Source organism: Oncorhynchus nerka, linkage group LG10, assembly GCF_034236695.1.
Source record: "Oncorhynchus nerka isolate Pitt River linkage group LG10, Oner_Uvic_2.0, whole genome shotgun sequence".
NCBI classification, from domain to species: Eukaryota; Metazoa; Chordata; class Actinopteri; order Salmoniformes; family Salmonidae; genus Oncorhynchus; species Oncorhynchus nerka.
The window spans coordinates 26,425,302-26,497,390 of NC_088405.1; the positions used below are offsets into that span (position 1 = coordinate 26,425,302).

The 72,089-nt window shown below is 45.1% G+C and overlaps 2 protein-coding genes across 5 annotated transcripts in view; one reads left to right on the plus strand and one right to left on the minus strand.

Annotated features, from left to right (window-relative positions):
* Positions 1-26,237: 26,237 nt before the first annotated feature.
* Positions 26,238-54,072, minus strand: LOC115135068 (protein FAM53B-like). 3 transcript variants are annotated; one of them, XM_029669318.2, is made up of 5 exons: positions 53,934-54,072; positions 40,105-40,366; positions 39,465-39,519; positions 36,502-37,358; positions 26,238-27,809 (listed from the first exon to the last, which is right to left on the minus strand). In XM_029669318.2, the coding sequence occupies exons 2-5, from the start codon at positions 40,186-40,188 to the stop codon at positions 27,450-27,452; spliced, it is 1,356 nt and encodes a 451-aa protein (XP_029525178.1). In that variant the 5' UTR covers positions 40,189-40,366; positions 53,934-54,072; the 3' UTR covers positions 26,238-27,449. The 3 variants fall into 3 exon arrangements, with proteins under 3 accessions (XP_029525178.1, XP_029525179.1, XP_029525180.1); XM_029669319.2 differs by having other exon boundaries at positions 53,892-54,072; XM_029669320.2 differs by lacking the exon at positions 53,934-54,072 and adding an exon at positions 40,541-41,892.
* Positions 54,073-69,584: 15,512 nt separating this feature from the next.
* LOC115135070 (BRISC complex subunit abraxas 2-like) overlaps positions 69,585-72,089 on the plus strand; it is a 10,879-nt gene continuing 8,374 nt past the window's right edge. For both annotated transcript variants that reach the window (XM_029669321.2, XM_029669322.2), the window contains exons 1-2: positions 69,585-69,702; positions 70,566-70,656. In XM_029669321.2, coding sequence (XP_029525181.1) covers positions 69,631-69,702; positions 70,566-70,656 — 163 coding nt within the window. In that variant the 5' untranslated portion in view covers positions 69,585-69,630. The remainder of the gene's footprint in view (positions 69,703-70,565; positions 70,657-72,089) is intronic.

The window sequence follows — 72,089 nt, forward strand, 5'->3', positions numbered from 1 at the left end:
GGCAATTCCTCTTAGCAGCACCATGTACTTGACTATTTGTACAGTAAATGTTTTGTTCATGCTGTCAGGGATACTGGGGTTTTCCATTGGAATTGACTGTTTTGATGCATCTCTGTTCTTTGGTTATATGTAGGGCCCTGATAAACTCTGGTCAGGTCACACCATCAGGAAAGATGCAGGCCTCTAGTTGAACAATATTGCTGACCTGCATGCTGTCCTTTCAGAGACCTCCCTGTGCACATGTTACACTCTTAGAAAAATAGGTGCTATCTAAAATTCAAAAGGGTTCATTGACTCTTATTCCCCATAGGAGAACCCTTTGAAGAACCCTTTTGAGTTACAGGTAGAACCCTTTCCACAGAGGGTGCTACATGGAAGACAGAAGGGTTCTCCTATGGGGACAGCCACAGAACCCTTTTGGACCCATTTTTTCTAATGTATAACTCATCTTAACTCACCCTCTGACCTCTGACCCTGTGTAGCCCTGCTCTTTATTTGCATGTATTATGGATACCCATTAGCTGTTGCCTAGCTACTCTTCCTGGGGTCCAGCAAAATGAAGGCAGTTATACCATTTTTAAAACATTACAATACACTCACAACAGAGTTCATATAATAATTGTGTGCCCTCAGGGGAACCCCTGAGAAGACCTTGGCTGAGTGGTCCTGGGGAAACACAGACCCCCCACCCCCCAAGACCACAACAGGATCCACATTCTTTCCTTTGTTGCCAATCCCTCATAAGTGCCCGGGTACGAGAAAATAACCTAAGGGGAGTATTGTGTGGCAAAATAGACCTTTGTTCAGGCCACAACACAATGTGCAGATAAAATGAACAACCCGTTGTGTGTGGTGATGGGATGCAGGGGAGACTGGGGAGTACCCTCAAGGGTGCGTGTGGGTCTGTCTGTGTTGTCGTCAAGTGTGAAGGAGGGAGTAAATTACATTGTGGCATATGTAGTTTATAACACAGTTTAAGGAAGGAGAGTTTTAAGCTTCACTGCTAATCCACAGCAGGAACTTCCGTATATGGACATAGAACCGTGACCCCACCAATCTGCTAACATGCATACAATCTTCATTAGCCAAAAGCCCGCCTCACTCACCTGAATACCCTTGCATAATCAACCACCCTCTTAAATGGCATCCATCTTCACTCCTTTGTACATCTGCTTAACAAACAGTCTATAATGCAAGTTTGGGCTGAGCCATAGACCAGCTCGGCCCACCATTCGTTGCAACTGCCCATGCTGTGACCACCACCTGTTGGCTACTTTGCTCTGTGGCCTGTTTTCCTATTCTCTGCTCCACTCTTTGTGCCCAGTTTTTGTAACCATGCAAACCTCTTTGACACTGAAGTTCAGGATGTAGTTTGCGTAGCTAACTCACCCAGTAGCAGCATCGTAAAAGGGGGGACAATGCAAATAGTCCGGGTAGCCATTTGATTAGCTGTTTAGGAGTCTTATGCCTCTACTCCAAAAGGGAGTAGAAGCCTTTTGGACCTAGACTTGGCGCTCCGGTACCGCTTGCCGTGCGGTAGCAGAGAGAACAGTCAATGACTGGGGTGGCTGGAGTCTTTGACCATTTTTAGAGCCTTCCTCTGACACCGCTTGGTATAGAGGTCCTGGATGGCAGGAGGCTTGGCCCCAGCAATGTACTGGGCCATACGCACTACCCTCTGTTGTGCCTTGCGGTCGGAGGCTGAGCAGTTGTCATGCCAAGCAGTGATGCAACCACAACTGTCTTGGTGTGTTTGAACCATGATAGTTAGTTGGTGATGTGGACACCAAGGAACTTGAAGCTCTCAACCTGCTCCACTATAGCCCCGTCGATGAGAATGGTCCTCCTTTTCTTGTAGTCCACAATCATCTCCTTTGTCTTGATCACGTTGAGTGAGAGGTTGTTGTCCTGGCACCACACAGCCAGGTCTCTGACCTCCTCCCTATAGGCTGTCTCATCGTTGTCAGTGATCAGGCCTACCACTGTTGTGTCGTCGGCAAACTTAATGATGGTGTTGGAGTCGTTAGGCCTTGCAGCCCCTAGCTTGTGTTGTCATGTGCCTTCATGTCGTAATACAGTGACTTGTGCTTCAGTTTTTCTCTCTGCCTATGATGACCTTGTGGAATATTCTGCCGACCACGGTCGATGGCTCCTACTGTGACTGGCACAGCATGCTGCCTCACTGCCGGGGTCCATTACCATGGTTCCACCCTCGGCTTACCCAGAGTTGGGGCTCCTGGGCTTCGCAGCCTCTTCTTCTCTCGCTTTCCTCTAGGAGACATGGAAGACAAACACCGCTACCGGTGGGCCCTCTCACCTTCTTTGATGGCTCCTCTCGCCTTCTCGGCCTCTATCATCCCTCCCTGCTCCCACACCGCTCCCGCAGTTTCTCCCGGGTTGAGAGTAAGAATAGGAGAATACATCAGGTACAAGAAATTTGTTTCGGGAACAGCAGTTTTCCTCTTATGTCAGTCACTGACCGTTACTTAATTAGCCATGTCAGCTAACAATCTTTTGTAAGTCTAGCCAGCTATCTACACATATAGTAATCATGGCCAAATACTGACCGGGCATGTGTAGCACATGGGGATGTGTGAAACTTACTCCTCAGCCTGTAGTGTCCACACTCGCACCTGTGAATAGCGTGGCGCTGACTGGAAAGGTGCTTCAGGAGGGCGGTCACATGTGCTATCAAGGCAGAGGTCCTGAGTTTGTACCAGGTATGGGCCAAATCGGGAGGAAGTGGTACTCACTAAGCAAGCATCATGATGTCCTTTACCTCCAGACATTCTCTCTCAGATATAATTTTATGGCATAAGTCATTACAAATTGTGTAGAATTGCAGGCATGTTGCTGTAAAACTGCAAAAACAAATATATCTCCGCCCCATGTTAAAACATGTAGAATTGCAGGAAATGAACTTGTTTTTAAAATTTTAAATTTTAAAATTCACTCCACTGTCAAGAGGGGGGGCACTAAAATGTTTTGCTGCGTGATTTTGCCCCCCAGGAAATGTTTTTAAAGTTAAAGCTTGTTTACTTAATTTCTATACAATATATATTTTTCCAAATGTTCAAATGCCGGACCTCACTAAAACTCTAACCCTGCACATAGTACCTGCAGGCAGTTTATCCACGCAGTGACCATCTGACCAGAGTTAACTCGGACTTGGACCAGTGACAACTTGTCAGAAAGAATCTCTTTCCTTGCATAATTCAACATGCTAGCTACAACAGCAGATGTTAGATAGCTATGACCTAGGTAGGTTTCTTATTGTACAACACATGATGTAGCTGTAAATCAGAGATGGGAAACGTTGATGGGGTGGGGGCCACAAAAAAACAGAACTCATCATTAGGGTCCGCAGTGGCTCTGCGTACCCACATCCATAACCCTGCGTACCCACATCCATGTCCCTAACTTCGACCTTCCCACCAGCACCTCTGCTCATACTACACCACCATCAGGATATACCTCAGCAGCCTCCAATTCATGCAGAACACGCTACTACCAAGGGGCATCCGCAAGAGTCAACAACCTTCCAGTGCACTCATCCAGCTCTCCATCACCTTCAATATCATCTCCATCAGTATCACTGGTCTCAGGACCGGCATCTTCTCTTCCCACACCAACTGAACCCTGGTAACCATCCTCACATTCACCTTCTTCAGGTTTCTTCGCTGGACCACTTCAGACATGGTTTCCAATCACATCTGAAGGCCTCTCCGTCTGGGTAGGAGCAGCCACGGCAACATACAAGGGCCTTCCCAAGGCGTATTCAACATCCCTCGTCTCCTCAACCACCATGGCTCCCTGTCCTCCTACATTCAATATAGCGCCCTTTTACTCCTCCTCTCAAACTTTATCCATAACAGACAGATGCCACCCGGTCACCAGACACTGGTTCCAGTCACAGCTGAAGACCCTTGTCTCCCACGCCTGTTTCCCTGCACACCTCTAGTCCCACTCCTTCCAGATCAGAGCTGCCACCTCGGCAGCACATAACAGCCTCCCCGCCATCTCAAGCAGCACCTGATCTGTAGACTGTCTAAACCCCAACACGTCTCTGTATGCTGTAGCCCAACCCAGTATCCCAGTAGCAGAGAACCTGACAGGATTCAACAATGTAAGGTGTGGTATATTTACTTTATAACGATGTGTTGGGATCACAGAGACGTTTACCCCAGAGCCATGATGTTCACGTGAAACAACGCTGTACAAACAATATGTCTGTCACCAAGATGTATGTGTGGTGGTGGGTCATGTATAATGTACAGTGCTTTCAGAATGTATTCACACCCCTTGACTTTTTCCACATTTTGTTAGAAATTGGGATTAAAATGGATTTAATTGTCCTTTTTTTCTCCAATGATCTACACAAAATGCTCTAATGTCAAAGTGGAAGATTTTTTTGTATTTTTTAAAAGATTCATGAAAGATAAAACACTAATATACACTACATGACGAAAAGTATGTTGACACCTGCTTGTCGAACATCTCATTCTAAAATCATGGGCATTAATATAGAGTTGGTCCCCCTTTTGCTGCTATAACAGCCTCCACTCTTCTGGGAAGGCCTTCCACTAGATGTTGGAACATTGCAGAGGGGACTTTCTTCCATTCAGCCACAAGAGCATTAGTGAGGTAAGGCACTGATGTTGGGCGATTAGGCCTGGCTCACAGTCAGCGTTCCAATTCATCCCAAATGTGTTCGATGGGGTTGAGGTCAGGGCTCCATGCATGCCAGTAAATGTTCTTCCACACCGATCTCGACAAACCATTTCTGTATGGACCTCGCTTTGAGCAAGGGGGCATTGTCATGCTGAAACAGGAAAGGGCCTTCCCCAAGCTGTTACCACAAAGTTGGAAGAAAAGTATCGTGTAGAACGTCATTGTATGATATAGTGTTAAGATTTCCCTTTCCTGGAACTTTTTGCAGCAATTACTGTTGTGAACCTTTTGGGGTAAGTCTCTAAGAGCTTTGCACACCTGGATTGTGCAATATTTAACCTTATTTTTTTAACTCTTCAATCTCTGTCAAGTTAGTTGTTGATCATTGCTAGATTTTGAAGTCATAAGGTGAATGCACCAATTTGTAAGTCGCTCTGGATAAGAGCGTCTGCTAAATGACTTAAATGTAAATGTATAATGCCAATTTAAGTCAAACTAGGCACTAGGCAACTCGGGAACATTTAATGTCATACACAGGCACAGACTTGACACAGGCACAGACACATGCATACAAACACACACATGACAACATATGCACTATACACACACATTTTGTGTTGTAGAGTAGTGGCCTGAGGGCACACACTTAATATGTTGTGAATCTGTTGTGTAATATTTTTTTGATATTGTATATAACTACCTTAAATTTTGGCAGCAACTAATGGGAATCCATAATAAATACATACACAAATGTCGTCTTGGTAAGCAACTCCAGTGTAGATTTGACCTTGTGTTTTAGGTTCTTGTCCTGCTGAAAGGTGAATTTGTCTCCCAGTGTCTGTTGCAAAGCAGACTGAACCAGGTGTTCTGATAGGATTTGCCTGTGATTTGCCTGTGCTTTGTTCTGCTTAGTTCTGTTCCATTTATTTGTATCACCCAAAAAACCATAGTCCTTGCCGATGACGAGCATATCTATAACATGATGCATCCACCACCATGCAGTAATGTGTTGTGTTGGATTTGCCCCAAAAATAATTATTTGTATTCAGGACAAAAAGTATTACTTTTGCAGTATTACTTTATTGCCGTGTTGCTAACAGGAATGTTTTGGAATATTTTATTCTGTACAGACTGCCTTCTTTTCACTTGGTCATTTAGGTTAGTATTGTGGAGTAAACTCAGCTTTCTCCTAAAACAGCCATCAAACTCTGTTTTAAAGTCAGGCAACTGAGTTAGGAAGGACGCATGTATCTTTGCAGTGAATGGGTGTATTGATACATCATCCAAAGCATAATTAATAAGTTCACCATGCTCAAAGGCATATTCAGTGTCTACTTTTTAAAATGTTTACCCATCTACCAATAGGTGCCCTTCTTTGCAAGGCATTTTGAAACTTCACTGGTCTGTGTGGTGGAATCTGTGCTTGAAATTCATTACGTGACTGAGAGACCTTACATATAATTGTATGTGGGGTACAGAGATTGGGTAATCATAAAAAAATCATGTTAACCAGAGTATGTCCATGCAACTTAGTATTTGACTTAAGCACATGTGTACTACTGGATGTATTTAGGCTTGCCATAACAAAGGGGTTGAATGCTTATTGACTGAAAACATTTCAGCTTAAAAAAAAAAGTCAACAAAACAAAAAAATCCACTTTGTCATTTTGGGGTAGAGTGTGTATTGTAGATCAGTGGCACACAATCTTAATTTAATCCATTTCAAATTCAGGCTGTAACACAACAAAATGTGGAAAAAGTCAAGGGGTGTGAGTATTTTCAAAAGTTCTGTATGTCTAAAGGTTATTGTTTCTGTGTTCCTCTTTTTCTTGTGTGTTGTGTGTTCTTTTGTGTTTATGCGAAAGCTTTTGGTTAGCGACAGCAGCCGTGGTTGGGTGAAGAAAAAAGCGGAATTACTATCTTATAGAAAGTTTTATTTTTGTCCAAAAAAGTGTTTTAAAAAATGACACAGCCTGTCTTCTCTTGAGAGCTAGGTCTGCCTACGACGGCCTCTCAATAGCAAGGCTATGCTCACAGAGTCTGTACTTAGTCAAAGATTTCCTTAAGTTTGGGTCAGTCACAGTGGTCATGTATTCTGCCACTGTGTACTCTCTCTACTCTTAGGGACAAATAGCATTCTAGTTTGCTCAGTTTTTTTGTTAATTCTTTCCAATTTGTCAAAACATTTTCTTTTTGTTTTATCATGATTTAGTTGGGTCTAATTGTGTTGCTGTCCTGGGGCTATGTGGGGTGTGTTGGTGAACAGAGCCCCAGGACCAGCTTGCTTAGGGGCCTCTTCTCCAGGTTCATCTCTCTGTAGGTGATGGCTTTGTTATGGAAGGTTTGGGAATCGCTTCCTTTCAGGTGGTTGTAGAATTTTGCTGCTTTTCTAGATTTGGATAATTTGTGGGTATCGGCCTAATTCTGCTCTGCATCCATTATTTGGTGTTTTACGTTGTACACGGAGGATATTTTAGCAGAAGTCTCAATTTGGTGTTTGTCCCATTTTGTGAATTCTTGGTTGGTGAGCGGACCCCAGACCTCACAACCATAAAGGGCAATGGGTTCTATAACTGATTCAAGTATTTTTAGCCAAATCCTAATTGGTATGTCTAATTTTTGATGGCATAGAAGGCCCTTCTTGCCTTGTCTCTCAGTTCTTGCACAGCTAATGGTGCTGATGTTTTAGTTTTTTGTGTGCTCTAGGGCAGTAGTTCCCAAACTTTTTATAGTCCCGTATCCCTTCAAACATTCAACCTCCAGCTGCGCACACCCTCAAGCACCAGGGTCAGCGTACTCTCAAATGTTGTTTTTGGCATCACTGTAAGCCTGCCACACACACACTATATGATACATTTATTAAACATAAGAATTAGTGTGTTTTTGTCACAACCCGGCTCGTGGGAAGTGACAAAGAGCTCTTATAGGACCAGGGCACAAATAATAATAATCAATAATTTTGCTCTTTATTTCGCCATCTTACATATAAAACCTTATTTGTTCATCGAAAATTGTGAATAACTCACCACAGGTTAATGAGAAGGGTGTGCTTGAAAGGATGCACATAACTCTGAAATGTTGGGTTGTATTGGAGAGAGTCTCAGTCTTAAATCATTTTCCACACACAGTCTGTGCCTGTATTTAGTTTTCATGCTAGTGGGGCTGAGAATCCACTCTCACATAGGTACGTGGTTGCAAAGGGCATCAGTGTCTTAACAGCGAGATTTTCCAAGGCAGGATACTCTGAGCACAGCCCAATCCAGAAATCTGGCAGTGGCTTCTGATTAAATTCAATTTCACAGAACCGCTTGTTGCAATTTCGATGTGGCTCTCTTGTTCAGATATCGGTAAGTGGCCTGGAGGCAGGGCATGAAAGGGATAACGAATCCAGTTGGTTGTGTCATCCGTTTCGGGAAAGTACCTGCGTAATTGTGCACCCAACTCACTCAGGTGCTTTGCTATATCGCATTTGACATTATCCGTAAGCTTGAGTTCATTTGCACATAATGATGGAAAGACCTGTGTGTTGTCCTTGTTAATGTAGACAGAGAAGAGCTCCAACTTCTTAACCATGGCCTCAATTTTGACCCACACATTGAATATAGTTGTGGAGAGTCCCTGTAATCCTAGATTCAGATCATGCAGACAAGAAAAAACATCACCCAGGCAGGCCAGTCGTGTGAGAAACTCATCGTCATGCAAACTGTCAGTCAAGTTAAAATTATGGTCAGTGAAGAAAACTTTAAGCTCGTCTCTCAATTAAAAAACGTGTCAATACTTTGCCCCTTGATAACCAGCACACTTCTAAGTATGTAATACTTTGCTTTGGATTGCAAACAGAGGAAGATCTTCAAAGGTAAGGTATTTATTTTATCGCTATTTCTGACTTTCGTGATGCCTCTGCTTGGTTGGAAAATGTTTTTAATGCTTTTGTACGTGGGGCGCTGTCTCAGATAATCACATGGTATGCGTCTGGATTAACAAGAAGATGTAACCAATGTATAACACTTGTATTTTCATGAAATTGCCGAGCAATTTCACCGGATGTTGTTGAGGCCGGGCGCTAGCGGTATGCCTTTCTCAAGGAGGCTAGCATTGGATGTGCTCGTGGAAGCAGAACAACTTGTGTGAATTTACAGGTGAAGTGTAGTACTGCTGGTAGTAGTAGTACCACCAGTAGAGCTGGTATGTGTCTCTGGACGCGGGCCTTACTTTTTTAACCATTTATCCATTTTCAAGCAAACGGAATGAGCACTACATATGGACTGTTAGTGGAATTCCTGCGAGAGCGTAATGTGATTGGATGTTCATTTTTTGACTAGGCTACCTGGATTATTTGCTCGTACCCCAGTTTGGTGAATACCTGCTCTAGGGCAACGGTGTCTAGATGGAATTTGTTTTTGTGGTCCTGGCAACTGGACCTTTTTTGAAACAACATTATTTTTGTCTAAATGAGATGTACCTTTCCCTATCTGCCAGTCACACGTTCTACATTACAGGCCAGTAGCGCAGACGGCGTTCAGGTAATTCCAAACAAAATACACAGCGGGCACTGCAGCCGCCAAGGAAATATAATGGCCCACTGCTGACAGATGAAACAAATAACCCATGTCGCAAGCATAGAGATCCCTCAGTCACGGACAGAGAGAGAGAGAGCAATTAGAGCAAGTTCCCTTGAAAATATGATTATTTATCAAAGCATAGCACGTACTGTACATCGACACCATAATGCATGAAATAGTGAATGCTTTCTGAACGAGACCATATGTCAAATGTCATATGTCAAATCTCAAGTACGTGAGCTGTACTGGATTTAGTGTACAATTGAACCAACTCCAAGCTACAGTACATCAGGGGCATTGGACATATTTTACCCAGGTTTATTCTGAACATAACTTTCTCCACAGAGTTTCTAAAGCCAGAGGCGTAACATCGCAAGACTTCCCGGAAAGTTTTTTTCTTCTTCCCTCAGTCGTTCATTTTCTCGAAATCTAAAGGCACAACCTAGATTCAATACAATGTCTTCGTGAAAGTGAAAAATGGACACATTTTCAGTTTTGTCAAAAACAACTTCATATCGAAAGAGTGCCTTTTATTTGATGGCGTGCACATGCGCAGTTCGGCGCGAGACAACCGGTAGACCCGATAACGCGTTTCTGTGCATGAGCTTAGCAAGCCAACATCGCCATTACATCACCGATCATTGCAATCAGGGATTTCTATTGGAGAAGCAGTTTTAGCCCGTCTTCATGCTGAACTGCCTTTTGCTTTTTCCGCCTCCAGAACAATCTCAGTGATTGGCTACACTCCAGTATGAGAGATTTCCGCCTCCAGAACGAGCTCAGTGATTGGCTACACTCCAGTACATATGAGAGATTTCCGCCTCCGGAACGAGCTCAGTGATTGGCTACACTCCAGTACGTATGAGAGATTTCTGCCTCCTGAACGAGCTCAGTGATTGGCTACACTCCAGTACGTATGAGAGATTTCTGCCTCCAGAACGAGCTCAGTGATTGGCTACACTCCAGTACGTATGAGAGATTTCTGCCTCCAGAACGAGCTCAGTGATTGGCTACACTCCAGTACGTATGAGAGATTTCCGCCTTCAGAACGAGCTCAGTGATTGGCTACACTCCAGTACGTATGAGAGATTTCCGCCTCCGGAACGAGCTCAGTGATTGGCTACACTCCAGTACGTATGAGAGATTTCCGCCTCCGGAACGAGCTCAGTGATTGGCTACACTCCAGTACGTATGAGAGATTTCTGCCTCCAGAACGAGCTCAGTGATTGGCTACACTCCAGTACGTATGAGAGATTTCTGCCTCACTTCTTGAACATGACATCCTTTGTTGTCTGATTAGAAAGAAGCTGGGGAAAATATTTAACAATACCTTGTGAATTAAAGAATGTAGATCAGACGTTTAGCCATGGTTACCTCCAAACTAAGGAATGTTGCAGTAGTACATGTGTTCTGCCTTTTATTGGTGTCTGGGAGCAGTTTTAAGTGGCTTCGGGTGACAGGAGCGAAGACAAGCCCATATGACATGCATTTGAAAGTGTTTTGTGGCCGGTATTTGCAGCTGGATATACCACTATAGGTCCCATGGTATGCACAGAAGAAGAACAAAAATTGCTTCAAGGGAAGCGCCCCCTTTGAGGGAGACTGGCCCCACCATGTGTCTTCTACCCAAGAGCCTCTGCCTGTTCTATAGACTTTTGCTACCACAAAAGTGTATGGCGGAACCGTATCTTTGCCATAGCACAGCAGCACAGGATATTGCAGAACAAGGGAGATACAGCTAAGATCTCATGAAAATCGGAAGTCCTCATGCATGCGGAAAACCCCGATTGCGCCACTCTTAACTTGGGAAGTTATTTCCGAAGTAAACAGAGGTGTCTTTGAGATGAAAGATATTTTGTTCATCGGGGCAGGGCTGCTGTATGAGCACGTAGTTTTACACATCAGGTTTTACTCAAACTTCTCAAAATAATGAGAAATTCCTTGTTTTTATTAACAGTTAGCGAGAGAGAGAAAGAGAGAGAGACCATCCCGTAGAGCACTAGAAAGATGCAGAGAGAGAGGGGGGTTGTGTGAGTGCGTAATGTTGAAAACAGAAACCACAGCTTTAACTCATAGAGCTCTGTCCCCCTCATTTCCTGACACCAAATCAATCCCCTCAGAGGTCTCATTCGTACATAGGTCTGTTTGAGGCACGACCCTGTTCAGATGTTACTGCTCTGTGGCATGTGTTATGTAAGTTGTCATAAGTGTCAGATTGGATGTCATAAAGACTCACAAGCGGTCATACTCATTTGTTTACTGTGCAATTTCTGTATGTCAGTTCCAATGAATGTCCATTAAATGTCAAAACCCTCATAAACCCTCAAACTGACATGAACTGGCATTTCCCTGTGTACTGTAACATTGCAGTTTGTTTTTGTCTTTGTGTTTGGCAGTGTTACCCATAACAGAGTGGGTAACTTCTGTCTCACACCTCGTGCCAAGATATGCTGCTGACCGATCTTTGCCTCTTTTTTAATCTTCTGTTTTGCCTTCTGAAGACTATTTGTTTCCATTCACACTGGAAAATACATAGGGAGATGCAGCCAGCCACTGACCCTGTACTCTCTCCACTGACCCTGTACTCTCTCCTCTGACCCTGTACTCTCTCCACTGACCCTGTACTCTCTCCACTGACCCTGTACTCTCTCCTCTGACCCTGTACTCTCTCCTCTGACCCTGCACTCTCTCCTCTGACCCTGCACTCTCTCCTCTGACCCTGCACTCTCTCCACTGACCCTGCACTCTCTCCTCTGACCCTGCACTCTCTCCTCTGACCTTGCACTCTCTCCTCTGACCCTGCACTCTCTCCTCTGACCCTGCACTCTCTCCACTGACCCTGCACTCTCTCCACTGACCCTGCACTCTCTCCACTGACCCTGCACTCTCTCCACTGACCCTGCACTCTCTCCTCTGACCCTGCACTCTCTCCACTGACCCTGTACTCTCTCCACTGACCCTGTACTCTCTTCTCTGACCCTGTACTCTCTCCACTGACCCTGTACTCTCTCCTCTGACCCTGTAATCTCTCCTCTGACCCTGTACTCTCTCCTCTGACCCTGTACTCTCTCCTCTGACCCTGTAATCTCTCCTCTGACCCTGTACTCTCTCCTCTGACCCTGCACTCTCTCCACTGACCCTGCACTCTCTCCACTGACCCTGCACTCTCTCCACTGACCCTGCACTCTCTCCTCTGACCCTGCACTCTCTCCACTGACCCTGCACTCTCTCCACTGACCCTGTACTCTCTCCACTGACCCTGCACTCTCTCCTCTGACCCTGCACTCTCTCCACTGACCCTGTACTCTCTCCACTGACCCTGTACTCTCTCCTCTGACCCTGTACTCTCTCCTCTGACCCTGTACTCTCTCCTCTGACCCTGCACTCTCTCCTCTGACCCTGCACTCTCTCCACTGACCCTGCACTCTCTCCACTGACCCTGCACTCTCTCCACTGACCCTGCACTCTCTCCACTGACCCTGCACTCTCTCCACTGACCCTGCAATCTCTCCACTGACCCTGCACTCTCTCCACTGACCCTGTACTCTCTCCACTGACCCTGTACTCTCTCCTCTGATCCTGTACTCTCTCCACTGACCCTGTACTCTCTCCTCTGACCCTGTACTCTCTCCTCTGACCCTGTACTCTCTCCTCTGACCCTGTACTCTCTCCACTGACCCTGTACTCTCTCCACTGACCCTGCACTCTCTCCACTGACCCTGTACTCTCTCCTCTGACCCTGTACTCTCTCCTCTGACCCTGTACTCTCTCCACTGACCCTGTACTCTCTCCACTGACCCTGTAATCTCTCCACTGACCCTGTACTCTCTCCTCTGACCCTGCACTCTCTCCACTGACCCTGCACTCTCTCCACTGACCCTGTACTCTCTCTCCACTGACCCTGTACTCTCTCCACTGACCCTGTACTCTCTCCTCTGACCCTGTACTCTCTCCACTGACCCTGTACTCTCTCCTCTGACCCTGTACTCTCTCCTCTGACCCTGTACTCTCTCCTCTGACCCTGCACTCTCTCCACTGACCCTGCACTCTCTCCACTGACCCTGCACTCTCTCCACTGACCCTGCACTCTCTCCACTGACCCTGCACTCTCTCCACTGACCCTGCACTCTCTCCACTGACCCTGCACTCTCTCCACTGACCCTGCACTCTCTCCACTGACCCTGCAATCTCTCCACTGACCCTGTACTCTCTCCACTGACCCTGTACTCTCTCCACTGACCCTGTACTCTCTCCTCTGACCCTGTACTCTCTCCACTGACCCTGTACTCTCTCCTCTGACCCTGTACTCTCTCCTCTGACCCTGTACTCTCTCCTCTGACCCTGTACTCTCTCCTCTGACCCTGCACTCTCTCCACTGACCCTGCACTCTCTCCACTGACCCTGCACTCTCTCCACTGACCCTGCACTCTCTCCACTGACCCTGCACTCTCTTCACTGACCCTGCACTCTCTCCACTGACCCTGTAATCTCTCCAATGACCCTGTACTCTATCCACTGACCCTGTACTCTATCCACTGACCCTGTACTCTATCCACTGACCCTGTACTCTCCACTGACCCTGTACTCTCTCCTCTAACCCTGTACTCTCTCCACTGACCCTGTACTCTCCACTGACCCTGTACTCTCTCCACTGACCCTGTACTCTCTCCACTAACCCTGTAATCTATCCTCTAACCCTGTACTCTCTCCACTGACCCTGTAATCTATCCTCTGACCCTGTAATCTATCCTCTGACCCTGTACTCTCTCCACTGACCCTGTACTCTCTCCACTGACCCTGTACTCTCTCCACTGACCCTGTACTCTCTCCTCTGACCCTGTACTCTCTCCTCTGACCCTGTACTCTCTCCACTGACCCTGTACTCTCTCCACTGACCCTGTAATCTCTCCACTGACCCTGTACTCTCTCCACTGACCCTGTACTCTCTCCACTGACCCTGTACTCTCTCCACTGACCCTGTACTCTCTCCTCTAACCCTGTACTCTCTCCCCTAACCCTGTAATCTCTCCACTAACCCTGTAATCTCTCCTCTAACCCTGTACTCTCTCCACTGACCCTGTAATCTCTCCACTGACCCTGTACTCTCTCCACTGACCCTGTACTCTCTCCACTGACCCTGTCATCTCTCCACTGACCCTGTACTCTCTCCACTGACCCTGTAATCTCTCCACTGACCCTGTACTCTCTCCACTAACCCTGTACTCTCTCATCTAACCCTGTACTCTCTCCTCTAACCCTGTACTCTCTCCTCTAGCCCTGTACTCTCTCCTCTAACCCTGTACTCTCTCCACCAACCCTGTACTCTCTCCACCAACCCTGTACTCTCTCCACTAACCCTGTACTCTCTCCTCTAACCCTGTACTCTCTCCTCTAGCCCTGTACTCTCTCCTCTAACCCTGTACTCTCTCCACTAACCCTGTACTCTCTTTCCTTGTCTTTCTTTTATGAAAGCCAGGCAGGCTGGTCCAAAGCAGCGCCTGGATCTGTAGGTCCCGGGGGGAGTGGTGAACAGAGACAGGGGAATGGGTAGCATGGGACGGGGGCTTTCCAAACTTCCACACAGGGAGGGCCTTTAACTGAGCTCTATTGTGCTTTGATAACCCATATTCCCTAGCTGAAAAACCACAAGCCCCTCAGCATGAGGAAATATATCTACTTTAAAGTGGCCTTTTTCACTTCAATGGCATCTTTTGATTGGCGTAATTAGAATCCCAACACTGTTGTTATGGTAGGATAAGAGCCATCTGTGTCTTTGATGTTTTTCTTGTTGCCATGCTGTGTTATTTAGCTTTACTAGTCTCATTCAACCAGTTTCTACATTCCTTTTACAGTTTTCCTATTTTCCAAGAAACAAATGAGTGTGTCTTCGTATTACCCTGTGGATTCCAGGAAGGAGATACAGACAAGGCAGTACATCTGAAAAGGAAGCTGATAAATCGGAGCAGGGTGACGGTTGGACTTCCTCCCCTCAGAGTGGATTCCCCTCCCTAACCTTGGGAAAGAGATGCCACGTGCTCCACAGTTAGAGGTTCCACATCTCTCTGACGAAGACCCTCTGCCATGTTACACCCCCCCAACCTCCCACTGTGCCAGACTGCTGACTAGGTGAGTATATCAAACGGAGGGTGGAGGGGTAAAGAGACAGCGAGGAGGGAATGTTCAAATCTCAGGCAAGTGTGAAGTTTGTTCGCTTGCTCAGTCGCCCATGTGTAGCGAGCATAAACAAACATTGACTCTCATGCACAGGCCAGACTGTTTCATCAAAGAAATATACAGTCATCTACGTACTATACAAGAAGTGTTCAGTACTGTAAGCTACACAATTGGAATGCAGTTAACATTGGCATGTACAGACTCTCTCTCTCGCTCTCTCTCTCTGCCACTGACACATAAAGCACACCGACATTAGCACTGTCCCGGTTTGTCCTGGTTTGACCGGTTATCGATCCATCATCCTTCACGTCATGTGCAGGAATGAAGATATTTCACACACTTGCATATCTCTGTGATGCCATAGGACCATGTCAGACATTCCCAAACACATTACAAGGCCGACACACACACTATTTATACCAAAGTATGTGGACACCCCTTGAAAATTAGTGGATTCGGCTATTTCAGCCACACCCGTTGCTGACAGGTGTATGCAATCGAGCACACCGCCATGCAATCTCCATAGACAAACATTGGCAGTAGAATGGCCTTTCTGAAGAGCTCATCGACTTTAATGTGGCATCGTCATAGGATGCCACCTGCCCAACAAGTCAGTTGCTAGAGCTGCTGTAAGTGTTGTTATTGTGAAGTGGAAATGTCTAGCAGCAACAAGAGCTCAGCCGCGAAGTGGTAGGCCACATAAGCTCACAGAAAGGGACCATTGAGTGCTGTAAATGGTCTGTCGTTGGTTGCAACACTCACTACCTAGTCCCAAACTGCCTCTGGAAGCAACGTCAGCACAAGAACTGTTTCTCAGGAGCTTTATGAAAGGGGTTTCCATGGCCGAGCAGCTGCACACACGTCTAAGATCACCATGTGTAATGCCAAGCGTCAGCTGGAGTGGTGTAAAGCTCGCCGCCATTGGACTCTGGAGCAGTGGAAAAGCGTTCTTTGAAGTGATGAATCACTTCACCATCTACCAGTCCGACAGACAAATCTGTGTTTGGCAGATGTCTGGAGATCGCAACCTGCCCAAATGCATAGTGCCAACTGTAAAGTTTGGTGGAGGAGGAATAATGGTCTGGGACTGTTTTTCATGGTTCGGTCTAGGCCCCTTAGCTCCAGTGAAGGGAAATACAATGACGTTCTACATGATTCTGTGCTTCAACTTTGTGGCAACAGTTTGGGGGAAGGCCCTTTCCTGTTGACAATGCCCCCGTGCACAAAGCGAGGTTCATACAGAAATGGTTTGCTGAGATCAGTGTGGAAGAACGTGACTGGCCTGCACAGAGCCCTGACCTCAACCCCATCGAGCACCTTTGGGATGAATTGGAATGCAGAGTGCGAGCCAGGCCTAATCGCCCAACATCAGTGCCTGACCTCACTAATGCTCTTGTGGCTGAATGGAAGCATGTGCGTGTGTGAGAGAGAGATAGAAGATCAAGAACATCTGAAGAAGTTAATTTGACCTAAAACAATAACACGGAATATCTCGTGTCACATTATTACACTTCCCCAACAATGTAGCAAGGAAAGGTTGGATGGAGACATGGGAGGTTGGAGGCTTACTTCTTTTTTTCTTTTTTTCCCTTTACATACTCAGTGTATTATTACTTCTTAACTCTGTCATATGATCAAAATGGTCAATAGTTTGTATTAATGTACTTTTGAGTGGTAAAACAAAAGTAAAAACACTGAACAAAAAGGCAGATAACCAGTAGTTTAGAGGAGTTTTCCAAACATTCTTGTTGTCCTTCTTGCTAGATCAAACCCCCCTATGGCTATCATCGACAGAGACTTATGCCAAATACCATTAGAACTGACAGAGACCTATGCTAAGAACAGCAACTGATAAGAAGCTTATAAGCAGTTGTGAGAACCTGAACAATCCCTTCACATTCCAGTCTCATGCCAGATTGGATAGTATTCCAAGGTCCTGTATTCCAAGGTTTCCTCCTTTTATTACCTATTTTGGATAAAACGATAACAGATTTGACCAAATCCCTTTGAAATTAGATTCCAATTATGCTATTCATTCAGCAGGAGGAGGCACCATTCTGACCTGATGTCCTTCATTGCAATACAACACAGAACATGTAAGAGAGTTCATGATTACACTCAAATAAACTTCAAAAATGCCTAATTACAATTAATTTGTACCCAAACAACATCTGCTGTCTCCCTATTGGTCAGCTAGTCACCCAGTAACCCCATCCATTACAATCAGCCCCTTCCTCTTGTCCCGGCTAATGTAGCTAATGTTCTCGTGATAGCATCGGTGACAGCAGCCCATTCGTCTGCAAATGTTTACAGATGTGTAGCTTGCGTGGTGTGTGGCAGGCGCTCACCCCTTCCTGTTAGTACCCACAGGGCCGCCGTGAAGGGTGGTGTGCTGGGTAATATGGTCGACTGAGCGATTCAGTACACCATGGCTGAAATTCTGAAACCTCTCTACTTCTGGTACACGCAGGTCAAGCCAACCAGGAGAGTAATTGGGAGAGAATATCACTGCCCCAGCCAATGCCAGACAGACAGACAGACAGATCAAGATGACCTGGGAAATCCATTTGGGCATTGGCTTACATCACTCTCCACACGGGATCCAGTGAGGGGCCACAGGGATGTGGAACAATTGTTGCAGATCATGGAATTCCCATCGGTTGGAGCTTCCCGCCTGTTTCGTGGTGGAGCTAAAAGTAGCATCTGCCATCGTTCAGTCAGAGCATCAAACTCTCCGATTAGTTTCCTTCTCCTGACCCATAAAGTTAGGAGAGCTGTGAATGTTATCTTCTCTCTGTACACTCACTGAGATGTTTCACATTGTGTATAAACCCCATGACAAATGGTAAGATGGCGCTTGTCTGTTCTCTTTGAAGAGACCGTGGAGATGGATTGCACAGGCTCTGCTATCTGACAGCTAGCTGGGCCTCTACGTTCACAGTGTTACAGAAAAGCTGGAACAAGCATGTGGACACAGAGGAGAAAACACACACTGAAAGACCATCCCACATAGCACTAGAAAGATGTAGAATTTACTGGATAAAGTTTCCTAGTCTTTACAACTGACATGGACTGGATTACTGCAACTCGCTGTTGGCTGGGCTCCCTGCCTGTGCCATTAAACCCCTACAACTCATCCAGAACGCCGCAGCCCGTCTGGTGTTCAACCTTCCCAAGTTCTCTCACGTCACCCCGCTCCTCCGCTCTCTCCACTGGCTTCCAGTTGAAGCTCGCATCCGCTACAAGACCATGGTGCTTGCCTACGGAGCTGTGAGGGGAACGGCACCTCAGTACCTCCAGGCTCTGATCAGGCCCTACACCCAAACAAGGGCACTGCGTTCATCCACCTCTGGCCTGCTCGCCTCCCTACCACTGAGGAAGTACAGTTCCCGCTCAGCCCAGTCAAAACTGTTCGCTGCTCTGGCCCCCCAATGGTGGAACAAACTCCCTCACGACGCCAGGACAGCGGAGTCAATCACCACCTTCCGGAGACACCTGAAACCCCACCTCTTTAAGGAATACCTAGGATAGGATAAAGTAATCATTCTCACCCCCCTTAAAAGACCTAGATGCACTATTGTAAAGTGGCTGTTCCACTGGATGTCATAAGGTGAAAGCACCAATTTGTAAGTCGCTCTGGATAAGAGCGTCTGCTAAATGACTTAAATGTAAATGTAAAAACATGGAGTCAGTCCAAGACACTCACCTTGAACTCTAAATGGTACACTTCTGTTGTTCCTCTCATTACCAGTCCTGCCAAGTCCTGTGTTCATACTGGGATTAGTACATAATTCTCACACCCACAGGCGGATGTCATGAGCAAGACATAGGTCAAAAGGTTGAATGTTGTCTGTGTTGTAGGGGTACGGTGTTTAAAAATGATTTCTGTCAGATGTCTGTCTACCTGCTGAAATCCAAGTTCCGAAGACGTTGCTCTGCTCAGAATGTAGCAGTTGAGGCAACACTCCCAAAGCAGTACAAATGTAACATTTGTTGTGGAGAAAATAAATCTGAGCTGTCCGATACATTTTATGCATATTGTTGTTCAAATTTCAGTGATACATTTCTGTGGACGATGAGCAAAAAGCATCCCTCAATCTTACAGAGTGCACCTTTCACCATATCAAGGGTAATGTCCATGCCTAACACACCAATAACGACCCCAGGTGGCTAAGCAACACACTAACCAGTCCTTCATTAACCAGTCACTAAGGTTGCTGAGGCGGCAAGTCGCTAAGGTCTGAACTCCGGCTCAAAGGTCATGCCACATGACAGCTGCATTTCCTACATGTTTTCACAGGTTCTATGTGTTTTCACTGCCCCTCTAATCACTGTAGATTGACAACAGCACAGACGGTCCCATTCAACCTCTCTGCCTGCCTCTCCCTCAGATGCCTAGATTAAACAAAGACCCGTGGCCCATCCTCACAGTCCTGGGTTGCAGCTCCCTCTCATATAGTATAGAATAGGGTTCAGCGCAACTCCACCCGTCCCCCTGTCGCTGAGATACAGATCTGTTTCCGTTACTTGATGTAAGCCGGGGATTTAGCTATGTGTATACTGCAGACAGGGGGTCATATGGATAGGATTTACTTGGGCTGGCAAATACAATAAACACGCAATGTAGTCAATGTACACACGAAACGGTTGTATAAGTAACTGTGCATTCATCTTGATGGTGAGAGCTGAATAAAAGGTTGAGCATAATGCTAACGAACCTTGACTCCGACACACACAAGTCCATCCTTCATATGTACAGAAAGACATAAAGGGGTCTACATTCAAAAGGTGACAGTTGTGGATCCAGGACAGCTGGAACAATCAAAAGGTCCACAAGCCGGCCAGATGTGACAGACATGATGGATCGTGGATATGGAAGAGAGTTGCCAGGTCTTGACTATTTCAGTCCTCCATTGTTCAGCATTCAGTCATCACTAGCAGCCAGTCAACAGTCAGCCCAGTCCCCGTCGCCTCACAAAGGATAGGAGAGTTTACGGGAAAAACACACAGCATGTGTTTCCTTTCTCTCTTGCTAACACACTGGGTGACAAAATTGATAGAACGGAGTAGTTATTTACATTTTTGTCATTTAGGCAGACGCTGTTATCCGGAGCGACTAGGTGGGACAACCACATATCACAGTAAATTTTCCTCAATAAAATAGCTATCACCAAAGTCAGAGCTAGAAAGGGGGGGGGAATAAGAGACCAGAATGGAGTGTTCGGGTTATTCGGGGTTTGAACATAGCCTGAATGTAGGGAGGGGCAGTTCCTCTTGCCGCTCCTTAGGCAAGCACTATGGTCTTGCAATGGATGCGAGCTTCGACTGGAAGCCAGTGGAGTGTGCAGAGAAACAAGGTGACATGGGAGAACCTGGTAAGGTTGAAAACCAGGCAGGCTGCAGCGTTCTTGAATTGCAGGGGTTTGATGGCACAAGCGGCGAGCCCAGGCAACAGCGAATTGCAGTAGTCCAGACGGGCGATGACAAGTGCCTGGATTTGGACCTGTACCGCTTCCTGTGTGACGTAGGGTTATACTCTACGGTTGTTGTAGAGCATGAACCTGCAAGAGTGAGTCACTGCTTTGATGTTTGCTGAGAATAACAGGGTGTTGTCCAAGGTTCTTTGCACTCTGGGAGGGCGACACTGTGGCGTGGTCAACCATGATGGAGAGTTCTTTGAGTAGCAAGGCCTTCCCTGGGAGGAAGAGCAGCTCCATCTTGTTGAGCTTGAGGTGGTGGGCCGACATCCAAGCTAAGATATCTGTTAGGCATAGCAATTATAGGAGAGACAATGTGAGGATATGACCGAAACAAGTGACTTGGTGTATAGAGAGAAGAGGACCAAGAACCAAGCCCTGGGGGACACCAGTAGTGAGAGTGTGGTGCAGAAACATATCCTCTCCACATCACCTGGTAGGAGCAGCCTGCCAGGTAGGATGCAATCCAAGATTTTGCAGAGTCTGAGACGCCCAGCCCTGAGAGGGTGGAGAGGAGGATCTGATGGTTCATGTTGTTGAAGGCAGCGGATAGATCTAGGAGGATGAGAACAGAGACCGAGTCAGCCTTGGCAGTGTGGAGAGCATCCGTGACACAGAAGAGCAGTCTTGGTTGAGTGACTCGTCTTGAAGCCTGACTTGTTAGGGTCAAGATTGTTCTGAGGGAGATAAATAGAGAGTTGATCAGAGACAGCATGCTCAAGTATTTTGGAAAGAATATAAAGGGTTGCAGGTCTATAGTTTGACATCAGATGAGTTAAGTGTTGGATTCTTGAGGAGAGGCGCGACTCAGGCCATTTTGAAGTCAGAGGGGATGCAGTCAGTGGTAATCAGAGACCTGGAGGGGCTTTGCAGTGAGATTAGTAGGTGAACAGCCTCTAGTAAAGATGAGGTCAAGCGTATTGCCTGCCTTGTGAGTTGGAGGGGAATGTGAAAGGATGAGGGCAAAAGAGACAAGAACGGGAACAGGATAGTTGGAAAGGAATTAATAGAAGGCAGACGTCGGGAGGTTGAAGTCAGAAAGTACGAAGAGCAGTGAGCAATCATCAGATAATTAGCTTTTCAAGGTGTCAAGCTCATTGAAGAATTATCCAAGGGCACCTGGTGGGCGATAGATGACAACAATGTTAAGCTTGAGTGGACAAGTGACAGAATGGAATTCAAATGAGGAGATGGACAGGTGAGTGAGGGAGAAAATAGGAAACTCCAGTTAGGAGAAATTAGTAGACCTGAACCATCATCACAACGAACAGATGCTCTTGGACTACGAGAGAAAACGTAGTTGGATGAAGAGAGAGCAGCTGGAGAAGAAGTGTTCTCTGGGGTGATCCATGTCTCCGTCAGAGCCAAAAAGTCAAGGGACTGAAGGGCAGCATAGGCTGAGATGAACTCTGCGTTCTTAACCGCAGAGCAGCAGTTCCAAACGCTTCCGAAGACCCAGAATTCCACATGGGTTGTGTGCACAGGGTACACTAAATTAGAAGAGTTGCAGGCAAGAGGTGGGGAGAGTCTGTAAAGCCTACAGGGAGAGAAGCAAACAGATATAGAAGACACACGTAGTTGCCAAAGCTACAAAAGAGCAAATGAGATCATCAGAATATAACTAGGTAAGATACTGAAGTGAGAGGGCTGGAGCCTTCCTCCCTTTCCTTCCTCCAAGAACTTGGCAGAACAACTCGGCAGAACCGTCATGTTTCGGCAAACGGTCTTAGTTTTGCCGACAAGACCGCCACTGACATGACCGCCACTTACAGCTGCCGTTGCGAAACCAGGGAAGACTGAAGTACTAACACTAATTGCTATTTGCCTAGCAGAGGTGAAGAGCACACCAGAGTGTACTAATTGCTGATTGCCTAGGAGAGGAGAAACCACCACCCCTCCAGTACAGCCACTGATCAAGTCACAAATTGCCCTTCCCTTTAATCCTGGTTGATGTGTTAACAAACATCTGCAAGTTATGAGCAGTCATCAGTTCACACACCAAGTAGGCTAATGGGAAGACAGGCAGCACTTGAAGTAGATGGCCCTAGCGAGCAAAAAGACAGCAGATGAAGACAAAAATCATACTTGTCACTCCTGGAGCTCAGGAGTCCTCTAGCTATAGAGTCACTCACAGTTGTCTGTTTTTGTAGCTAGGCTATACGCCTAACAATTGATGCTTGGAATGCAGTCAATTCTGGCAGCAGATGGCTATTGAATAGGCAGATAACTAAGGCATTCCTGATTGTTGTTCAAATCTAAAAGCCTTCGTTGAAGTTGGCTTCCTGCAACAGTTTTCAGCAACACTTGCATTCAATATGTTGTGATCTTGAAAAAAAGAAGCAGACATAAATACCTCACCAAGGCTCCATGCCCTTCATATAAGCTTACAACCATTTGTAGGTACAGTATTGGTAAAAGCTGTCTGAATTAAATGTTGAAGCTGATTATATTGTTAATAAAAGGCACTGTTTAACCAATCCTTTCTCTCTGTATTTCTCCGTCTCTCTCTCGTGATAATCAAGGAAGTGAATTTGGCAATGATATATATAAAACAATGTTGTGTACTAAAGATGATGCAATTAAGCACATATGTACAATAATTACAACCTTTACAAAAGGATTACCTGAACCACTAAGAGGTAGTTAGTTGCCGTGTTTGAATGCCACATTCTATGTCAAGGTTGTTAAGCTAACCTAACGTAGCAGGTGTAAAATAAATGCCTGCGCTGGGTTTCTTTCTGGGGGGGGGGGTAGTTCTCTGCTGCACTGTTCAACCAATTCAGTAAATGTGGAGGAATTAAGATGAAGTGTCGCCTTGTTAACGTGCAAAAGTGGAGGTCACGTCACAGGCTCTCTCTCCGTTTCCCCTAAACGGCCGGATGCATTCGGTTGTTAGCGACCCCTCTGAGGGTGCGGTTAAGCAAACACAATCACAGGCTTCGAATATGAATCGCTTGCATTGCGGTGTGGATACAACTGCAATTACAAACAGCTTGAAGTGAAATTTAAATGGTCTTGTGTAACTTAACTGTATAAAATTAAAACCTTGGCCTTATGAGGAAGGAAACAGGATGTATAGATAGAGAGAAAGGTCTGGGCTTAGCAGAAACCATGGTGACAGACTGTAGGGCCTTGGTTCCAGATCCCATTGACCTTTGAGTAGAGAGATCGTCAATCAGTGACATGTGACACTGGCCACATGTCAACCACAGATATTGTCTCTGCTCACCCAGCATGAAGTGGAGACTAATGAGTGAGACAAATACAGAACATTCAGTGGACTAAAAGCTCTGGTCGTGCCGCTGTATGAGGTAGTTATAAGGTAGGTCGGCCTTTCGGAACAAGGCATATAGCTAGACCCTTTTGAACATGGAATACCAGATGTATTTTCCTTAACGTTCTTATTGCAGTGGTCTTTGAATAACAAACTAAAATCTCTGCTTTCCCCTAAAACATCAGTGTTTTCACATGTAATTGAGGCTATACAGCCCTGGTTTTGTGACTTTAAGTAACATGGCCTTTTCCCTCTACTACATAGTGCCTCCTATTTATAGGCCTGGGCCAGTGGTGTGAGTGGGTGTTTGCGTTACCTCAGACTCTAAATCTCTATTCCTCTCAGCCTGCTACTTCCTGTCTGACAGGAAGTGTGCATATGTGTGTGGAAGGAGGTGAGTGACCTTTAGGTCTGAGTGAGCGACTGATGTGTTGTCCGTGGCAACGTGATTTTGTGTTTCCAGGCTTATTGTTTCGGAGAGAGAAGTGGCCTGTGAACAGGTTTGTTGATTTCAACAGCCTCGCCTCCTTTTCCTTCATTTCATCTTTCTTCCCCACCTCAAACCACCCTGAATCCATCCACATTTCGATCGACCCGGTACTCCCACTCTGGCACTGTGTGGGCAGCTGTAACAACAGCTCTGAGGAGAGGGAGTCATTGGGAGTACTCTACATCCTATCCCTTCACACAAGCGAGAAGGCAATCCAAATATTTTCAGACCAGTTTAGAACTTCTCCCCGAGCGCACAGTCAGCATTCATTCTAAGGCCTTTGGCTGTGTGTGTGGTAAGGTAACACCCCACCGCTGGGGTTAGAGTTTGTTTTACTTCAAGGCCACGGTCAATGGAAAGGCCACGGTCACTGGAAAGGCCACAGTGAATGGGAAAGGCCCCGGTGAATGGGAAAGGCCCCGGTGAATGGGAAAGGCCCCGGTGAATGGAAAGGCCCCGGTGAATGGAAAGGCCCCGGTCAATGGAAAGGCCCCGGTCAATGGAAAGGCCACGGTCAATGGAAAGGCCACGGTCAATGGGAAAGGCCACGGTCAATGGAAAGGCCACGGTCAATGGAAAGGCCCCGGTCAATGGAAAGGCCACGGTCAATGGGAAAGGCCACAGTGAATGGGAAAGGCCACAGTGAATGGGAAAGGCCACAGTGAATGGAAAGGCCACGGTCAATGGAAAGGCCACGGTCAATGGAAAGGCCACGGTCAATGGAAAGGCCACGGTCAATGGAAAGAGCATTCAGCTGGTTGCAACATCCTGTTGTGCTGGAAAACTACACTCCACTAATGCTTTATTTGAATAATGCACCCTGAGGGCAGAAGAATATACAGTGAAGATGTGTAACTGAAGAAAATAAGATAGAAAACTAGTTTACAATGTGGCAGCAGGTGCTTTTAGCCCCCTCAGACTTGGACAGACAGAATTATATGACAGGATATCTCCAGGCAAAACAGCACCGCCTTGATGACGTGTCTGTCTGCCTTCCTGCTGAACTGAAAAGAAGCATTCCTGTGGCATCACTTCCTCTTGCCTCAGTTCAAGGTATGTGGCGTTGCCAGGTTATTCTAGACTTTCTGCCATGTTGTTTGGTGCCGGTGGGCTGTGTAACAGTATCATATAGCACACGAATGTTTACCTAACTGACCCTATCCATCACAGGGTATAAACAGCTTGCGTGGCATTATGTGCCAAAGTCAATGGCAGTTAAATGACTTTAGAAACAATTAGAGGACATCAGATCAGAAGCATATCTACTGTATTTAATTTTTAATGTTACCTTTATTTAACCAGGCAAGTCAGTTAAGAACAAATTCTTATTTTCAATAACGGCCTAGGAACAGTGGGTTAACTGCCTGTTCAGGGGCAGAACGACAGATTTGTACCTTGTCTGCTCGGGGGTTTGAACTTGCAACCTTCCGTTACTAATCCAATGCTCTAACCACTAGGCTACCCTGCCGCCCCATGTACGTAAACACATACTATGTCATGTTTATGACATGAAGGCTGAATGTCAAGCTGTACCATGTATAATGGCACCCTTCCCTGGTAATAAAGAAACACAACATGACCACAGCAGAGGCAGTTTGTGTTTTTATTTCATGTCTATCCTGTTAAAGAAAAGCCTCTTAATTCAGATCCTTCACAAACAGATCATAAAAAATACATTTAGAAAAATATACATTGATATTAGAACTGAAAACTTAAAATTCAGTGTTTATTCAAATATACATTTTGCATATTAGAATCTATTAAACGTCATAAAGGTTTGTTTCGAGTAGGGTATTCTGAGGTGTGAAGACAACACATGTATCTGACCGACCAAATTGCCTGTTATTTCCAAACCCATTAAAAGCTTATTTACATTCAGCGATGGTGTGTGAACACCTTCGGAATTCCAAATTGACCCCTATCCCCTAGGCAATCTGAAACCCTTGGGTAGGTAAGCAATATGGTGAAAACTCCACACCGCCTGTTAGAAGGGAAGGTGAAGAAATGACCATAATACTGGTACCATCTTCCTTTCATATCTACAGGAGTGCCTAGAGTATAGGGGCTAGGGAATAGGGTATAGAGGCTAGGGGCTAACCTGGAATTCAACAGGGAGTGTCCTTCCTGCAGGTATAGTTGAAGAAAAGTGTCAAGGTGATGTCTATGAGAAAAAAAATACTGTTTCTCTCCTCTTCCATTTCATCCCTCTCTCCCGGTCCATCATGTCCCCCCCCCCCCCATTCTGGTAGAGAAAAGCAGAAGTTGTAGCATATTCCTGCTGCAGTTCAGTCCAGGTGTATAGGGGGGTACTCAGGCTAAGAGGAGAGAGGGCTTTTTGGAGGTATTAAAGACTATCCCTCACTTTCCCACTCCTGAGTTAGGCTGCACGTCGCCAAGCGAAAGCCACTGCCTTTAGATTCAGAAAGACAACGAGACAGTTCAAAACAACTGTTTGTCCTGCAAGATCTCAAAGTTCAACCAAAGAAGCCATCTGCCAATTCAACATGCAGCACCTTCTATTGACACTTCCACGTGCTTTGTCCTTCGTTGACATTACACACAATACAACATCCCCCCCACTGCATATACAAACATCCTTATAATGTTCCAAAAACCACTGTCTAAAATCGCTAGGTTCCTCTCTCTGAGGTCATTTCAACCTGCTCAATATCCACCTATCATACATAAGGCATCCTTCTCGTGGTCATGAAATTCCAAATTCTCCGGCAAACCTTCAGAAACATTCCTCAGCCTTCATAAAAGGTTATGACAATCCTTTATCCAAAGGCTTCAGGTTGCATTCAGTTCCTCTCGATCTGGTCGATGTCCAGCTCACCCCCCAGCTGGTAGATGTCCTTCTCTGTCCCATACTCACCCTTCCAGGGGGTGTGTCCCTGCCCCATTCTCTCCCCCCCTCCCCTGCATGGGGACCCGGGCCTGGAGTCCAGGCTACACGCTGAGTCACTGTCCAGCTCCTTATAAGAAGAGTCATCCTCCTCCTCGTCCACTTCCTGTTGAGTCTCAGCACATAGGTCAGACGCACAGGCGAAGTCAGATTCCGATTGGCTCAAGCTCCTGGTGGAGGGCGGGGGCATGTATGAGCGACAGCTGTCCGGACCAGAGAACCCAGGGCAGCTCAAGCTGTGGAACGTCTGGAGTTTCTGTTTGAGAGAAGAGATGTGAGGTAAAGGGAGATATTAGTATAACTTTATAACAAACACAGAAAATATTTATAGTATCGTCGTCTCACTGTTCAATCTTGATTCAGGTCACAAAACCTATGCATGTACACTTCAGAAATGTCATTAAGTCATCTGGAACACAGAGTTGTTGAGAGAAACCTGAGAGCTTGACCTTTATGGCCTGTGGGTGTGTGACTCCTGCTTCACCGATGGAGCTGAGCTCACCCTCCCACTAGGGAGCTAGTTTTGTTAATGTTCTGGTAAGTCACTCAGTCCGAGGAAACAGTGGAATGATGACATGGTGCAATCAGCTGCAAACCACAAAGGTATCCTCTTCCTCCCAACCCCATGGGTATCCCTGTCCTGCTGCACTGAGGGGATGAGGAGCTAAAACACACAACAGACAAAAGTGACAAACTTTCCTGAAGACTTACAATGTTCTATATACGATTTCTCCAATTGTCTGGCTTGACCTAGCTTGGTAAACCTCCTGAACTGCACTGGCCAACTCATACACCCATCATCTAGTTGACCCTTATGAATAATCGTGTGTTGGACAAAGGGGGTTAGGTACGGTTATTGCTATTGAGAGAGAGAGCGAGAGAGAGTGTTTGTGTGTTCCTGGTAAATGGACGTCACAAGCCCTGAGGAAAAAAAAAATGACTCTGGAGCAGCTCTCTGTTTACTCAGGGTGTGATCTCTCCTTTCAGAGACCAGACATGTGTGTACACCAAACACACTGTGCCCAGGCAAGGTATGCAAAGCAGGCTATTTGTGTTACAACGACATGTGTGCTCAAGAGCGAGAGACTGTGCGTTTACTAATGAGCGTGAGAGAGAGAGAGTTTGACCATGTGTTATGTGAAGGGCTGTGCGTGTGGCGGTGTGCACGTGTTTGGTTGTTAACGCCTGACCTTAACCTTGATTAGCACATCCCATGTGGCCCAACACAGGGCTGACTGAGTTTCACTTCTTTGTGTGCCAACTGTCAATGCAAGATACCCCTATGTCTACGCCCATATGTGAACCTGTATCATCAACATAACACATCTATATTCAGACTGGTGTCGGCTACTCTAGGCATTTAAGGACGGTTCATAGACATATTTTTCCATCTGTGTCAGTATACGTACGGAATGTGGTACTGATGCCTTATTGTGTAATGTTTGCTTCCCTAAAAAAAACTTGTCCCCTCATTAAATGACTTTCCCTCCGCCTTCCAATAGAGCCAGACCACAGACATTCCTGCCGTGAAAGGGTTAAGCGTCCCTCTCTCCCAGTAGCAGATGTTGGAGGTGAATAGAGATGTGTTCCTAAAGCCCACGGTTCCTCCAATCCCTCATTCACTTCTTCTGGTTCCAATGAACTGGTAGAGGCTTTTACCAAAAGTTTTTTTCCAAAACGTGCTTGTTATGAGAGAAAGAAATAGAAGCAAAAGCATTTCAATGAATATAAAGTGATACGTTCATATAACTTTAATGTTTACTATCTTTGGACGTCAGCTTTACATTCGGTGGCTAAAACCTGAGCAGGGCTAACATTCAGACATACTCTGGTACACCTACAATATATTATAATACTGTATGTCAGGTGAACACTGGAGGCCAATGCTTCGCTCTAGTTACCTCAAAAAGAAAATACAGACAAGGAAAGGGCATGGATGTAAACACCAGTATTTAATGGCACCGTTGGGCATTTCTGTCACACACTTTTGTGCTGTTGAGGGCCTCACCCGCTTTCTTCGACCCCTGTAGTAACCCCTCCTATAGCCCACTGAGGAGAGAGAAGGGGGAGAAGTGGACGGCAGGAGGAGGGTATTCTCTGCAATATGCTTCCCATTAAATCCTCCTGGGCTACAACCAGGATTTGGGGTAAGGAGCTTTAATACTCTGAAGTTTACCCAGCTTTTTGTTCCTCTAGAGCACCTCCCTCGAGTAACCCCCATATACACACACAGTCCTGTCAGCCCCTCCAGTCCTAGAAGGCGCATAGCATTTTGTTCTAGCTGGATAGTGTAGACAGCTGCTAGTGTGGGAACACACAAACACACACACACAGGGCTAAGAGGTTAAGGAAATATCCCCCTGGATAATGGGGCTGTGAACAAACAGTCAAAACAACACCCTACTAACAAGCTGGCAAAACAACACCCTACTAACAAACAGTCAAAACAACACCCTACTAACAAACAGTCAAAACAACACCCTACTAACAAACAGTCAAAACAACACCCTACTAACAAACAGTCAAAACAACACCCTACTAACAAGCTGGCAAAACAACACCCTACTAACAAGCTGGCAAAACAGTGCTACTCATACAGCTCTTCATCAGAGCGTATTTCCTAGCTCCATAGAAAAAGCATGGTACTGGTACAATAAGCCGCCCCCAGAGAGACAGTGTGTTATGGGGTGGAGAGAGAGAGAGAGAGACCTCCTGGAGCAAACACACACAGGCGGAAAAAGAACAGAACAGGACAGGACAAGGAGAGACAGGACAGGACAAGGTGGGGCACAACAAGGAGGGGAGGGACAGTACAGGAAAGGGAGAGACAGGACAGCACAGTACAGGATAGGGAAGGACATGGCAGGGAGGGACAGGACAGGGAGGGACATGGCAGGGAGGGACAAGACAGCACACGGAGGGAGAGGACTAGGAGGGACAGGACAGCACACAGAGGGAGAGGACATGGAGATGGAGGGAGAGGACAGCACACAGAGGGAGAGGACATGGAGGGAGAGGACAAGGACAGGGAGAGAGAGGACATGGAGGGAGAGGACATGGAGGGAGAGGACAGCACACAGAGGGAGAGGACAGCACACAGAGGGAGAGGACAGCACACAGAGGGAGAGGACACGGAGGGAGAGGACATGGAGGGAGAGGACAGCACACAGAGGGAGAGGACATGGAGGGAGAGGACAGCACACAGAGGGAGAGGACATGGAGGGAGAGGACAGCACACAGAGGGAGAGGACAAGGACAGGGAGGGAGAGGACAAGGACAGGGAGGGAGAGGACAAGGACAGGGAGAGAGAGGACATGGACAGGGAGAGAGAGGACATGGAGGGAGAGGACAGCACACAGAGGGAGAGGACAGGGAGGAACAGGACACAGAGAGGACAGGACAGGGAGGAACAGGACACAGAGAGGACAGGACAGGGAGGAACAGGACACAGAGAGGACAGGACAGGGAGGGAGGGAAGTAGAGCTTAACCCATAACTGGCAGACAGACAGACTATGACTAGTTTAGCAGATATACCTGTGTGTGCATGTGTGTATAGTTTACTGTCACAGCAGGGCCCCACGCCACACCCCGCCACCACACCCACCTACTTAGGTGTTCCCACAACCCCGCAAGGACTGCAGCTCAGCTATGCTCGCCATGCCTATCATTCCAGAAATGGGGGGAGGAGAGAAGGGATAGAGAGCGCCCCCCCTTCATTTTATGAGCCTGAACTCGGGCCAATGAGGAGATATTAATAGGCCACAAGACTGCTCTGCCAGCCATCCGCCAGCCGGGTAGATTTAGGGAGAAATAAATACCCCCCCCTCTCTCTACCCTGCAAGTTCTCTCAGACACACACAAATTCCCCATGGTGGCTGGACCTTAGCCCATTAGCACAACACGCATCCACACAATTCACACCCCATTGCATCAGTATGGCTGAGGGATATACACACACACAACATTACACACCTACTCATTCAAGGGTTTTTCTTTATTTTCACTATTTTCTACATCGTAGAACAATAGTGAAGACATCAATACTATGAAATAATACATATGGAATCATGTAGTAACCAAAATAGTGTTATAAAATATATTTTGATTTGTTTATTTGAGATTCTTCAAAGTAGCCAACCTTTGCCTTAATGGCAGCTTTGCACATCATTATGAAGGATTGTGTGTAGATTACTGAGGATTAAATAAATAAATAATAATAATTAGAATAAGGCTGTAACGTAACAAAATTTGAAAAAATGTCAAAGGGTCTGAATAGTTTCTGAAGGCACAGTTTACAAAAGTGGACACCCCTTCAAATTAGTGGATTCGGCTATTTCAGCCATATCCATTGCTGAAAGGTGTATCAAATCGAGCATACAGCCATGCAATCTCCATAGACAAACATTGGCAGTAGAATGGCCTTACTTTAGAGCTCAGTGACTTATAACGTGGCACCGTCACATGATCTCACCTTTCTAACAAGTCAGTTTGTCAACTTTCTATCCTGCTAGACCTGCCCTGGTCAACTGTAAGTGCTGTTATTGTGAAGTTGAAATGTCTAGGAGCAACAACGGCTCAGCCGCGAAGTGGTAGGCCACAAGCTCACAGAACGGGACCACCGAGTGCTGAAACGCGTAAAAATAATCTGTTCTTGGTTGCAACACTCACTACCGAGTTCCAAACTACCCCTGGAAGCAACATTAGCACAACAACTGTTAGTCGGGAGCTTCATGAAATGGGTTTCCATGGCCGAGCAGCAGCACACAAGCCTAAGATCACCATGCGCAAAGACAAGCATCGGTTGGAGTGGTGTAAAGCTCGCCGCCATTGGACTCTGGAGCAGTGGAAACATTACCTACCAACAGTTTGGGGAAGGCCCTTACTGTTTCAGCATGACAATGCCCCCGTGAACAAAGCGAGTTACAAACAGAAATGGTTTGTCGAAATAGGTGTGGAAGAACTTTACTGGCCTGCACAGAGCCCTGACCTCATCCCCATCAAACACCTTTGGGCTGAATTGGAACGCCGACTGCAAGCAAAGCCTAATCGCCCCAACATCAGTGCCCAACCTCACATATGCTCGTGGCTGAATGGATGTGAATCCCTGCAGCAATGTTCCAACATCTAGTGGAAAGCCTTCCCAGAAGAGTGGCCGTTACAACAGCAAAGGGGGGGACCAACTCCACATGAATGATTTTGGAATGAGATTTTTTTATTTATTTTATTTTACCTTTATTTAACCAGGAAAGTCAGTTAAGAACAAATTCTTATTTTCAATGACGGCCTGGGAACAGTGGGTTAACTGCCTGTTCAGGGGCAGAACGACAGATTTGTACCTTGTCAGCTCAGGGGTTTGAACTTGCAACCTTCCGGTTACTAGTCCAACGCTCTAACCACTAGGCTACCCTGCCGCCCCACTAGGCTACCCTGCCGATGTTCGACGAGCAGGTATCCACATACTTTTGGTCATGTAGTGTATTTCTGATTGTATACAAATGTAAGCAAGGTTTGAAATTATTATGTTTCAGTCAAATATTATATCTGCTTTGGCTTTTCAAGATCAATTTGCGGTCTACAAATGATTTTTAATTATGTTCTGGCCCCCTGACCATCCGCTCAAGAAACAAATAGGCCCACGCCTGAATCTAGTTGATGATCTCTGATCTACAACATGCGCTGGACACATAATACAAACACAGATAAAACAATGAGACAGATATTTCACCGGATGTATAAATGTGAAGCATCCGCTTGGCGTTTCCACTCACTACCAAATATGGTAGTGAGAGGAAGCCCAGTGGCCGGCAGTGGGAGAAGATGGAATGAGATGGATTTTGGCCGACATTCCTGCTCATTTTCTCATCGATGAAACATTTGATCTCAATAAAATGTTCTGTTACCAAAACTAAAATATATGTTACAAACAGAGTTGACTAAGTTTTGTAGACTTTACTCTTTGCCAAAGTAAAAAATAAAAATGCGTCGTTTAGAAGGAGTGAAAAGGCAAATTGAGTTATTGCACATGCTCACGTCACAGAGTAGGCATTCTCTAACGGAAATATGCACATGCATGCTAGAACGAGCCAATAGGATCTCGCCAGCTCGTGCTTGGCTCTGCCCACCTCCGTGCTTGTTCTGCCCACTATGACTCATTTGTTCCCATTTGAAAACGACAGGCGGTGGTCTATCTTCTTTTAGTTATAATTTTTTTTTAATTCATTTGATCCAAAACACAACATGTTCCACCGGCTGAATAACAAACATTTTATTCTCACTGTAGTTCCCTTAGATGTAGTCTTGACAGAGGTCATAAGAGCGCTGGTAGGTCTACATGATGCAACAGCAACACCGTGATCCATTTAACCAATCCATGGTAAACCTAGTCCTGACACCTCGCACCTAGTTTCTCTACACAGAGTGGAGTGGTGTGTGTGTGTGTGTTATTCACTGGGTAAGGCCCAACTCTCATACATGAAGAAGCATTCACTTTTAATGTTCACCATCATACAGTCATGACATATGCATACACACCCACAGTGACTGAAGGTGGATTTGCCCTTTTGAATCACTTTCACGTGTAAAAACAGCCTCATCACATTCTCATGCAATTATGCTCGTTAAAGTCAATCTGAGTTGCTTCCCACACAAACCAAAAGGTCAATAAATATGAACAGAGTGACATAACAAATGAACATCTCAATTAAAAGACAATTCAATGATTCCCCCACCAAACCTACTTGGATTGGAGAGGACAGAATTCCATACAATCAAATCTATTCCATTCATTCTCTCTTAATGTCAGGCAGAACACATTTTGTAACCAGCCTAAAATTTCCCGGCTCAACACTTCCTTTTTACCAACCAACAGTTAACACTCCTCATCTGTCCTCATCCAGAGACCACTACACCTCTCTAGGTCTGTCGTACCCCTTGCCCATAAACCTGCATTACAAATGTTGTCACAAAAATGTGCCTTTCGGGCCTTCATTTGAGGTTTGGCATAAGGTTAGCAGTGTGGTTAAGATTAGGTTTAAACTTGACTTTGGGGCTGTGGTAACTAATGACGACCCAATTAATCAGTACAAAAATAACAACCATGTTCATAGTTTAATACATACAGTACATCTGCAGTGCTGTATACAGACGGTTTCTGTTTGTGTTTCAGTATAGCAGTCAAGCAGAAAACATCTGAAACCTTACCTCTTCGAATAGTACCCCCCCAGCCCTGACTTTGCTGATGTCTACTTTATTCAGGGAAAATGTACTTACTATGACAGTGATATGTGGTTGTCCCACCTAGCTATCTTAAGATGAATGCACTAACTGTAAATCGCTCTGGATAAGAGAGTCTGCTAAAGGGTCATACTCATTACCTTACCTAAACCTTACTATACTCACCAGGACTGAGTTTGACTGAGAGTGACTGAGTTTGGGTGTGCGCATCTGTGACAATGTGTTTGTATATCCATGTGTCAGTAGGCTTTTGTGACCTACAGTATTCTGTGTTGTGAGAGAGTAAATACCGGTAAAGTGGATATCTGGTTTCATGCGTGTGAGGCTTGAAACTACTGATCAAACCCGCACCACACGATCTCATCAGTCCTCCTCACACAATGCTAAAGCGCAGTCGAGCAATCCCAACCCAAAACAAAAACAAGGTTCTAAAAAACACTAGCCTCCATTCGGGTAGTCTCGATGCCAAAAGAAAAGCCTGTGAGCCATTGGAGAGGCGTACTGGGGAATTCCAGAGAGAGGAGGTAACTGGTGTGGATAATGAAAATGCTCTTGGTTTTCCTCTCTTAGCGGCTGGCATGGACATAGGAAACATGCTAGGCTCCATTACTGAACACTTGTTGATTCAACCTTGGCTATACCCTCAGTGTGGCTAGGAACAGTTTCTTCGAGAGGGGGAAGAGAACAGGAAGGGGGGGCAGGGGGTTGAGGTTGGATGCTTTCTAGGACAGATTTAGAGATCTCTAGAGAGGACAGGGGACCTCTGAGCAGGGTTGAGGAGGGCGGAGAGGCACACAGTAATATCAGCTAGCTTCATCAGTGTTTACACTGAGCTAGTCCTGGAGGACCCCTATACGTGTTGTGTTTCAATTCCAAACTGTGCTCTCAGCCTATTCTCAAGGGAGACGCATTGGTCAGAGGGATAGGGCCAAGTGAGCCAGGCAAGTCTTGGGTCATTGAAGACTGCATATAGTGCCGTCTCGACATTAATTGGCTGCGATCAACGTGCAAAATTAAACTGTATCCAGTAGGCTATCCATCCAGTCTATATGGAGCCATCAAGTAGTAATCACAGAGCAGTTCCACGACTTCCTCTGACATTACACAAACAAGCCACCCCCAGGCCAGGCAGAATGTGATCCAGCTAAAAATGTAGGCAGGGAAGTGGACTGTGTGGGTTCAACCTTTGCATCGTGAGCTTATCCAACAGAGTGAATGAAATGATAACCGGAGCCGAGTGTGGTAGAGCATGGCGGTGTGAAGCATGACGGAACACAAGAAATGCTCCTTAGTTAATGCCACTTCCCAAAGGAGAGGCTTGAAAACACTTACCCTCTACGCTACAAACCACTGACCCAGAAAACGTAATACAGCCCGTTTTAATCCCCCACCAGATCACACAGAGAAAGAAGCCTTGAACGTTCCCCATCTCTGAACAGAAGTATTCCTTTGTTAGTCATTTTGTTTGGCCTGATCTAACCTTATGTACTCAGTTTATTAAAGGTGTTAAAGCTGTGTATAGACTTGGATAAAACTTGATCTATTCTTAATCGAGATGAGTAAATAAGGATAAAGCTCTGAAATGTCTGAGTCATTATAACATAATCAAAATCCACTAATATGTTTTGATCTACAGTTGTCTTTCAGTCATTTGGTATTGTCAGACACTCTTGACAGACCATTAGGGTGTGTGTGTGTCTCAGTGGCTACTAACCTGGGTCATCTTAGCCAGGTCCAGGGAGGGCCGTGGTTCCTGTGCATCCTCTGGTCTCCTGCGCTTCATGCCGATCTTTTTATCGTTCAGGACGCAGGGCTGGGACTTGCTCCGGGACAGGCCCCCAGTCCCCCCTGCCCTCTGTCCAGCACGTCTCCCCATCTCTTGGGTGAAGTCCGGGGAGCTGGCCCCCTCCCTGTGATGCTCTGGCAGGCTGATCTGCTCATGGGACAGGGAGAGGGGCCTGAGGGAGTGGTGGTAGTGGTGGTGGGAGGGGGACGTAGGGGAGGCAGTGAACAGGGGGTGAAGGGGCAGGCGCTGGGTGAAGCAGGGCAGCTCCAGAGCCCCGTCTGTGGGGTTGTTGGAGCGTGAGGGTAGGCTGAAACTGGAGCTCCGCTGCATGGCAGGAAAATTACCCCCTGAATAACCTCCACCACCTCCTATACCACCTCCTCCAGAGCAGCGCTGCACACTCCCCCCACTGTGGCACCTCCTCTTCTCCACCGCCGTCCACACTCGCGACACCTGAGGTCTCCATGAAGACCGGCAGCCACCAAACTCTTCAGAGAAGGAGAGTGAGCGGCACTGGCGCTTGCTAGGGGGTGCCGTGGAGGCTGAAGGGGAGTTGGCGAGGGCCAGGGACTGGGTGGCTGCCAGCTTGGCATCGCCAAGGTTAAGGTCTCGAATGAGGCTGGTGATGGCGGTGGCAGGGCCAATCTCGTGGCCCCAGACCAGGCTCCTCCGCTGGCACTCCTCGGGCAGAACATCCCACAGGCTCTCCAGACTGGCGCCGGACTCGCAGGGCGTCCCTCGCTGGATGGCACAGCCTCGGCCAAGGTCCAGCCACCTGTCTGCCTCTGGAACACATGGACACACTTATAAAACATATGAACGAACACTTATACATATAATTTAATTTGACAAAATGTAATCAAAAAGTGGACATATAAATCAGGACAGAACAGATGGAAAGTTATTGTATCAGGGGCCTAAGCTGAAATCATTACTATCATATCATGCTCCTCCTTACTGCGTGTCCCCTCTAACATAAGGCCCCTTATGCCATCTAACAGAGTTGTGAAAAATCCCACTTCATCTCCTCTAGAGGCTAGCTTCATGTGAAACAATAATGAAATGGACAGCAGGGCTGAACTTCCAGGGTGAGGTGCCGTGTGCAGCTTCTTCACGTATGCACGTTAGGATGATCAACCGAGTAAATACCCACATGTACCCCAAAACACACACCTCACTTCAGAAAACAAGACAGTAAGCAGCCTGAGGCCAGAGGGAGAATAGGCCAGCAGTAGCAGCTCTTGGTTAGAGACAATACCGTGTGAAGCGAGTATGGTCACATCGGTAGGAGTTTTAATAGAGAGAGATGAAGCGCATCACTCAAGGTCTAGATGCCCAGTTAAGGTGGAGACAGGATAGTAGAAGAATGGCTAGCTACAGACAGGGGATTGGATCGACCCAGGCTGCACTGCTTGACAGAACACTACCTGCTGGAACAGAGCTGCTAGCTCCTGGATTGGGTAGACCTTTCAGTTGCATAGTGGCTGGCAGGGCAATAGCCTGAGCTTTCTGGTAGTACAGGATTATACAAGCAACCTAGCAGTGTGTCATTAATCAAATCACATTTTGTATTATATAGCATTGCAGTTGTCACAGAACGCTTAGCTAACAAACCCTACGCCTGCTCGTGGCAAGTTAACAGTGGTGTTTGCCCAACACCCCTACCAGTCACAAAACAAACATTCAGGTCAATGCTCTACCACTTGATTGACTGTTGATGGGTTTTTCTCAGACTGAACAAAAACTTCAAAAGGTCCTATGAATGTTGGCAGAGAGGCAGCTAGGTGTCTGGCCATTCCCTTCATTGCTTCTCAACATCTCTTTGCTAAGCACAGCTTATTGCTACCTAACATAATGGTAGCAGCCATCCCAGGGGAAATGTGTCTTAGTCTGACAGCTGGTTTGGTTAGCAGGATAGGCTAGCTAGGCTTATTATTCTGTGAAAGTGGATGGCTTCCTACACCAATGATTGGTTTAAATTCAGATAGAATTTGACAAATGACTATGCCAACATTACTCGTCACAGGCAAAACACCTACCACACTGGTTCTAGCTAACTTTGCCACTACTGAGCTCAAAGCTAACACAGAACTCTATTGATACCCAATTGGCAGCAAGAGGCCCACCCCTGTCCAAACCCATCCCTTCAAATGCTTCTCTCCATTTTTGGTGGGCAGAAGTCTTTGTTTCAGTCCCAAAAAACCACAGCGACAACATGACCTGACAAGAATGTCCAGCATACAAAATAGCAACAGGAGAAAACTAAAACTAAAAAGGTTCACCTAGCCCATGAAAAATGTGTTGAAAAGGGACTGAAATCACACCTGAAGCCATATAATAGTATATATAACACGTCTTGTGATGTCAGCTATAACAGTAGAAACAGCAGTTGTGGGACGTGCATCCCGTTAACCCCTCGCGGGTACATTGAACAGACGACAGGGCGGGGTCCAATGAGACTCTGATTTACAGTGGCGTGTCTTTCAACACGGGCGGAGGGGATAAGGAGTGTGACGTTCACCGAACCAAAAGGGAACCATTGACAAAGGCAAAACAACACTCAGTTACAGTTAAGTCTCAGTGCAGTACACAGCTCTGTGCGACGGCAGGTGCACACCAGACATGAGGGCGAGATGAGACAGGAGGAGGACAGGCAGAAACCGTTATAGGGGAGCTTGTAACGAGGCATCAAGCTGGTGAACAAGACAAAGGAAATGAACACGAGCGAATGGGAACAAATAATGAGACAGTTTTTATGAAAAGGACATGAAAAGCAGATTGTTCAATTCAACCAGTTTCCACAACAGCCCAGGTCAATAAAGCCTAAGAGGAGACAATAAGAAGCATTATGGTGAGGACAGTCTGAGTGAAGGGGAGAGGGATGCACTCACCCACAGTGCCACAGGAGAAGAGGGTAGTCCCTCTGCTCATGGTGTGGCGCTCACGCTGTTGACAGACAGATGGAGGGATAGACCGGGAAAAACAGACAGAGGATATGGCTTAGACTAGGCTCATTTACTCAGACTCCAAACATGTCCGTACATAACTTCAGGCATCGAACACGAAGGAGTGCACACACACACCAGAGAAAATAACAGGCAGGGTGGTGCAGGCTGGCTCATAGAGAAATAGGTCAAAGCAGCAGTCATTAACATTACTAGGAGTCACAGCAATACAGTGTAATGTCAGCATTCAGAACTGCGATGACCCCTTACAGTACACAGTGACGGTTATAAAAGAGGTAAAACTACTCAAATTGGCCCCATTTCAGTTTAAGCCTTTTTACCCAAATTGCTTGATTTGAACACTGAGGTAGAATAATATACAATTTATTTAGAAGGACCAGCGTAGAGGCCATATGAATACAACTTGGTGGCGAGCACCTTGCCAAAAACTACAATAGGCTGTATTGTAGAGAAGCCAATAGAAAGCCCAACTCTCATGTTTCCAAGGCCGGTGGAGAGAGAGGCACCTGTAAGGAACTTGTTACACTACTTCAGTTATAGGTCTAGCTAGCAGAGTTTTACTTACCAGCAGCAAATATTCAGTGTCCTTAGCCCTTACATGATCGCCACCTTTCTTCTTTTCCAGTGTTTTTGAGAAGATGATCACCATGGTAGGGCACAGCTCTGCTCCAGTCCGTTCCAGTGCAGGAGAAGGCCGTGGGAAGCCATCTTAGGTGAGGACAGATGGGGAGAAGGTCTTTTGGGCAGTTTGGACGGGCAGACGACCACCTCTCATCTGCAGAGTGTCCTCGATGGTAGGGGAGCGTCTCTCGCTATTCAGCCAATCCCTGTGCAACAACAGACAGAAAGAGAGAGATTTGGTGAGCACACACACAAATATTACAATCCATAAAAATGTGTTTGCCATTATGGAGCCCGGCATGCGTGGGTGCATATTTGCAAATGGGCACAAATGTGCGTGAGCACGCCATGATTGCAGTACGTGTCATAATGATCTTTACCATCACACCACCACAGTGTGTCCCCAGGCGCAGGGCGAGGAGGAAAGGAGGATTGGTCCTTGTGGGTGTGTCTGTATAGCAGGCAGTAGGGCCCTTAGAGAGACGAGTCTAAACACATACAGTCAGTCCACTGGGCTGGGACACCACAAACACAGTACAGCACAGGCTCACTCTTTACGGAGTCCTCTACTTCGAATCTTTCACTCACAACACCAGGGAGCTAATCCAAAACGTGCAGTTGAATCCCCCCCGACAGACAGAGCTAGGCTATATCAGGAATAGCATGCAAAACAGCTGATTAGAAAGGTCCAGGCCTTATTCTCTAATCAACAGCCTACTAATGACAGCTTGCAGTTTCTACTGTGGGCCAACGGACACAGCTACCAGTCTCCAGAGCTCCTCAACTAACACCATGACTGTTCTGGGTTCTCCATAAGATATGGTTCAATGAAGTAGGAGGAGAGTGAGCATGTAAGGGATGAGGATAGAAAAAGGATGGGTCAGTTGGAGAGGAGAGAATGTACTGGATGTTAAGGTTGCATTAATATACTATATGACAAAGAAAGGGGTACTGTGCTTGCCAACTGTGGGAAACAAAGGAGTTGAAATAATGAGGGCATCAGCCCCATGCGGGCTGTCCTCCACCCAATCCTCCACCCACAAGGGAAAAAGAGACTAGGAACATTTCCCATCCTCATGTCCTCTGCTCTCCTCTCCTCTCTGGTCTCATGACAGCATTGAGCCAGCTAAACCCTCCCCTAACCCAGACAACGCTGGGCCAATTGTGAACCGCCCTATGGGACTCCCGGTTGGTTGTGACACAGCCTGGGATTGAACCCAGGTTTCTAGTGACGCCTCAAACACTGCGATGAAGTGCCTTTGACCGCTGCACCACTCGGGAGGCCAATGTCTGAAGTTGAGGAAGTGTGCAATTGGCATGTTGACTGCAGGAATGTCCACCAGAGATATTGCCAGATAATTGAATGTTCATTTTCTAACATAAGCCGCCTCCCAACACATTTTCGAGAATTTGGCAGTATGTTCAACGAGCCTCACAGCAGCAGGCCATGTGTAACCACGCCAGCCCAGGACCTCCACATCCGGATTCTTCACCTGCGGGATCATCAGAGACCAGCCACCCGGACAGCCGATGAAACTGTGCTCGTCATCCTCACCAGGGTCTTGACCTGACTGCAGTTCGGCGTCGTAACTGACTTCAGTGGGCAAATGCTCACCTTCGATGGCCACTGGCACGCTGGAGAAGTGTGCTCTTCCCGGTTTCAACTGTACCGGGCAGATGACAGACAGCGTGTATGGCGTTGGGGGCGAGCGGTTTGCTGATGGCGGTGGGGTTATGGTACGGGCAGGCATAAAACTACAGACAACAAACACAATTGCATTTAATGCACGGAGATACCGTGACGAGATCCTGAGGCCCATTGTCGTGCCATTCACCTGCCACCATTACTTCATATTTCAGCATGATAATGCTGCGCCCAAGGATTTGTACACAATTCCTGGAAGCTGAAAATGTCCTAGTTCTTCCATGGCCTTCATACTCACCAGACGTGTACAACAGAGTGTTGCAGTTCCCGCCGACATCCAGCCACAATCAACAGCCTGATCAACTCTATACAAAGGAGATGTGTCGCACTGCATGAGGCAAATGGTGATCACACCAGATACTGACTGGTTTTCTGATCCACGCCCCTACCTTTTTTTTTAAAGATATCTGTCACTACCAGATGCATATCTGTATTCCCAGGCATGTGAAATCCATAGAAATGGGCATAATGAATTTCCTTATATGAATTGTAACTCAGTCAAATCTGTGAAATTATTGCATTTATATTTTAGATCAGTGTATTTTAAAAAGATGAGATGTTGAGGATTATTATAAATACAACTATGATGTCATACAGATAAGCCAAACACCTGTGAGTCCAAATGTGCACTTAACATTTCCAAATCATATAGTGTCACCGTTTATGATCGCTATATTTGGTGTACAGCTACAAGAAAACATGATGTTATACCCTGGGTCACTCAAGTTTCTCAAGAATGAGCCTGTTTGTTTATTGTGAGGAAAAGTCACTGTGGCACACACACCTGACTCCTTTCTATATACAACCCGTTTCTCTGAATTGCCTTGCTCAAGTCGAACACTCTAAGATCGTATTTTAGAACTTAGTTAGGCCTCTTGGCATAGGAATACGAACCCAGATTGCGATTTATATTGGATATTGGACATTGGATTGCTTAAACTACTGTAATGGTGGTATGGCGGGGACGCAAGGTTGTGTTCCGAACTAAACAACTACAAGTGTGCTTGCCCTGGTTCCTATCCCAGTACCTTGGGGCGGCAGGGTAGCCTAGTGGTTAGAGCGTTGGAAGGTTGCAAGTTCAAACCCACGAGCTGACAAGGTACAAATCTGCCGTTCTGCCCCTGAACAGGCAGTTAACCCACTTGAAAATAAGAATTTGTTCTTAACTGACTTGCCTAGTTAAATAAAGGTCAAAAAAAAAAAAAAGTTGAAGTCTCTTCTTTGAGTCATAAAAGTGCATTGAAATTGCTTAGGAACTGTGGCCACATAGAGATACCAGTTAGTCCTTTCATTTAAACCTACCCCACATATTCCAGGAAGAGTCTTATCATGTTATCCAGAGTATTTTCAGATTTTGTTATCAAAAAATGTGGCGAAAAGTACAGTAGATGTACTCGTAACGGTTTCTACTGCTCCTACAGTTTTGCTTCGGTACTGCAGTTTAACAGACCCCCATCCCAGAAATACAATTTCAATAGACGGCCACATAGAGAAGTCAGATTAGAAAATTCCTAATAAAACACTTTAGTCATCACCTTTGTGCAAAAAACATCCATTGAATTATAAAAATTATTGTTGCTGAGGCCTATTATTGTTCCATCACTTTTTCCAAGATATTACAATTTTAGCAACCAGAAAATGCTCCTCCATTTCCTGGTTGCTAAACTTCTAATAATTTGCCTAATTTAAGTTTGTGGTAAAACAAGACTCCATTGTGTAGAGAATCATTGTACCATCTAAACCACTGTGAAATCTCTTTTACATAAACAAAAATATTGTATTTTCAGCCGTTTGAAGCTTTCGTACAAAACCGAAAGTACAAGACACAAAAACAAAACTTAAGAACTGGAAGCATAGAAATAGTGCACATAAAAGAGACCATTTCTTAGACTTCCTTTCAATGAAAATGACAGATCTATAACTTTTTTACACATTTCTATGTGAATTTGGTCGGGTCGCCCAAAAAGTTACATATTGCAGCTTTAACCTTTAATATTCAGCCAATGTCTGCCATGTTTTTGGATGATGTGATGACGTTATCGCTACTCGCCCTGCTTCCTGTGCACGCGTGAATGGGCCCTGTAAGGTTTTGTGGCACAGTGTTTGGTGTCCATCACTGATTGGATGTAGTTACTGCACAGGAGAGTTATCACTCTCTAGTTAACACTGGGTCAGCCCTTTCTCATGTTGAGGTCATAAAGCAAGGCTGGAGAGGTCACGGCATACCAAGCTGCCCTCCGGCCATCCCCCCAGCACCCATTGGCTGGACACTTTGTCCAAAAACGACACCCCATCATGCAACAGGAGCTCGGTGAGAACACAAACAAAGCAGCTCTCATTCATTAAACGTTTTACTTGACATCGTCTGACTTGATGTGCGGTAAAACGGCAGTTGATTTTGGCCTTCAAGTTGATTCTACACAAATAAAGGCTTTATCTCTATGAGGACTTTGAAAGGCCATTCACTTCTTTATCTCTGAAAGAAGAGCAGTGACCATGACAACCCAGTCCTGTAACAAATGGGGAAAAAAACAACAGAGAGAAGAAACACCTTTCTTGAGAAAGAGTTTCCAGAGAAACACACCTTTCTTGAGCGAGGTTTCCAGGGCACTGACATGTAAACCCCCCACCCCACACACACACCGGAGTGCAAAATGTGTTGGCATTTTAAATTACCGACACATACACAAATAACACTTCCCCTGTGCTCACAAGTCAGCACTCTGTTGCAGGGTGTTGGTGAGCAGCAGCAACCACCTCATTAGCTAACATTTGATAAGAAAAACCGCCAAAGGAAATCCACAAAGCCTTGTCAAAGCTATAATCAGTCTCTCACACACAGATACTGTAGCTGGTGCTACACACACACACACACACACACACACTGACCCTCAATCAGAAAAGGAGGAACACAGTCAACTTGTGCAATATCCCATCTTGCTTTCACATCCACTTTTATTGTCCACACAGTAAACATCAAGATGTCGTCAACACATCCATCCAGATGTGCCAATGTTTTTTTTTCAAACTACTGCAACATCTCTCTGCGTTTCCTCACTACAGGACATTGCTGCTGATTGATCTGTACAATTCCTAGTCTACAAGGGCAAGCATGCTACAGTATGGATGTGTAACATATGCTGCATTACACGGACATGTGCTCTTGTGGAAAAAGGCCAACCTCTGACCTGGATGTTAGAAACCAGGACAGTCATATCTAGACAGTACATCACTTCCTTATCAGTGGAGTACATTAGTTCAAGCTTGAGAGATGGACTTCAGACACCGCAATGCCTGTTCCTGTCCAGTGATGCTATGCTTGTCAAAGCTGATTTAGCATCACTTCTTCTTCTTCTTAAATTATCACTAATCTATAGAACAAGACTGAACCGGGTGGGTCCAAGTGTGAGGTAATAAAGGAGGTACAGACCAGAGGCCCCCTTCTGGAAAAGCCTTTGCATTCCAGGGCTCTTCACACATCAGGTACCCTACTAATTACCTCCGCTCTCATCCCCTCACCCCTCTCTCCCTCAGCATGTGGTTTCTCCCATTACCCCTGACAGGCTGCTCTATGCACATTAACCAGACCCTAATCCACCAGGGATATGTTATATGAGAGCCTCCAGACCAGAACATGATGGTTAATCCCACGCTCAGGGCTCCATCACAGCTAAGGGGGCCACTCCTACGGTGTTTAAATAGGTGACGTTATAAAGAAAGTCACTTCCAACCCCATAATCACACGTCCCGGGTACCACTCCTCTCCAAGACAGTTACATAACACTGCAGGTCTCGTTTTGTGGGAGCTAGGGGACAAATGGTGTGGGTGTGTTTGGTGTGGAAGGTGATGTTATGACAAAAATATCATTATTTTGACGGTATGGCGATATTTTATGTTTCTGAATAATAATAGTTCTAAATATGTTTTATGAGTAGTGCATTACTCTAGACTGGCAACAATTAATTCTAAAGGGATAGTTTTATACTCAACCAAATTAGGGCAAAACTGACAGTAAAGTAGTCCAATTTCATACCGGTATACTGCTTATTCACAATATATTTCCCAGCCCTAAAATGATGGGAAATTATGGGAATTCCATTGAGTCATGACATGCTCACCTTTCTCATGAATGAGTGTATGACTTATTCAACCAAACATCCATCTGCTACTTGCTTGGTAAGGGTCTCGATGACTTTGTGTGTGTTCGTGTGCATGCTTGGAACGAGGGTAAGTGGGTTACGGGCCTTGCACAGACAGACTTTTCACTTAGTCGGCTCAGGGATTCAAATCAGCAACCTCTCAGTTACTGGCTCAACGCTCTTAATCGCTAGGCTACCTGCTGAGCATCATCACAGCAAAATCTCTGTGGAACATAATAGATGGATTAGACTACGTGTTATTCTTTCCATACAATACTTTCATACTAATATAATGGCAGATGATCACCTTCAGCTCTTTTATCATCTTAATGTAAACGTGTGAGAATTGGTTTTTCAGCAGAATGCGTTGATCTTTCTGTACTCGGTCTTACCTCCGCCAGGCTGGCTGTCTTGCGTGCGTGTGTGTTACTAACAACCTGTAGGTGTCTACTACACAAATCTACAGGTGTGTCTCCTCATGACGCAGGGCCATCAGTCACGTATTGATCCTGCAAAATGATATATCAGAGATGATTGCTAAGTATTTCACAGTAGAGTGTAAGCACTGTCATAAAAGTTCCTACGTTCACATAGTGTAAACGATGAAGGTGTGGGGAAAAGGGATTGCCAAAACACACCGACACTAATTTCGCTACCATTATGACCAAATGGAAGAAACATGATTTCGCTCAGCTCATTAAACCTCAATTGTGAGAGGCGAAAGATCTTGGCAAAGAAACTGTGGCAAATACTGTGAAGTGCAGGCCACTGCTTCAGAACTAGAATGGAAAACAGGATCTGCTTGCTAATAATTTTATTTAGACTGTCTACGCCATAAAACATTTTTTAGGGGTGTATAATTGACGGATTACACTCTAGACAGCATCAACAGAAAGTCTATCCAAACCTTGAGTGATTCAGACAGGAAATATGCAGTGTCGTTCAGAAAAGCAGGGAGAAAGGAGAAAGGATAAACAGAAGAATGACTCCTTTGTCATTCATAACAGACGTCTTATGATAGTGAATGACACAAAAAAAAACATGAGGTCACTTCAGTTGTCAGAAGGGAATTCAGGGTGAATGTCCATCAGTGGTGGTTGTCCATCTCACCATAAGGCTTCTTATCAGGCCTCTCACCAATCAGTGGTAATTAAGAAAATGAAAGGAAGTCATTTCAGACTAGTGGTGGGACACACTGATGTGGTGGTGGGACACACTGATGTGGTGGTGGGACACACGGATGTGGTGGTGGGACACACGGATGTGGTGGTGGGACACACGGATGTGGTGGGACACGGATGTGGTGGTGGGACACACGGATGTGGTGGTGGGACACACGGATGTGGTGGTGGGACACACGGATGTGGTGGTGGGACACACTGATGTGGTGGTGGGACACACTGATGGTGCAATGTGTCACAGGGCTTGTCTTCCCTTCCCAGAATGCTTTTAATCTGAAAGCAGATCTAGTCATTGGCAGGGGGTTGGGGAAGGTTGCTCTGGTGTATGCCAGAATGCCTCCTTTCTTCTCAGCAGTCCATCTTAGACTCTGTGGGCGTTCGAGACGTAACATTTACAAAACGCATCATGTAAATGAGATGTACACACAGAAACGTGGGGGAGACCGTGGAACATTACTTTTTGTTTTGAACTCAGCTCACAGCTTTTGACGCTGTGGGCGAAGCAGAGCAGTTATGACTGAAGGTCACACAGAAAGAGAGAATGGGCTGTCGTTAAAATCAAATGTGTGCAACACAGAGGCACAGACTGGCATGGCTAACAATCCTTCTTTCTGGAGGCTTTGCATAACGCCTCGGGCCAGGAAACCACAGAAAGAAAGAGGGGAGAGAGCAAAGGAGAGAGATAAAGTGAGAGGGCGACAGAGAGAGAGGGAGAGTATGGTCCAGTGCCTCGCAGACAGGAACGCAGCTGCCCACTCAGAGAATGAAGCCTTAATAGGGACTCGCGCACACAAAAGCCTTGCAAATGTGTGCGTCTTAAGCACACACAGGAGCACAGAGTGATCCCCTTTAAAAACCAACTCTGCTTAATTATCTCCATAAATTACTGCAGCTATCCCATGTCCAAAACAAGTCCCTCTTGTCTGCCTACCGCCTGCCTAGCTATCTGAGACAACCCTGTTCGACTTGACTGTCTTTCACATGTAGATTCCAGCATTTCAGATTTTACTGTGCTAAAAATAAGAAATTGAAGCAAGTAAAGCCATTTTTTAACACGGCATTGGATAGTTTGGGAGATCGTGATTGTCATGCAAATCTACTTTGGCAGAAACATAGGCAGAGATTCCTTGAATGAGGCCTATAGTCTGGAAGACTGTAAACACAGTTGTACTATACCATGCAAGTGCATACAAAATAAGACATAGCACCGTTGTTTGATATCAACAGATTGTCTGGAAAGGTTTGAGGAAGATATGTTCTTCAATCTTTGTGACACTAAACAATGCTGCGTATAAAAAGCAAGACGAAGCTTAGGCCATGTCTAGACTTGACAGTTCATGCAGCTTTTGCATCCTGATACCAGAGTTCCGATCATGGAATTCCGAACACGTCGTGCATCTACATGTACAGTTGAAGTCGGAAGTTTACATACACTTAGGTTGGTGTCATTAAAACTCCTTTTTCAATCACTCCACAAATTTTGTGTTAACAAACGATAGTTTTGGCAAGTCGGTTAGGACATCTACTTTGTGCATGACACAAGTCATTTTTCCAACAATTGTTTAGACAGATTATTTCATTGTATCGCAATTCCAATGGTTCAGAGGTTGACTGTGCCTTTAAAATTCCAGAAAATGATGTATTGGCTTTAGAAGCTTCTGATAGGCCAATTGACATCCTTTGAGTCAATTGGAGGTGTACCTGTGGATGTATTTCAAGGCCTACCTTAAACTCAGTGCCTCTTTGCTTGACATCATGGGAAAATAAAAAAAAATCAGTGAAGACCTCAGAAAAAAAATTGGAGACCTCCACAAGTCTGGTTCATCCTTGGGAGAAATTTCCAAACGCCTGAAGGTACCACGTTCATCTGTACAAACAATAGTACACAAGTATAAACACCACGGACCATCTCCTAGAGATGAATGTACTTTGGTGAGAAGGAGTGCAAATCAATCCCAGAACAACAGCAAAGAACCTTGTGAAAATGCTGAAGGAAACAGGTACAGAAGTATCTATATCCACAGTAAAACAAGTCCTATACCGACATAACCTGAAAGGCAGCTCAACCAGGAAGAAGCCACTGCTCCAAAACCTCCATAAAAAAAGCCAGACTACAGTTTGCAACTGCACATGGAGACAAATATCATACTTTTTGGAAAAATGTCCTCTGGTCTGATGAAACAAAAATAGAACTGTTTGGCCATAATAACCATTGTTATGTTTGAAGGAAAAAGGGGGAGGCTTGCAAGCCGAAGAACACCATCCCAACAGTGAAACACAGGGGTGGCAGCATCATGTTGTGGGGGTGCTTTGCTGCAGGAGGGACTGGTGCACTTCACAAAATAGATGGCATCATTAGGGGGGGGGGGAATTATGTGGATATATTGAAGCAACCTCTCAATACATCAGTCAGGAAGTTAAGGCTTGGTCACAAATGGGTTTTCCAAATGGACAATAACCCCAAGCATACTTCCAAAGTTGTGGCAAAATGGCATAAGGACAACAAAGTCAAGGTATTGGAGTGGCCATCACAAAGCCCTGACATCAATCCTATAGAAAATTTGTGGGCAGAACTGAAAAAGCATGTACGAGCATGGAGGCCTACAAACCTGTCTCAGTCACACCAGCTCTGTCAGGAGGAATGGGACAAAATTCACCCAACTTATTGTGGGAAGCTTGTGGAAGGCTACCCGAAACGTTTGATCCAAGTTCAACAATTTAAAGGCAATGCTACCAAATACTAATTGAGTATGTAAACTTCTGACACACTGGGAATGTGATGAAAGAAATAAAAGCTGAAATAAATAATTCCCTCTACTATTATTCTGACATATCACATTCTTAAAATAAAGTGGTGATCCTACCTGAACTAAAACAGGAACTTTTTACCAGGATTAAATGTCAGGAATTGTGGAAAACTGAGTTTAAATGTATTTGGCTAAGGTGTATGTAAACTTCCGACTTCAACTGTACATGTGTCCACCCTACCCACACTCTCTGTTCCCGCGCTATATTCAAATACCAGTACGCATTCTACAAGTGGAGGAATAGTCTAAATATGATAACACAACAGAAGCTGATGAAAATAGCTAACTACTGTAGTGAAGTAGCCAGCTAACCTCTGTAGCTAGCCAGCAAGCTAGCAAGCAATGCTAAAGGGATTGCAAACTAGTTAGCATAACTCTAGACGAACAAAAAAAGCTTTTCTAAATATTAGCTAGCTGGCTAGCATTTGAGGCCAGCAAACATGTTCTCCACATACTAGGAATGCGTTTCCCCCAACGTTATAATGAAAAGATGCCTGTCTGTCCCAAAACACAAGTATTCTGGAGATATGTGAGAGGAGTGCTTTCGGTAGCCTGATTGTGTCCAGACTGTGGAGAAATCGGCACACAATGCCTCCCTGACCATATCCTGAAGTGATTAGCCGGATCTGAACACAATCAAACCACAAAGCGACTTGTGTGTCTAGACCAGTCTTTTTAATGCAAGATTCGTATTCTGACAGCATATCACATGTAAGTGTCAAGTGTAGACACAGGCTTAGTCATCATAACTGTATTTCCCACCATAGCTGAGAAGTATGAACCAACACACAAACAAAACTGTTCTTTCCTCAACAAACAGCCCTTAGACTGTCTCAGACACACACAGGCCTGGTGGTCCACCCCTATCAACATCCCCTTTGCAATTAGATACTAGAGCTGATCCAATCTCAGCCTGACTTTCCACCTAGTTTGCCAGTGGAACTGAGATTCGTTTTCAAGTGAATGAGTGAATTCACATGCAAGCAAGAAACGAAAGGTCAACTCTACTGTATGTACATTCACTAAAATTACACTTTAGTTCATTTGCCAATAACCACCTCAGTAAAGAGAGAACAGGGGTGTATAACCCCACATAGGCTTACCTCATACACAGACAAGTACACTGTAAGCATTCCATGGAATTTCAGGCCTTCCTGGTACAAAACCAGTCCTGTCTGGTATTTAGTTCATGAAGTAAAGATCAACCATCTCTCCCACAACATAACAAGAGGGTAAAAAACACATACTCTAACAATAACTTCCCTAGTCCCAAATGAAACGACCCTGGCAAACCCATAGTCAAAGTGTTCCATTGTCAGTGGTACTTTAATCAGTGTAGGCCTACCCAAACATTCTGTAGTCACGCAATTACATTACACACTCCAACGATGGTCCAAAACAGGACTCCAAAAACAATGCAATCTAACAGTACAGCATTTCCCTGCCAGCTCCTGAATCTCAACACTTTGTTTCGTTAAGAGAGCGTAGGGGCGGTTTGGTTGTCTGAGCTCCTTGAAACTGAATTATACCATTCAGAACACCTTCAAAGTTGCATATAAAGTAGTTTGTTCACAAGTCTACGTGTTTCATTCCACTCAGCAACACAAACAAAGAACAAAGTGACTCATATCGAGACATCCCAGCTGCGAACCCTCCTCTGCAAAACCACAAACGAGAAGGATGATGTTAATTACACAACTCAATTACAATAAAAGGCTGAAATATGTTGATGAGTGTGAAGTCTTGTGAAAAGCATGAGCTGGCGCACATTCAAAAAAGTTAGTAGAGGTGCTGACTAACGGCGAGTAAACTGTAGGCTATAAAAAAAAAGAGAGAATCGGACACTCTATATACAAGCTCCCAGTAATTTATTAGGTATACCATGAACATTTCGGCATCACAGTGCCTTCTCATGTGCCATCACACGAGGGGCTCCCGAGTGGTGCAGCAGTCTAAGGCAGCGCTTGAGGCATCACTACAGACACCCGGGTTCAAATCCAGGCTGTATTCCAACCAGCTGTGATTGGGAGTCCCATAGGCTGGTGCACAATTTGGCCAGTGTAGGCGGTCATTGTAAATAACAATTTGTTCTTAACTGACTTGTTTAAAAATCACAGTGATGCTGAAACATTGGTTTACCCAATAAATTACCGACAGCTTATATATAGTGTGCAACTCTATTATTCATTTTTAGAGCCTAGAGTCTGAAGTCTTGCCCAGTGTGTTTGTGTGTGTGGCCTTACGGAAAACCCACATGAATTTCACATGAAGTGTTCCAAAAACACGTGATCACATCCCACTGGGCACCAACGTATATTCCACATTGGTTCAATGTAATTTCATTGAAATGACATGAAAACAACATTGGTTCAACCAGTGTGTTTCCAGTGGCATGTGATCTTATGTGAAGTTAATGTGATCATGTTTTTACGTGTAGTTCCATGTTAAGTGTTCCCAAAACACTTGCTTACATGTGCAATTTCACTTGAAATCATGTGATTTCACATGTGAAATCATGTGGTTTTTCTGTAAGGTTGTGTGTGTGTGTGTGTGTGTGTGACTCATGAAACACCTCAAATGACTATCAATCTTTTCACAGGTTGCGGTGCTGAGGAGGGTGTCAATAAAATGAGTTAAGAAAGCCACACTTCCCTCCAACTGGCAGTTATTGAAACAGACCAGTGTTACAGGTACACAACATGACTTAAAAGTGGGACAACTTACAAACCCCAAAGTGCCTACAACAATAATAATAACAACATATCTAGACACATGATCTCTACAATTCCCAATCTGGATATTTGAGGGTATGCAGGTGTAAAGGATGGGCTACTGCACACTGTTTGCTAAGAGAGTACCTCCTGATTCGGGTCACACCAGGCTTGAACCCAGGCCTTGCCACCCTCGTAAAGCATCTTACCAGTCAGCACCACACTAAAAGCTAGAAGTCACACTCAAGGCTGAGAAGTAAGTTTCACACATCCCCATTTGCTATATTCCCCCCTCAAATGTACTCAAAAGCTGCCCCAGCATTGAGCTGAGCACAACTGTATATCTGGGTCAAGGCACCATTGTAAAGATCATCATGGCTTGATTAGCAAGTATCACTTGCTCCTGATTTGGCTCACACCAAGGCTCAAACCCAGGACTGCTGCCTTGCTAGCACATGCGACTACCCTCCTGAAACTGTCTTAACAGTTAGCACCACACGAATAGGTAGCAGTCAGCTGCAAGTGGCAACACTTAAGGCTGAGAAGTAAGTTTCACACATCCCCATGTGCTATACAGGCATGGTGAGAGCTGCGGAGAAAAACAAGTAGTACTACACAAGGTTGGAGGGGGGTTCAGTTGAACCGGGTTACAGAGCTGGAGCATTGAATACAGGAAGGCTTTGTCCCAGTTGCCCAAGCACTGCGCACAACGCAAATGATCTCTCAATCAACTCCTTTCTATTCTCTTATTTGACTATGCGCTATTCTCCTACAGTGGAAACATGCGCAACCGGCAGCTAGAAAGCAAGCAAGTTTACGCAGCATCGCAACACGGTATTTAACTTGTTCCTCAATTACATTGTGCAGTAGCTTATTTTAAGATACATAAAACACGATAATCATTTGTGTTGGGGTTACAGCCTTTCAATATCGTCCCTGAAAACACAATTTCCCAAGCACTTTGTTTCCTGCTATTATGATAGCATGGATCACAAGCAAGCAACACTTCCCAGTTTATATTGTTGACAACATTTAACTTTCTCTAGACATAAGAAAGAAGCTTATATGCTTATTTCAACTTCTTGCAATGGAAAAAAGCTCAAGCAAACTTCAGCAATCAACAAACTACTTTGGGCAACAAAGACACCCCAAAAAAGGATTAGCATTCATTCTCAAGAGTGGCCTACCAATTCAAAGAAAATATGATGTCGGGATGGATGGCTTACTACCTGGCCAGCTGAGTCTGTCGAAGTTAAGTCATCTTCGATTTCCGCAACAAAGGACCAGAAAAGTGTGTGGATCCTCATGCGCACTACTGCCTCCACAGCGGCGATGGCAGTGTGGGACTGAGAAACCGCCTGAAACCCCGTGTTCGCTGGAACTTTGAAACAAAATCCGCGTTCAGCGAAACCATTTCTCACGCAGAGGGAGGAAGCAACTATTGATTCCACAGTGGTGTAGCCAATTTGAACAATTAAGCTTAACCGTACTTATACAGATACTATTTATATATTCAGCATGTTTCTTGCCATTCATTACACATGTATTTTATTTCTAGTTCAATAGAAACTACATAATTTACCCCCCCCCCATATTGGTATCGTCTACCTGTGTGTTCTTTTCTTTTCCCACAAGCTATTCCGAATGTACAACTCTGTAGTGACATTGTTACAGTTACTAGTTCACTTGTAAATGTGTCCACTATCACAATGTGACTGTGGTTGACTGACCGACCCTCTTAAGCCTGTGACATGAATTAAAACAAATTGTTTCCAGGCCTTAACCATCTGTAATGTATGACACTAGCCTAAATATGTAGATCCTATTAAATGCTCTCATTCATATTTCCATTTGTTAGGCATGTCTAAAAGTGTTCCTTCTTTGTCACAGTAATATCTATATACACCCATAGTTCATGTAGAAACATGTAGTACAGTTCTGTAAACTATTGTAGCAGTAGACAAATACTAGGCCAGGCCTAGTAGCCTAAATAAACATATAATGGTTGTATGCAGAGATATACAGTATTATATTTAGCTACATCCATGTGCTCTGTAACTGTGAAGTTGACTGAGCTGCCTGTAAAGGTTTCACTGGAACCTGACAGATGGTTTGAAATGTGGCAAGGAGGAATCTTTCCCACTTCCACATTGCTTCCCCGGCAAGGAAAACTACACAGCTACATGCAGGAGTAATTCAATCAGCACCCGAAAATCATATTAAGAGGTCAAACGGTTTCCAAGGAGAAATACAAAAAACACAAATATTTACTGTATCACACTTGAGACTGAAATGAAAGCACAGCATTCATGGTGTTGGGGCGGCATCAACTCTGCAACTTTTGATGAGCATAATGAGTGGAATAAAAGTCAGTCGTCACCACAGTGCCAGCACACTTTGCCTGCTGATGATGGCAAGTTATGAACCTACTGTACATTTTCATGTTGCTTTGAGAATAAGGCACAGTGATGCCGAAATGTTGGTGATTTACCCAATAAATTAATGGGAGCTAATATATAGAGAGTGCGACTCTATTTATTTTCATAGTTTATAGTTTATTCTCCGTCAGTCAGCACCTCTAGATAAAATCCTTTTCTCTGGGTGTGAGCCAGCTCATGTTGTTTTATTTGTCCTTGAGAATGACGCCCATATTGTCTATGCCTATATAGTGTATGTCTTCTGTGGCTCATGAAACACAGATCATGTGTCTAGAACAACAACCTCTCTCTCAATGTGAGCAACACAATGGAGCTGATCGTGGACTATTGGAAAAGGAGGGCCGAACAGGCCCCTATTAACATCGAGGGGACCGAAGTGGAGCAGGTTGAGGGGTTCAAGTTCCTTGGTGTCCACATCACCAACAAACTATCATGGTCCAAACACACCAAGACAGTTGTGAAGAGGGCACGACAACACCTTTTCCCACTCAGAAGACTGGAAAGATTTGGCATGGGTCCCCAGATCCTCAAAAAGTTCTACAGCTACACCATCGAGAGCATCACCGTCTGGTTGCATCACCGTCTGGTATGGCAACTGCTCGGCATCTGACCGCAAGGCGCTACAGCGGGTAGTGAGTATGGCCAAATACATCACTGGGACCAAGCCCCTTTGTTTTTATACTGCTGCTACTCGCTGTTTATTATCTATGCATAGTTACTACAAATTGCCTCGACTAACCCCTCGCACATTGACTCGGTACATATTGTTATGTAAATGTATTGTGTTACTTTTTGATAAACATTTTTTTATTTTTTACTTTGGTTTAGTTTATTTAGTAAATCTTTTCTTAACTCTATTTCTTGAACTGGGGTATGTTCTGTTGTATTCAGTGCATGTGACAAATAAAAATGTATTTGATTTGAAATTACAGTGGACATCCTAAAACAGCACAATGTGCAAAAAAGCCTCCAGCCACCCACACCAGTCCTTTTCAGATTGTTTTATTTAACTAGACAAGTCAGTTAAAAACAAAGTCTTATTTACAATGACGACCTACAGTGGGTTAACTGCCTTGTTCAGGGACAGAACAACAGATTTTTACTTTGTCAGCTCAGGGATTCGATCCAGCAACCCTTCGGTTACTGGCCCAACGCTCTAACCACTAGGCTACCTGTCGCACCAAAAGATAGGATTGCTCAACTAGCTTGGCATGCCAGGCATCTGTTGAAACAGCATAACATGCTCCAAGCAGAGTGAAACAAAATGTATCATTTACTAGGCCTCAATTTCCTGGAACCAGTTTAATGACTGCTGCTTTAAAACATGCAGTACAGTGGGCATGCTTTTTTCCATGAACAGCAGCAGAGCTCCAGGGGTGTGTTCCTGTTCACAGCCTCGTAAACTAACAAATTAACCACTATCAAACCCTCAGGGTGACAGGATCACAATCCCATCTGTCGTTCTGCCCCTGAACAAGGTAGTTAGCCCATTGTTCCTAGGCCGTCATTGAAAATAAGAATTTGTTCTTAACCGACTTGCCGAGTTAAATTAAGGTAAAAATAAATCAAAAATATAGCAGATGCATAAAACTTTTCATGGTAATGATACATCTATCAATCACTTCTATTCATCCACAAGGAACTAAGGTGCTATCCACAGATGCAAATTGAGGTTTATTTGAATGGTGTTTGGCAACTGCATTAGCAGGATACCCTGACGATAAGGCATGCTGTATCGAAAAGTTGACTGGATTACTCTCATGACATGACTTTGATTAACAGGATTTCAGTGCCTCCCAAAGCCTCCATATTTGTGTCTACGTCTCTTAGCAACAGCACCTGTGCGAGTGGGCTTTACGCAAAGAGCAGCGAGCTTCAGTCCGTAATTCAATCTAATCTGTGGTGCAGAACAAAGACATTGTTTCTGTGCCAGGCAAACAAAGAGCCATTTGAAGACTTCCTTAGATGCTGTCTCGTCTCAGACAGTGTACATTTCAATGAGACAATATTGGTCACCGAGTGAAGACAGTCAAGAAGCATCTTGTTTCATGGGAAAAAGTTGTGTAATGGTATAATGTGTCAATGCGCATCCAGGCAGGATTTTCAGTGCCTTGTAAATTTCCAGGCAGTAGTTTTCGTAACACGTTGCATGTGTTTACTCAATAGCATGCCTCGGCATCAACTGCTCCCATTGGGCCACCCGCCCAGATTCCAATTAGAGGTAGATTGAGAGTTATTAATGACAGAATGAGTTAAGACAGGAAATCACTTATCTTTCTTTGAACCATGCCCTCTGTTTATTCATTATGAGCTGGTTATTAAGGTGGATTGCAGAGGACTTCTGAATGGAAAATGTTGACATAGGTAGACATTATGAATACATCCACAGCTTAATCCAAAAATACTGTACATTAAAGGGGCAATCTGCAGCTGCTACATACATGTTGTACTTATAAATTAATTATATGTACCCATTGATTTGGGAAGAATATAACTTATAAATGCCTCATGAGCTTAGTTCAACTGTCCTACCCCATCAGAACCCGAAATATAACCTGGTTTTGTAAGTAAATGTAAATAAACACTGTATATCCTTGAAAAATGGTTAAAACTAAAATGTTGATATAATGGATGGGGAGTTCTTGCATCTATAGCTCTGTATGAATTTGAGATTGGTTACATTTCACCAGCCCCATCCCTCAGATTTTTACCGAAACAGTGGCAGGAATCACACTTTGTTATTGTTTCAAGTGCTGATTGCAACTTTAATGTATAAGCAATACACTGTAGCTCTGGATTTACAGAACTTGAACATGATACCATCCCTATTTGGTTAATAAGCATTTGAAAAGGGTACAGATTAGATTACTATTCCCTGTACTCTTCAGTTCTCTATCTTTCCTCACACAGGCTAGAGAGGACACATGGCTGGTGTCCGGTGAACAAGATTATCAATGCCCTACACTAGGAAGACCTAATAGTCCATGGTCTTCTGACTACAGCTAACTGACCGCACATGAAGATGATGAGTCCATATGGGTCAGTGATGACCTCAATGCCACAAGGCAGGAGAATCCACTTAAATATGATAATAAGTTAGAACAAAGTAAATGGGGTTGATAAAAGGCCAAGAAGAACTGATGGCAATCTGAACTAAAAGGTTTCATAGGAAATTTGTAAATATTTGTAATGTTAGCAAAAGATGATCATATTAGAAAGCCACATAGCTATTTGACATTCAAAAGTTACAATCTTTCCCGGAGGGAGATTTTGGATTCATCAATCTAAACATGACATGAATGATCTGAACATAGGACTTTTTATAAAACTGGTTTTGACAACAGCACATAACATGACAATTAATGTGAAGTCGTTTTTGGTATTTTATGTGTGTGTGGGTGTGTGATTTTTTTTTTTTAAGGAACAAGGTGCTGCTGATTAGAGGACAAGGCTTGATGAATTTCTTCTGCCGAGAAATGGCCCCCTCTGCTGTGTCTGACAATATCATCATTTAGTAGCATTAACCCTCACATTTCCTTGTGACTAACAGCTGTACCTCCTAAGCTTTGAGAAGGACACCAGGGTACAGTGATATGGTAATGGCAGAAAGGGTGAACGGTTTCATATTATTCCTATTTTAAATGTATGTTGTTGTCTTTGAGCTGTTCTTGTCTATTTTTGTTCTGTATTATGCCATGTTTTATGTGGACCCCAGAAAGAGTGGCTGCTGCTATTGAGGATCCTAATAAAATATCATTGCAGAATTTAGATTTAGATGTCTGGAATCTGATAAAAAAAATAATCAAGAGCAAGACAAATAACTCAATACAAAATAATATATTTATTTTAGGGTATTCTAATTGTTCCTGTGAATATTTCACAAAAATGTAACCTCAATTGATAAATAAAAGTCCATTAAAACAACATAATTGTATCCAGTAGCTGTGAAAGTGGTGCTCATGAGCCCAAAGTGGTCCCTGTTGTTTTTGTGCTATAAAAAACATATATATATTTTGCAATTGGTATATGTTACGAATGCAATTTGTTCAAAATGTTATGAATTTGTTGTGCTTAAAGGGATACTTGGGATTTTGGCAGTGAGGCCCCTTTATCTATTTCCCCAAGAACTCATGGATAACATTTTTACATCTCCGTATCAGGTATGAAGACAGTTAGAGGTAGATTTGCGAACCAATGCTAACTTGTGTTAGAGCAATGACTGGAAGTCTATGGGTATCTGCTATCATCTCCTCAACTCATATTGAAAGGGGCCTAAATACTGGCTGATCAAGGCTGCTTTTGTTATAACCTTATGCTTAACCGGAGAGCTGTCTTAGTTGTGGCATTATATCGATGTTTTGATAATAGGTCAGGCACCAAAATGAACCACCCAAACAAAGATTTTACAAACCCAACAGCTGTCAGACGTATCGAAAGCAGTACATACCCTCAATGTACTCTGAACCTTTCATGACTCTAGGTTAATGAACAAGAAAATGTATTGAAAATAGCATCTAATGTTTGGTAATTGTATGTTGATAAATAGTAAAATATGTCTGCTCTTTCCATTTCCTGAAAAGCTTCTGTTTTGGAGATAAGAGATTTTCATCAGACAGCGATGAGAGACTCCCTAGTCCCTGTTGATAACACTTAACTTGCTGTTGAGCCTATAAAAGAATCATAATGGCATTAAATATGGCATAAACAATCATGGTCACTGATGAGAACTGACTTTTGCATTCTGGAAACTAATAGATTATGTTGACAGTGGGATGGAGGAGTCCTGATAAGTGTAATTCAATGTTCCACTCAGAGCTTGAACGTAACAAGCTTTGCTCTCCTCAGTGTTCTCTGGGTTCAGGCTTATGGTGTCAAATGCACCCTTGTCGATGCATAAATCAAAGCTGCTCAGCTCTCCAGAGCAGCTCATGAAGTCCACCTCCTAGTATGATGCAAAAGGCAGTGAGTTGATATCAGTATGCACTGAAATAATGTTGACATTTACATACAATAGCCAGGTACTCCATATGTGTTGAGCTACATTACAGCTGTATGAGATATGTTAATCATTTCCAAAACTCTTTGTCATTAAACAATTGCTTTCAGTTGTCAGCATCAATCTTTTGCTTCAATATCTGTTGAACTTGAGTATGTCAGGTGTCAGTGCAGGTGCAGGTCCCTGAAAATCTAATCTACAAAGGATTGGAAGACTGATGGAGCATTCATCAACCTGTACGGCATGACGAGGTACTCATAGTGCCCAGAGGCGGTACTAAATGCAGTCTTCCACTCATCCCCCTCCCGGATACGCACCAGATTGTAAACGCTCTTGAGATTTGGTGAAGAAGCGCCCCGTGCATTGACTCTGTCACACTGGCTATGAGAGGCAGTGGGTAACTGTACCTCACAGTGATCTGATTTATACATCGATAGTCAATCCATGGGCGTAAACCTCCATCCTTCTTCTTCACAAAAAATAAACTCAAGGAGGCAGGTGAAGTGGAAGGCCAAATGTATCCCTGTCCCAGAGATTTGGAGACATATGTTTCCATAGCCGCCGTCTCCTCCTGTGACAGAGGATACACGTGACTCCTGGGAAATGCTGCGTCTACCAGGAGATTTATCGCACAGTCCCCCCGTCGATGGGGTGGTAGTTGAATTGCCTTCTTTTTACAGGAGGCGAGAGCCAAATCGGCATATTCAGTTGCACCTATGGAAACACCTACACACCTCCCTGAGCACTGACGTGACCATCCCTTGAGAGCCCTCTGTTGCCACGAAATAGTGGGGTCATGAGAGGCCAACCAGGGAAGCCCCAACACCACAGGAAACACAGGGGAATCAATCAGGAAGAGACTAATTCTCTCCTCATGACCCTCCTGCGTTATCATACATAGTGGAGCTGTGACCTCCCTAATCAGACCCGACCCTAAAGGACAACTATCTAAGGCATGTACAGGGAAGGGCACATCAACAGGAACAATAGGGATCCCTAATCTAAGTGCAAATGACCGGTCAATAAAGTTCCCAGCTGCGCCTGAATCTACTAGCGCCTTATGCTGGAAATGCGGGGAAAACTCAGGAAATGCTATACATACACACGTGTGCGCAACAGGGATCTCTGGGTGAGTCGGTGCCTACTGCCTCACCTGGGATGATCCACCAGTGCCCTGCCTGCTGCCTCGACTCCCTGGGGAACCTCCCCAGCACCGACCAGCAGTGTGCCCTCTGCGGCCACAGGTGGTGCAGGAAACGGCCCCCCCTCCGGTCACCCTTAGAGCAGCACCTCCGAGCTCCATTGGTGTAGGATCGGAGGTGCTGGGGGATGGAATGGACGGACCCTGATCCGGACATCCGTGGGTGGCCAACAGGTTATCCAGCCGGATGGATAAATCCACCAGCTGGTCGAGGGTAAGGGTGGTGTCCCTGCAGGCCAGCTCCCGACGAACGTCCTCACGTAGACTACACCGGTAATGGTCGATCAGGGCCCTCTCCTTACATCCTGCGCTGGCAGCCAGGGTCCTGAAGTCCAGTGCAAAGTCCTGTGCACTCCTCATCTCCTGTCTCAGATGGAACAAGCGTTCCCCCGCCGCTCTCCCCTCAGGTGGATGATCGAAGACCGCCCGGAAGCGGCAGGTGAAATCCTCATAGCGGACCAACGCTGCATCTATTGGCCCACTCAAGCGCTTTCCCTGATAAACAGGAGATGAGGGCGGACACGCTCTCGTGTCCCGAGGGAGCCGGGTGGACGGTCGCCAGGTAGAACTCCAACTGGAGCAGGAACCCCTGGCACGCGCCAGCCGTCCCATCATATGCCCTCGGGAGCGAGAGCCAAATCCCACTGGGTCCAGGTGACATAGGTATGGATTTTGGAGCATCGTTGCGTGTTGCTGGACGCGCTCCTCCACTGGTAACGGAGGACTGGGTGCACCTGCTGACTCCATATTGGGTGCGTGTTTCTGTCAGGTGTCAGTGTGCAGAGGTTAGGAAGGAGTCAGGCGCAGGACACAGAACTGAGTAAAATACGTACTTTACTCGAAAAGAAAACAACACTAATTTCCACGTAGGGAAAAACACACCAGCCCACAGAAGTCTTGAACACTAAACAAAGAACAAACACGCACAAAACCATGTGGGAACCAGAGAGTTAAATAGAGAATAAATTATAACGTAATGGGAACCAGGTGTGTACAATCAAGACAAAACAAATGGAAAAAGAAACGTAGATCGGTGGCAGCTAGAAAGCCGGTGACGTCGACCGCCGAACGTCGCCCGAACAAGGAGAGGCACCAATTTCAGCGGAAGTCGTGACAGAGTAACTACGTGACAGACGCTAACATCTATGTAAAAATATAGTGCTTTCGTCCATGTGGTCCAACCTGACCACTGCTAAGGCTGAGGCCCTAGCACAAATGAAAGACTTCCTTGATCCTTATAGGCCACGAAAAACTAGACCTCTGGAGTGAGCCAAGCAGCCACACATTTACCACAACCCAAGTGTCACATCATTGTAGTTTTATGAAGGGTCAACAGTATTTCAGTGTTGGGAGAAATATGTTTGTCCAACGGAATGGCTCTGTATGCTTTGGATGGATGCACCCAGAAACCTCTGTGAAGTGCTTTAGGCCAGTGGTGGGAGGGAGAGGCTTTAAAACAGTTGAAAACAAGATAGTGCGTCCAAATAGTGGGATTATCCCGCTCTCAGGCAGATACGGGATAGTACTAAAGATGACGCTCAGAGAGAGACAGACCTCCATGGACAGTCCTCCTACCCTCTGAGCATCCGGCTGTGGCCACTGGGAACTCTCTCAGTATATGCTCCAGGCCAGACACGTACACTCACACACTCATGCGTTAGCCAGACTATGTGCAGGACGCTCTGAACCAAAATACTGTACCATAGACACACACTGGATTCTCCTCACACTCCACTCCTAGTCTGGGGTCCAACCAAGAGACCCAAGGTCCTAAACATTATATTACAGGGATGGAGTAGAGTTGTTTAAGATGGAATCCACAGTAAGGGGGAAAACAGTGCCACTGTCCACCCCACGGCCGCTGTTATTGTTTTTGTTTTGTTGATGAAGTGTCGGTGATGATCGTCGCCCAATGTGGTAAAAACAGACGCAGTACATGCTGTGTTCTTCTGTTGCGTGTGCATTGATGAAAAAAAAACTGTTTGTTGTTTGCAGTAACTTCTTTGTTGTTGTAATATTGCAAACAGACGTGGCAGTTTCACCATTAAGGATTCGAGCTTTAATGATGCACTATACAGAAATTCCTGGTCCTAAAATCCAAATAGTTCGCCTAATTTCAGTTTATGTGACAAAACACAAAAGTATAGTGTATAGAATCATCGAAACAATCTAAACCGCTGTGAAATATATTTTGGTGTGATGGTGTGAGGGTGCTTTGCTGGTGACACTGTCTGTGATTTATTTAGAATTCAAGGCACACTTAACCAGCATGGCTACCACAGCATTCTGCAGTGATAAACCATCCCATCTGGTTTGCGCTTAGTGAGACTATAATTTTTTTTCCCAACAGGACAATGACCCAACACACCTCCAGGGCTATTTTACCAAGAAGGAGAGTGATGGAGTGCTGCATCAGATGACCTGGCCTCCACAATCACCCAACCTCAACCCAATTGAGATGGTTTGGGATGAGTTGGACAGCAGAGTGAAGGACAAGCAGCCAACAACTGCTCAGCATATGTGGGAACTCCTTCAAGACTGTTGGAAAAGCATTCCAGGTGAAGCTGGTTGAGAGAATGCCAAGAGTGTGCAAAGCTGTCATCAAGGCAAATGGTGGCTACTATGAAGAATCTAAGATTTGTTTAACACTTTTTTGGTTACTACATGATTCCATATTTGTTATTTCATAATTTTGATGTCTTCACTATTATTCTACAATGTAGAAAATAGTAAAAATAAAGAAAAACTCTGGAATGAGTAGGTGTGTCCAAACTTTTGACTGCTACTGTATATGCAGTGCACCACAAGGCTTTTCTTCCAAAGCATTGGTGACTAGAGATGTAAATGGTGAACAGTTAATCAGTTAGCCACCGAAAAATACATGATCAATCTATAGGTTCTATAGGTTAATTTAGTTTAATTAAATTGGCATGTGTGTATTTTTGTAAATCGTCATGTGTCTTATTTATCACACATGCGCAGCAGACAGAACCTAGTTTGAGGAGTGGAATGGCCTATCACCTGTCAGAAAACCCAAGAGCAGCTCCTCAAAAAGCTGGTACTGGAGTGAAATGTGCTTTTATAAGCCCAGTCATTGCGCAACAAATAACAATTCTGGGACAAATTCACTTATAGGTGTATTAAAGTAGTCAAAAGTGTAGTATTGGGTCCCATATTCCTAGCACGCAATTTACATTTACATTTAAGTCATTTAGCAGACGCTCTTATCCAGAGCGACTTACAAATTGGTGCATTCACCTTATGACCTCCAGTGGAACAGTAGTGCATCTAAATCTTTTCAGGGGGAGGGGGGGGTGAGAGGGATTACTTTATCCTATCCTAGGTATTCCTTAAAGAGGTGGGGTTTCAGGTGTCTCCGGAAGGTGGTGATTGACTCCGCTGTCCTGGCGTCGTGAGGGAGTTTGTTCCACCATTGGGGGGCCAGAGCAGCGAACAGTTTTGACTGGGCTGAGCGGGAACTGTACTTCCTCAGTGGTAGGGAGGCGAGCAGGCCAGAGGTGGATGAACGCAGTGCCCTTGTTTGGGTGTAGGGCCTGATCAGAGCCTGGAGGTACTGAGGTGCCGTTCCCCTCACAGCTCCGTAGGCAAGCACCATGGTCTTGTAGCGGATGCGAGCTTCAACTGGAAGCCAGTGGAGGGAGCGGAGGAGCGGGGTGACGTGAGAGAACTTGGGAAGGTTGAACACCAGACGGGCTGCGGCGTTCTGGATGAGTTGTAGGGGTTTAATGGCACAGGCAGGGAGCCCAGCCAACAGCGAGTTGCAGTAATCCAGACGGGAGATGACAAGTGCCTGGATTAGGACCTGCGCCGCTTCCTGTGTGAGGCAGGGTCGTACTCTGCGGATGTTGTAGAGCATGAACCTACAGGAACGGGCCACCGCCTTGATGTTAGTTGAGAACGACAGGGTGTTGTCCAGGATCACGCCAAGGTTCTTAGCGCTCTGGGAGGAGGACACAATGGAGTTGTCAACCGTGATGGCGAGATCATGGAACGGGCAGTCCTTCCCCGGGAGGAAGAGCAGCTCCGTCTTGCCGAGGTTCAGCTTGAGGTGGTGATCCGTCATCCACACGGATATGTCTGCCAGACATGCAGAGATGCGATTCGCCACCTGGTCATCAGAAGGGGGAAAGGAGAAGATTAATTGTGTGTCGTCTGCATAGCAATGATAGGAGAGACCATGTGAGGTTATGACAGAGCCAAGTGACTTGGTGTATAGCGAGAATAGGAGAGGGCCTAGAACAGAGCCCTGGGGGACACCAGTGGTGAGAGCACGTGGTATGGAGACGGATTCTCGCCACGCCACCTGGTAGGAGCGACCTGTCAGGTAGGACGCAATCCAAGCGTGGGCCGCGCCGGAGATGCCCAACTCGGAGAGGGTGGAGAGGAGGATCTGATGGTTCACAGTATCGAAGGCAGCCGATAGGTCTAGAAGGATGAGAGCAGAGGAGAGAGAGTTAGCTTTAGCAGTGCGGAGCGCCTCCGTGATACAGAGAAGAGCAGTCTCAGTTGAATGACTAGTCTTGAAACCTGACTGATTTGGATCAAGAAGGTCATTCTGAGAGAGATAGCGGGAGAGCTGGCCAAGGACGGCACGTTCAAGAGTTTTGGAGAGAAAAGAAAGAAGGGATACTGGTCTGTAGTTGTTGACATCGGAGGGATCGAGTGTAGGTTTTTTCAGAAGGGGTGCAACTCTCGCTCTCTTGAAGACGGAAGGGACGTAGCCAGCGGTCAGGGATGAGTTGATGAGCGAGGTGAGGTAAGGGAGGAGGTCTCCGGAAATGGTCTGGAGAAGAGAGGAGGGGATAGGGTCAAGCGGGCAGGTTGTAGGGCGGCCGGCCGTCACAAGACGCGAGATTTCATCTGGAGAGAGAGGGGAGAAAGAGGTCAGAGCACAGGGTAGGGCAGTGTGAGCAGAACCAGCGGTGTCGTTTGACTTAGCAAACGAGGATCGGATGTCGTCGACCTTCTTTTCAAAATGGTTGACGAAGTCATCTGCAGAGAGGGAGGAGGGGGGAGGGGGAGGAGGATTCAGGAGGGAGGAGAAGGTTGCAAAGAGCTTCCTAGGGTTAGAGGCAGATGATTGGAATTTAGAGTGGTAGAAAGTGGCTTTAGCAGCAGAGAGAGAAGAGGAAAATGTAGAGAGGAGGGAGTGAAAGGATGTCAGGTCCGCAGGGAGGCGAGTTTTCCTCCATTTCCGCTCGGCTGCCCGGAGCCCTGTTCTGTGAGCTCGCAATGAGTCGTCGAGCCACGGAGCGGGAGGGGAGGACCGAGCCGGCCTGGAGGATAGGGGACATAGAGAGTCAAAGGATGCAGAAAGGGAGGAGAGGAGGGTTGAGGAGGCAGAATCAGGAGATAGGTTGGAGAAGGTTTGAGCAGAGGGAAGAGATGATAGGATGGAAGAGGAGAGAGTAGCGGGGGAGAGAGAGCGAAGGTTGGGACGGCGCGATACCATCCGAGTAGGGGCAGTGTGGGAAGTGTTGGATGAGAGCGAGAGGGAAAAGGATACAAGGTAGTGGTCGGAGACTTGGAGGGGAGTTGCAACGAGGTTAGTGGAAGAACAGCATCTAGTAAAGATGAGGTCGAGCGTATTTCCTGCCTTGTGAGTAGGGGGGGAAGGTGAGAGGGTGAGGTCAAAAGAGGAGAGGAGTGGAAAGAAGGAGGCAGAGAGGAATGAGTCAAAGGTAGGCGTGGGGAGGTTAAAGTCGCCCAGAACTGTGAGAGGTGAGCCGTCCTCAGGAAAGGAGCTTATCAAGGCATCAAGCTCATTGATGAACTCTCCGAGGGAACCTGGAGGGCGATAAATGATAAGGATGTTAAGCTTGAAAGGGCTGGTAACTGTGACAGCATGGAATTCAAAGGAGACGATAGACAGATGGGTAAGGGGAGAAAGAGAGAATGACCACTTGGGAGAGATGAGGATCCCGGTGCCACCACCCCGCTGGCCAGAAGCTCTCGGGGTGTGCGAGAACACGTGGGCAGACGAAGAGAGAGCAGTAGGAGTAGCAGTGTTGTCTGTGGTGATCCATGTTTCCGTCAGTGCCAAGAAGTCGAGGGACTGGAGGGAGACATAGGCGGAGATGAACTCTGCCTTGTTGGCCGCAGATCGGCAGTTCCAGAGGCTACCGGAGACCTGGAACTCCACGTGGGTCGTGCGCGCTGGGACCACCAGATTAGGGTGGCCGCGGCCACGCGGTGTGGAGCGTTTGTATGGTCTGTGCAGAGAGGAGAGAACAGGGATAGACAGACACATAGTTGACAGGCTACACAAGAGGCTACGCTAATGCAAAGGAGATTGGAATGACAAGTGGACTACACGTCACGAGTGTTCAGAGAGTTAAGCTTACGTAGCAAGAATCTTATTGACTAAAATTATTAAAATGATACAGTACTGCTGAAGTAGGCTAGCTGGCAGAGGCTGCGTTGTTGACTAAGTAGGCTAGTTGGCATTGGCTGCGTTGTTGACACTACACTAATCAAGTCGTTCCGTTGAGTGTAATAGTTTCTACTGTGCTGCTATTCGGGGCTAGCTGGCTAGCTAGCAGTGTTGATTACGTTACGTTGCGTTAAAAGAACGACAATAGCTGGCTAACTAACCTAGGAAATCGCTCTAGACTACACAATTATCTTTGATACAAAGACGGCTGTGTAGCTAGCTATGTAGCTAGCTACGATCAAACAAATCAAGCCGTTGTACTGTAATGAAATGAAATGAAAAATGTGATACTACCTGTGGAGCGAAGCGAAATGCGACCGGATTGTTGAGTGCAGAAGTTCTGTTCGGTAGACGTTGGCTAGCTGTTGGCTAGCTAGCAGAGTCTCCTATGCAATGATTATATCAAGCGAGTGACTCTACAAACTTGTTAGATACATTTGTTGTCAGTTTTGGTTGTGTTTCAGATTATTTTGTGCCCAATAGAAATGAACGATAAATAATGTATTGTGTCATTTTGGAGTACTTTTATTGTAAATAAGAATATAATATGTTTCTAAACACTCCTACATTAATGTGGATGCTAAAGTGATTACGCATAGTCCTGGATTAATTGTGAATAATGACAAGTGATAATGTTACAGAGGCATAAATATCATACCCCCCCCCCTGTTACTGTAATGGTGAGACATAGGTCTATGCACAATACAGTCCAATAGTGCCACCAACTGTTAAGTATACCATCTGCTGTAACCGTGCACAGTACAATTGCCGGTATACACACGACTAAAACACTAAAAAGTTTATTTTTGTTATTGAAAACCGCACAACTCCATTACTATGTGATAACAAAGCTATTAGCCTGCTACTGTACTGTGAAACAGCAGTTACAGCTGTTACAGTAGTGATTAGCATTTCTACACACACAGCAGGTAGGACTTACCTTGACTTCCACATTAGACAAGTCTTCTGTCTGCAGTACATTTCTTGAAGTTCTACAGAGGCTACAGAAGTATCTATTCCTGTGGAAAATCTGAATGCATAAAGAATATGTCATGCAAAGGTACAAGCTAATGTTGTCCTATATGCTACAGGTGTGTAGGCCTAATTGGCATTTTTACATCATAGTAATTACACACCTTCAAATTTGAGTTCAAAGCCTACCAGCTCAATTAAGAGGATGCCATTCCCCTCGCCAATATCAAGTATGACAGAGATTTCTGTGTTTTCCTCTTTTTCCATCCACCCGCAGCACATGGTCCATACTCTCTTCTCGAAACCTTGGGAGAGATGGGGCACAGTACAGAACAATGACAACTGTAGCAACTTGGTGACCATAATGTGTCCTTTGTAGCTGGATACTGTAGTAGGTAGTTCGCCGGTGCAAAGTGTTGCAGGCAAAATGAACGTAAAGGTTTGTAGGCAAATTAATGTTCAACCCTTCTGAAAACACCCGATCCAAAGTTGATAGGGCTGCACAGAACAATTTATACACATAATGACTATACCTTATCTCACGTCTCTAATGTCTTTAAATATCTGCAATTCCCTCTGGTACGCATCATCCCAGTTTAGAAAAATACTGTATAAACTAAAACAACTATCAAAGTAACAAACGCATTCACAATGACAACGTATTCATCAACTTTCATGTGCACATATTATGTATGTTTTAAATTAGATTAATAGTTAGTCCGCGTAAAGTAAGCTATCTGCGCTATCGATATAATAATACACACCAAATCATACACCCAAAGAGAAGTTGCCCCGGGGTGTTTACGCGGAGAGGAGCGTGCGTGCAAACGCAGTGGGTGGTGGGATAGATGGGGATGTTTCCATCATGGCGGCTTCCATTTCGGGCTATACTTTTAGTTCTGTGTGTTATCACAGCGCTAACAGCAACTCTGATCATGTACGTACCGGGGACATTTGAATGAATTATGAGAGAGTGCATACATTTGTTTAATTGCAACTTGGGTGTATATTTGGACTTTATTCTCGGGCATAAACTCAGTGGGTTTCCCAGTGTCATCTTCCTGTTGCTAGCTAACGTTCGCTAGTAGTTAGCTAGCTACGTGCCATCACTACAGCAAGACATTTGCTAACTAAACTGTAATACTTAGGGTGGACTTTCAGTGGTGTCGACTTTACAACACTGATGTAGTTATATGTAGCTAGCTAGCTAGCTAGTTAGTTGGCTAACAATATTACGAAAATGTGCAATTGCATCACATTATGCACATTAAACATGACAAATTAGCTAGCTGGCTAACGTCACAGATAGCACAGTTGCTATGTCATCAGAAAGGTAGAGCTGAGATTTGTTTTTGTTTTTCCGCTCTATGTTAACTAGCTAGCTAATGTACAACATATCTTGCTAAATGTTAGATTAATTTTTCTGAAAAGTAAAGTGTTGTGAAGTAATTTTCTAGCACTGTCACCACATGTCTCGCGAGCTAGCTAGCAAGTTTGTTGGACAACTAGGATGTGAATTCTGATAAGCTTATAAACAATAATCAAGTCAATCAGCGTGCATTCAAGCCACAACAGTTTTTGTTTACCATTTGATAGAAAACTGGATTGACACCTGTTAGCAAACAGAGTTGAGAGTCGATGCTGCTGTTTCACCTGACATTTGACACATGACTTGATTTGACTGTGTAGCCAGAGCTTGATAAGTGTCAGGCCTCAAACAGTATTTGTTGTATAATTGTAGTATTAGTAGTTGCCTTTCTGCCACGTTTTGTCATTAGAAACAACTTTTTGCTCCTACAGGAGGGCTTCCTTTTAGGAGAAGTAAGGCAAGAGGAAACTGTCAGCATCAGTGATACACAGATCAGCAGTGCTGAACTCCTCCAAGTAGTAGGTAAGACCTTGGATTCCCCATTCATAGAAGTGAACTGCTTTAGCACCTATTGACAATAGTATATTCTAACCAGGGGAGTTTTGTTAAGAGCTTGCTTGCTCAACAAATTGATACGCATCGCTTGCGGTAAGTTTTTGGAAACATAAGGAACATATCATTCGTATCAGCAAGAAATTATTTTCAAAAAACAAAATGTTAAAGCTGGAATATTGAACTTTTTGGGTGAGCTGACTAAATTTACAAAGAAATTAGTTATAAATCTGTCATTCTCGTTGAACGCAAGTCTAAGAAGTGGTAGATCTGCACTATTTCTATACTTTCCATTCTTAAGTTTAATTTTTGTATCTTTTATTTGAAACAGCTGAAAATGCAATATTTTTGGTTATGGAAAATATATTTCACCGCAGTTTAGATGGTACAATGATTCTCTACACTATACTTGCTTGTTTTGTCACATTAACTGAAATTAGGCAAACTATTTGAATTTTAGCAACCAGGAAATGGTGGAGCGATTTCTGCATAGTGCAGCTTTAACTTAATACACACCTTTTTATAGGGTTGGGTTAGTGTTCCGACACGGCCAAATCTCCATGTTACATCGCTTGTTTACGGAAGACAGACTGAAGATGTAGGTGGCCACCTGGGCTAATTAGTTATCTAGCGTGCTCTGAAATCTTGTGTGTAAGCTAACTGGGAAGGAAGTCTAGTTAATCAACTGGAGGCACACAGAGCTTGTTGATCTGTGCAAAACTGCTACAGTATGTATTAATTTTTTTATTTGAAAGATTCTTTCTCGCAGATATGAAAGATAAGGTGCATATCAGCATGTTTCGAAAACCAACTTTTCTAAACGTTAAAACAGTGTTGGTATTGTAGTTCACATGGAGCCAAATATGGGCAAATGTAACTGCTGAAAACATACGTAGAAGAAGGGTTTTCGAGAGCTAGGCCTCGGATAGCCTAACTCTTTGACATGTGGGAACTCAACTCAAAGAAACCGACCTATTTGTTTCCAGGCTTGTCTTGACTGAATATGCGCCGTGCTACTGTGGAATTCTGTCAAACTGGACTGTCAGGTTTCAGATTAAAAGGAGTGTCTCATAGTTTTTTCTGCTTATAGTGGGTCCTTCACAGCAGCTGTTCAATATATTATGTAGCTAGTCTCTGGGAAATGGGATTTGTACACAATAGACTGTAGGCTAAAGTCTTAGAATTGTAGTTGTCTCAACGATAAAAAAAAAGGGACAATCTGCTGTTGCTACATCCATTTTCAGATGTTTAAATTCATGATATATACTTATTGACTTATGTCTCATATCCTGTTCAACTTTCGTACCCATCAGAACCCAAAATATGAGCTTGTTTACTCCTTTGTTTACGTTTACATTGTTAACAAACAAACCCTGTATAGCCTCAAAACATGGTTAAAACTA

Coding starts and splice junctions, on each gene's coding strand:
- LOC115135068 (XM_029669318.2), bottom strand. CDS start 40,188: ATGGTGATCATCTTCTCAAAAACACTGGAAAAGAAGAAAGGTGGCGAT. Junction 39,520..40,104: donor ACACTGAATATTTGCTGCTG/GTAAGTAAAACT, acceptor GTCTGTCAACAG/CGTGAGCGCCACACCATGAG. Junction 27,810..36,501: donor ACCTGGCTAAGATGACCCAG/GTTAGTAGCCAC, acceptor TCTCTCAAACAG/AAACTCCAGACGTTCCACAG.